This window comes from Bufo gargarizans, chromosome 6 (assembly GCF_014858855.1).
Source record: "Bufo gargarizans isolate SCDJY-AF-19 chromosome 6, ASM1485885v1, whole genome shotgun sequence".
In the NCBI taxonomy this organism is placed as follows: Eukaryota; Metazoa; Chordata; class Amphibia; order Anura; family Bufonidae; genus Bufo; species Bufo gargarizans.
In genome coordinates, this window is record NC_058085.1 from 245593078 (window position 1) to 245665166 (window position 72089).

At 42.0% G+C, this 72089-nt stretch overlaps 1 protein-coding gene across 3 annotated transcripts; it reads left to right on the plus strand.

The window, feature by feature from the left end:
• The first annotated feature begins 15454 nt into the window (after nt 1-15454).
• LOC122940574 (gastrula zinc finger protein XlCGF26.1-like) lies at nt 15455-27471 on the plus strand. 3 transcript variants are annotated; one of them, XM_044297191.1, is made up of 9 exons: nt 15481-15516; nt 19817-19951; nt 20180-20358; nt 20442-20557; nt 20681-20778; nt 20880-20973; nt 21902-21999; nt 22205-22328; nt 24652-27471. In XM_044297191.1, exons 4-9 carry the CDS (start codon nt 20524-20526, stop codon nt 26205-26207), a joined length of 2004 nt encoding a protein of 667 aa, XP_044153126.1. In that variant the 5' UTR covers nt 15481-15516; nt 19817-19951; nt 20180-20358; nt 20442-20523; the 3' UTR covers nt 26208-27471. The 3 variants fall into 3 exon arrangements, with proteins under 3 accessions (XP_044153127.1, XP_044153126.1, XP_044153128.1); XM_044297193.1 differs by having other exon boundaries at nt 20445-20557; XM_044297192.1 differs by lacking the exon at nt 19817-19951 and having other exon boundaries at nt 15455-15516.
• Nucleotides 27472-72089: the final 44618 nt, after the last annotated feature.

Consider the following 72089-nt stretch of genomic DNA (forward strand, 5'->3'; position numbering starts at 1 on the left):
GTGACACCAAGTCCCAGACTATCTTCCCACTGCTCCCCAGGTAGTCAGGGCAACCGACCGGCTCCAGGGTCTGATCTTTTCCCTCATAGACACAAAATTTGTGGGTATAGCCTGTGGCCCTTTCACAGAGCTTATACAATTTGCCCCCATACCGGGCGCGCTTGCTTGGGATGTATTGTTTGAAGCCAAGGCGCCCGGTAAAATGTATCAGGGACTCGTCTGCGCAGATGTTTTGCTCTGGGGTATACAAATCTGCAAATTTCAGGTTGAAATGGTCTATGAGGGGCCGAATTTTGTGGAGCCGGTAAAAAGCAGGGTGGCCTCTGGGACGGGAGGTGCTGTTATCACTAAAGTGCAGGAAACGCAGGATGGTCTCAAATCGTGTCCTGGACATAGCAGCAGAGAACATGGGCATGTGATGAATTGGGTTCGTGGACCAATATGACCTCAATTCATGCTTTTTAGTTAGACCCATGTTGAGGAGAAGGCCCCAAAAAAATTTAATTTCGGAAACTTGGACTGGTTTCCACCGGAAAGGCTGGGCATAAAAGCTTCCCGGGTTAGCGGTTATAAATGGTGTGGCATACCGGTTTGTCTCTGCCACAACTAAGTCTAAGAGCTCCGCAGTCAAGAACAGCTCAAAAAATCCCAGGGCCAAATCGATCTGAGCTGTCTCAACCCGAACTCCAGACTGGGCGGTGAAAGGGGGAACTACAGGTGCGGCTGAAGTTGGGGACTGCCAATCAGGGTTTGCCAGCACCTCAGGGATTCTAGGGGCTCTACAGGCACGTCTTTGCGGTGGCTGCGACGGGGTCACTACTGCACGTGCCACCGTACCAGCTTCAACTGCCCTTCTGGTGCTCGCTACTTCACCATGTTCTACGGCAGTGCTGGTACTAGGTCCAGGAAGGGCTGCGCTGCTGGTGTATGCCTCACCACGTAATCCGACAGCACCAGCCCCACTCTGCTGCTCTTGAAGCTCTTGCGGTCTAGCGACACGGGGCCGGGTACGCCTGGTGCTATCAGGGACCTCAGCCTCCTCGTCCGAACTTTGGGTCAGAGAGCCACTGCTTTCTACAGGTTTGTATTCTGACCCGCTAGATTCATCAGATGAGGGTTCCCATTCCTCATCCGACTGGGTCAGAAGCCTGTAGGCCTCTTCAGAAGAATACCCCCTGTTTGACATGTGGGCAACTAAATTTAGGGGTATTCCCTGAGACTACCCAAGAAAAAAAAGCAAGCCTGTCTTACAAATGGGAGGCTAGCGAAGTACCGGAGGCCGCTGCGGTTGATAAAAAATATCAAAACTGATTTTTTTTATCGCTGCAGCGCATGTAAAGTGAATGTGCAGTGATCAAAAAAATATATTTTTTGTCACTGCGGTGGGGCGGGCGTGGGTGAACGCACATGTGGGCGACCGATCAGGCCTGTTCGGGCAAACACTGCGTTTTGGGTGGAGGGCGAACCTAAAGTGACACTAATACAATTATAGATCTGACCGTGATCAGTTTTGATCACTTCCAGATACTATAAAAGTACAAATGCTGATTAGCGATACGCTAATCAGCGAATCAGTGACTGCGGTGCGGTGCGGTGGGCTGGGCGCTAACTGATCCCTAAACTACCTAACCAAGGGGCCTAAACTATACCTAAAACCTAACGGTCAATACCAGTGAAAAAAAAAAGTGACAGTTTGCACTTTTTTCCTTTCACTAGTGATTGACAGGGGCGATCAAAGGGGTGATCAAAGGGTTAATTGTGGTTCAGGGGGGTGATCTGGGGCTAGTATGAGGTGTTTGGTGTACTCACTGTGTAGCCTGCTCCTCTGCTGGATCCAACCGACGAAAAGAACCAGCAGAGGAGCAGGCCAGCCATATAATAGATCATATTTACTAATATGATCTGTTATCTGGCACTCTGATTGTTTTTTTTTTAAAATCAGCAACCTGCCAGTCATTGGCTGGCAGGTTGCTGGCGAAATACTCCTTGACGAAATGCCGGCCCGCGATGCGCATGCGCGGGCCGGCTGTGACAAAATCTCGCGTCTCGCGAGATGACGCGCCGATGCGTCCAGGAGGAGTAAATCAACCACCTCCCGGATGCATCGGTGCGTACAGCGGTCGGGAGGTGGTTAAAGACAGGAATGTTCCGTACTTAACAGATTCCTGATACTCTATTCCGGACAGAGCCCCCAGCTGAAAGTATCCTTTCCTTCTCAATGCACCTTGATTTCTTTCTTTGTCCCCGAAGACAGGCCTGGAGAACTATCAATGACACACAAAGTATGATGTCAAAAACAGCTCTGTTTTAATCTTGACCATACGGGCCTTTTATACATCCATACATACAAGAAACAGCTGCGGCTCACATTTCAATAGTGCTGACTAGAAACAGTTCCTTATACAGACAGAAGGTCAATGTAAATATATTCACCCTCTAGTATGATGCCAGCCAACCTCCTGTCCTTCATACAGATCATATAGCTTATTATATTTAACCCTCCACTTTCTTCATTTAAACAGGCTTCACCAACAAAAGCATGAATACAGTCCTCTTCCAGAAACAGGAAAACCTAAATAAGATCATCACCTATGCCAGCAAGTCCTTATCACCGGTTGAGGTAAAATTCAATGACTGTGAAAAAGCATTACTGTCAACGGTGTGGGTTTTGCAATATTTCAGGAGTTTTATCCAAGGCGAAAAGATCATTGTGGAAACTGCACACCAACCGCTGCAATTTTTGCAAAGAATCAAGGATGGAAATCTGTCAAACAGCAGGATAACCGTCTGGACGATGTCCTTAATGGGATGGCCATTGGAAGTCAGATACAAACAAAATAATAAGAACCCAATTGCTCAAAGAATTAGCTGAACTTCACGATTGTACCAATGCAGGACATAAAGATGAATCATCAGGAAATGATTTCCTGGAAGAACAATCTTAATCTCCATACAAGTCTTATGAAGAAGAGTATTGCAATCCTTACCATGTGTATATGTAGACGGCTGTTCTTTCCATACCGATATAGGAGCTGAACGTACACTGGTTGCACGTATCAGAGTTGTGTGGAATAATATATTCCCAAATATGTCGGTGGGGTACAAAATTAGCAAGGTCACAGAGCTTACCGCTGTGTATAAACCCGTACAAATGGCTATCAAATAGATAGATTAAAAAGGCATACAACATATACATGTTTACAGCACTTATAGGGAATCCTATTTTACATACACCATGCATGAATATTAATGCTTTGTATCCTGTGATTTAATTTCCAGGCTCTAAGTTTATTAATAAAGACTACGGTCCTTTCTTGATTGGAAACGAAACGAATCCTGAGGTTACATAATTATCACTGTTAGGATTATCCAATTTTGAATCTCGTGACTATCAATAAAGACTTCGGTCCTTAATGATCCAAGAATAAAGAGTCTCTCAAGACAAAATATTCTTGTACACAATAGCAGGCAAATTTGTATACATTATCTTGTGCATGATTATGAATAATGTGTACTCAATATTATGTTGATCATTGTATGTATACTTTGGAAATGAAGGATATATTGACATAAGCAATTATTATGCCTGATATCTGAAAATTTTTGAATAAAAACAAAATGTTACACAAATGGCAAAATATGGTAAAAACAAAAAATAAATAAAAAATATGGTATTAAAGAGTTTGTTATAATCACAGATTCTAATTATGTTCCAAACAGCTTTGTGGAGTACTTACCTCGATGGAAAAGGTCTAATATGGTAAGAAACAGAAACAAGCCTGTCAAGCATGGTAAAATGTTTTGTAGGATCGACGAGATGGTTATTGCCCACGATATCACCATTTACTGGAAAAAGGTAAAATATCTAGGTTGTGAATAAGGAAGGGAATGATTTGGCAGATTCCCTTGCAAAACAAGGAGCCATTAATGGAGAAGTCCTGAACGTCGATGACCTTATGGGAACTGTTCAAGTGGATGCAACAAGAAGACAGGCCAAAATGGAGGCCGAAGCCAATGTGGTGCAATGGAGCCAAGATTCCCCTAGTGAGGATCTCATCGTGAGTCAAAAGGAGGATCCAGTCATTGGTATATTTTACAAACACATTGAAGATCCACAGAATTGTCCCATAACTGTGAAAGATTGTGTAGGCAAAAAAGAGTTACGGATTTTGATGATGGGTAAGTCCCGATTCTCGTTACAGGATGAATTGTTGGTAAGGACCTGGAAGAATGGTATCTCACAATGGGTGGTACCTGCGGCATTCCAAGGTTTGATGTTACATCACGCCCATGACGCCCCAACAGCTGGTCATCGAGGTGAGAAGATAATGTATGAATTATTACGGGATTAGGCTTATTGGCCTCATATGTTGCAAGATGTTCGCACATATTGTCAAGGATGTTTAATCTGTCCTCAATTCCAGCCACAAGCACCCACTCATCGGGCACCGCTGATGAAAAGGGGGATGTCCATGCCATGGTCAGACATCCAGATTGACTTCATCAAAAGGCAACAGATATATGTTAACTGTGACTTGTTTGTTCACAAAATGGGTGGAATGTTTGCCTTGCAGAACATGCAGTTCAAGTGTGTGCGCATCTCTACTCATTAACCATGTATTTTTCAGGTTTGGTCTTCCCCAACGCATCGAATCTGATCGCGGACGTCATTTCACTAGTGAGGTGATGACAAAAATGTGGGAGATACTGGGGGTAAAAATAAAGCTACAAATAGCTTATCGGCCAGCCTCTAGTGGCGGAGTAGAACGCTACAACCAAACCATCGTCAACATTCTAAAGAAAAGTGTCAATAAATCCGGGATGGGATGTGAAGTTGCCTTTGGTTCTCATGGCCATCAGAGCCACCCCAAGCGCGGCAACCAAACTTTCTCCCTTCGAAATAATCACAGGAAGGAAGATGGTGTTACCCCAGCATTTACTCTACCGGACAAAAGACCACAATTTGATAAATGCTTCAACAGCTCATCAATATATGAAGAATCTACGCAAACACCTTCAGCACGCTTTTGCGTTTGCCCAGAAAAATATAGAGAAAGCAGCAGTAAGTGCCAAGACCTACTATGACCTGAAGACTACTCAAAAGGAGTACTAGATTTCCGATCAGGTTTATCTTTATAACTTTGCCTGGGATCAGGTAAAAGAAAGGAAGTTCATGCCTTCCTGGAAGGGACCCTATGTCGTCATTGACCAATTGTCACCTGGGGTCTACAAGATGAAAAGGAGGATGGATTTATAGAGAAATGGGTACATATTAATCAATTACATGTTTGTCATCCTAGGTCACAACTTCGCAAAATAGAAGGATTACCGGATGATGAGGAGTGAAGAGATATACAGACGGAAACCCAGGATCGGTATTATGTAAACAAAAGAGTGTACTAACTGCAAGTTTTCAGAAAGACTTTAGCAAAGCTCTGATTGGAACATTACAAACCAAGTCCAAATACCCCAGTTCTTGATGAACCCGTATGAAAAGCCCTTTTTGACATTCCAACATAATCCAATTTTATTTCAATGGATTAGATTGTAATGAAGGGGGATTTGTTGTGCTTTTTCATAGGTATATAACATTTATATCTAAATATCCTAATTATAGTGGATTTGATTAGACCTATAAGAGGCCATATTGTTATATGTTAAGTATTTTAAAGTAGGACAAAAGAGGTTAATGGAAAGGACACAGTTCATGTACCAGTCTGAGAAGAGTCATTCTGGTCTCCTTTTGGATTTATGACTGAGTAAAGGATATTCCCTGGACGCAGCTGATGCTAATTACCTCTACAGTATGATATCTATTAATGAAGCAAAAAATCTGTAATATCTATATACACATACAAACCGGATTCCCAAAAAGTTGGGACACTATACAAATCGTGAATAAAAACTGAATGCAATGATGTAGAGGTGCCAACTTCTAATATTTTATTCAGAATAGAACATAAATCACGGAACAAAAGTTTAAACTAAGAAAATGTACCATTTTAAGGGAAAAATATGTTGAATCAGAATTTCATGGTGTCAACAAATCCCCAAAAAGTTGGGACAAGGCCATTTTCACCACTGTGTGGCATCTCCCCTTCTTCTTACAACACTCAACAGACGTCTGGGGACCGAGGAGACCAGTTTCTCAAGTTTAGAAATAGGAATGCTCTCCCATTCTTGTCTAATACAGGCCTCTAACTGTTCAATCGTCTTGGGCCTTCTTTGTTGCACCTTCCTCTTTATGATGCGCCAAATGTTCTCTATAAGTGAAAGATCTGGACTGCAGACTGGCCATTTCAGTACCCGGATCCTTCTCCTACGCAGCCATGATGTTGTGATTGATGCAGAATGTGGTCTGGCATTATCTTGTTGAAAAATGCAGGGTCTTCTCTGAAAGAGATGACGTCTGGATGGGAGCATATGTTGTTCTAGAACCTGAATATATTTTTCTGCATTGATGGTGCCTTTCCAGACATGCAAGCTGCCCATGCCACACGCACTCATGCAACCCCATACCATCAGAGATGCAGGCTTCTGAACTGAGCGTTGATAACTTGGGTTGTCCTTGTCCTCTTTGGTCCGGATGACATGGCGTCCCAGATTTCCAAAAAGAACTTTGAATCGTGACTCGTCTGACCACAGAACAGTCTTCCATTTTGCCACACTCCATTTTAAATGATCCCTGGCCAAGTGAAAACGCCTGAGCTTGTGGATCTTGCTTAGAAATGGATTCTTCTTTGCACTGTAGAGTTTCAGCTGGCAACGGCGGATGGCACGGTGAATTGTGTTCACTGACAATGGTTTCTGGAAGTATTCCTGAGCCCATTCTGTGATTTCCTTTATAGTAGCATTCCTGTTTGTGGTGCAGTGTCGTTTAAGGGCCCGGAGATCACGGGCATCCAGTATGGTTTTACGGCCTTGACCCTTACGCACAGAGATTGTTCCAGATTCTCTGAATCTTCGGATGATGTTATGCACAGTTGATGATGATAGATGCAAAGTCTTTGCAATTTTTCACTGGGTAACACCTTTCTGATATTGCTCCACTATCTTTCTGCGCAACATTGTGGGAATTGGTGATCCTCTACCCATCTTGGCTTCTGAGAGACACTGCCACTCTGAGAAGCTCTTTTTATACCCAATCATGTTGCCAATTGACCTACTTAGTGTTAATTGGTCTTCCAGCTCTTCGTTATGCTCAAATTTACTTTTTCCAGCCTCTTATTGCTACTTGTCCCAACTTTTTGGGGATTTGTTGACACCGTGAAAATTTGAATCAACGTATTTTTCCTTTAAAATGATACATTTACTCGGATTAAACGTTTGATCTGTCATCTACGTTCTATTACAAATAAAATATTGACATTTGCCATCTCCACATCATTGCATTCAGTTTTTATTCACAATTTGTTTAGTGTACCAACTTTTTTGGAATCCGGTTTGTATAATCAACCTTAGGTTTGTTTGTATAAGAAAATCAATAAGACCTATGTATTGTTTTATATTGAATATTATGAACAACGTTTATGTATCTGTTATCATATATATATATTTCTCAATTGGAACGCATGCATTCCTAAAGTATGATGAAAACAGTTTAACCACCTTCCGTCCGCCCATAGACTACAAACGCCCTGGAGGTGGTTCTCTATTTCTGAATGGACGTTCCTGAACGTCCATTCAGAAATTGCAGCTGAACGCTAATCGTGCAGCTGCAGATTGGGTTGCCCACTGTCAGTGACAGCAGGGCAACTCTTAGAGAAGGCAGGGACAGTTCCCAGTTGTCCCTGCCTTCTAGATCGCTGTATACACAGTGCTTACCAAGTGCTGTGTATACAGTGCAGGAAGCGCTGTACCAATAAAACCGTCACCTCCTCCCGCAAAAAATGAGCCCCTACATAAGAAAATCGCTCAAAAAATAAAAAAAACTATTGCTCTCAGAACATGGAGACACTAAAACATCATTTTTTTTGTTTCAAAAATGCTATTATTGTGTTAAAGTGAAAGCTCTTTTTCTTCTGCACCCTGCCATGTGCCCATACAGCAGTTTATGACCACATGTGGGGTGTTTCTGTAAACTGCAGAATCTGGGTAATAAATATTGAGTTTTGTTTGGCTGTTAAGCATCAATGTGTTAAAGAAAAAATTGGATTAAAATGGAAAATCTGCTAAAATAGTGAAATTTCAAAATATGATCTCTATTTTCCTTTAATTCTTGTGGAATGCCTAAAGGGTTAACAAAGTTTGTAAAATCGGTTTTAAGTAACTTGAGGGGTTTAGTTTCTACAATGGGGTCATTTATGGGGGTATCCACTATGTAGGCCCCACAAAGTGACTTCAGATCTGAACCGTCCAGTGCACATCTTGCATGATGTATGCAGTCCTGGAACAGGAGTTCAAGGGTGCATATCTTTGTTCAAGATGTGAGCAAATTACCCGTTTGGAATCGCAAATCGAGTCTCTAAATGGGCAAGTTGCAACACTGAGAGGCATTGACAATTTGCAAAAGAGTTTGCTTCTCACCGAGCAAGCACTCTTTGGGGTAGATGAGGGGGAGGGTGACAGAGAGGAGGCTGAGGAAAGTGAGGTAGCTAGCTGGGTAACAGTTAGAAAGCGGGGTAGAGGGAAGAGTGCCAAGGAGGCTAGCCCTGATCTGACACACCCCAACAAGTTTTCACGTTTGGCAGATGAGGGGGATGTCAGTCCAGGGATGGCAGTGCCGCAGCCGGACACTTCCTCTGCCAGTCAGGGGAATGTCTGCTCCGGTAAGCAGAGGACCAGGAGAGCAGGGCAGGCCAGACAGGTGTTGGTAGTGGGAGACTCAATTATTAGGGGAACAGATAGGGAAATCTGTCACAAAGACCGTGATCGCCGAACAGTGTGCTGTCTTCCTGGCGCCAGAGTTCAACACATCGCGGATCGGGTTGACAGATTACTGGGAGGGGCTGGAGAAGATCTAGCAGTCATGGTCCATATCGGAACCAATGACAAAGTTAGGGGTAGGTGGAGAGTCCTTAAAAATGATTTCAGGGATTTAGGTCAAAAGCTTAGGGAAAGGACCTCAAAGGTAGTATTTTCCGAAATACTACCTGTACCACGGGCCACACAAAAAAGGCAGCGGGAGATTAACAAGTGGCTCAAAAACTGGTGTAGGAAGGAGGGGTTTGGGTTCCTGGAGAACTGGGCCGACTTCTCTATCGGCTACAGGCTCTATCGTAGGGACGGGCTGCACCTCAATGGGGAAGGGGCAGCTGTGTCGGGGAGGAAGATGGCTAGAAGGTTGGAGGAGTGTTTAAACTAGGGACTGGGGGGGAGGGTAATTATGTTATAGGATCGGAAGATAGTGCAGATAGAGACCGGGGACAAACACTGACAAATGTAAAGTTATGCACATGGGCAGGAATAATGCAAGTCACCCGTACTTATTAAATGGTAAAACACTCGGTAACACTGACATGGAAAATGATCTAGGAATTTTAATAAACAGCAAACTAAGCTGCAAAAACCAGTGTCAGGCAGCTGCTGTCAAGGCCAATAAGATAATGGGTTGCATCAAAAGGGGCATAGATGCCCGTGATGAGAACATAGTCCTACCACTTTACAAATCATTAGTCAGACCACACAGACCACACATGGAGTACTGTGTACAGTTCTGGGCTCCAGTGAACAAAGCAGACATAGCAGAGCTGGAGAAGGTCCAGAGGAGGGCAACTAAAGTAATAACTGGAATGGGGCAACTACAGTACCCTGAAAGATTATCAAAATTAGGGTTATTCACTTTAGAAAAAAGACGACTGAGAGGAGATCTAATTAATATGTATAAATATATCAGGGGTCAGTACAGAGATCTATCCCATCATCTATTTATCCCCAGGACTGTGACTGTGACGAGGGGACATCCTCTGCGTCTGGAGGAAAGAAGGTTTGTACACAAACATAGAAGAGGATTCTTTACGGTAAGAGCATTGAGACTATGGAACTCTCTGCCTGAAGAGGTGGTGATGGTGAGTACAATAAAGGAATTCAAGAGGGGCCTGGATGTATTTCTGGCGCGTAATAATATTACAGAATATAGCTACTAGAGAGAGATCGTTGATCCAGGGAATTATTCTGATTGCCTGATTGGAGTCGGGAAGGAATTTTTATTCCCCTAAAGTGAGGAAAATTGGCTTCTACCTCACAGGTTTTTTTTTGCCTTCCTCTGGATCAACTTGCAGGATGACAGGCCGAACTGGATGGACAAATGTCTTTTTTTCTGCCTTATGTACTATGTTATGTATTATGTTAACTGGTCCTTAAAAAGTGGGTTTTGGCAATTTTCTTAAAAATTTTAAGAATTGCTTCTAGACTTCTAAGCCTTCTAACGTCCTAAAAAAAATTAATGATATTTACAAATTGATGCCAACATAAAGTAGACATATGGGGAATGTTAAGTAATAAATATTTTATGAGGTATAACTTTTTGTTTTAAAAGAAGAGAAATAGAAATTTAGAAAATTGAGAATTTTTGTAAATTTTGGGTAAATTTGGGATTTTTTCATAAATAAAAGTGAAATATATTGACTCAAATTTATGACTAGCATGAAGTACAATGTGTCACGAGAAAACAATCTCTGAATGGCTTGGATAAGCGTTCCAAAGTTATTACCACATGAGATATGTCTGATTTGCAAAATTAGGCCTGGTCAGTAAGGGGGCAAAAGGCCCAGATGTGAAGTGGTTAAGTTCCCTGTCTAGGGAAAAATGTGTTATTTTACCTAACCATCAATCAACCAACCTTTGGTGTAACAGAGGAGACACATATATCTGTGAGAGAACAAGGATCATTATATTATTATCGGTACATAAATCTGAGAGTATGGGAAAAGTCTAATTGTTACCACAAAGTCTGTGTTTTAGTTGGTTTATGTGTCAATAATAATCTCTTAACTCTGATTTAGGATTCCATATAATGTAAAATAAATCAGACCTGGACAGTTAATAGTGGTCTTAATAGTGATGATGCTAATAGCTTAGGTAATAGTGGCACCCAGGGGTAAATGAGTAACATTACAGCAGAAATGCATTTTGGGTAATACAATGACATCACTGTCATTATCATATGTACACGCCTAACCGACAATGAGAAAACTCCAAGCTAGGAAGGTGTGTCTAACTGATAAGTTTGTGATCATAAACCACACACATATGAGGGAAGAAAAGCAACAGAAAACAACAACAGCAACAGGAGAAAAGACAGAGGGAACAAGGAAAACACAGAGAAACAAAGAAAGCCCAGGAGAAAAAGCCTGATATTTAGAAAACTCCCCGTTGTTTGGCCGTTATATAGTGTTAAAAGTGCTACATCAATATTGTCAGCATATTACTGAATAAAAGATTTAATATTGAGTTCAGAGGAAACTCTCTGATTGGAATAATTTAATTCCATAGTCAATACCAGGCTTGATAATTTATAAGTTGTGTCGCAATGCTACCTGATTAACCCGAGACTTGTCATAGTTTGTGCAGAGCAAGGGTTCATATCTATCATTAACATTTTTGAGTTTTATATCTCATAATTGTGATCGAGACGGATCGTATTACATTTTATGTTTGAGAGGTATTGTGTATACGTTGGTCTTGGTTTAAAGGGATTCTGTCACCTCTCATAACACAAATTCAGATTTTAAACCAGTCATGCTCCACAGATTACCTTGAATCGGCTTTGCTGTTCTATACTTTAATCCGTCCAGTAGTTTTGCTGAAAAACAACTTTTATAATTATGCTAATTAATCCTGAAGGTGCCCAGAGGGGCGTTATGTTCCACTTTGTGTGCACAGTAACGCCCCCCCCCCCCTCAAGTGCCCAAAACGCCTTCCTCCTGAATCCCTAACCGCCCACAGCGTCTCATACCTCTCCTCCCCCTCCCTGACGGCCGAGCGAAGTCTCGCGCAGACGCAGTACCCACTGAGGGCTGCGCCAGTGCGATTTGCTGGAGACTGAGGGCAGGAGCTTCATCGTCGTCACTGGGCATGCGCCGAGCCCAGGGACCCCATTCACCTTCATTAGCTGCAGTGCAGGCAGGACTACACTGTGATCTTTGGCCATGCAACATGTGCATTTGCTAATGCCACTCTGAAGCCTTAAGGACTCACGCACTTTTTGCTACCTGTATGCAGAACCATTTAATTCAATGGGGCCGCAAAAACAAAGGAAATTACTTAATGTGCAGTCCATGTCCGCATGGCCGTGCCTCAAAAAAATAGAACATATCCTATTATTGTCCGCATTAAGGACAAGAATAGGACTGTTTTATCCTTTCTGCAAAATGCGGAACGCACACAGCCGGTATCCGTGTTTTGCGATTCGCAATTTGCAGACCGCAAAATAGGCAATGGTCGTGTGCATGAGCCCTAAAGGGAACCTATTATCAACTTTAAGTTGTTACAGACACGTGGATCTGCTAATGGTTGATGGGTGTGGAACACATATTGTATCATGCAAGCAGCTCTTGCCAGGGACGTGCTGCCACAGAAGAGTTCTGCTTGTTCAGAGCTGCCAGGGTAAGGTAGGAGTCTGTGTTGCAAGGACTCTACGTCCTTCTTGGGATTTTGTAGTACTGGGGTCCTAGGTGTGAACCTGGCCAGAGGCAAAGCTACATGGATTTTGGATGTTCATCTTGTGTTTGCTTGGGTTTCCTCCTGAAACTTCAGTTTTCTCCCACATTTAGACTGTGAACCCCAATAGGGACAGTGAATGATGACAATCTGCAGAATATGTTGGTGCCATCTAAATTAGCAAAATAACCTGGACCTGAGATTGAACCCCCTTTCCCAGGAGTAAGACCTCATGCACACAACCATATGTATTTTGCAATCCACAATCCGTAAAAGACAGATGACGTCTGTGTTGGACCTGCTTTTTTTGTGGACCCATTGACTTCTGTGGGTTCGTGATCTACATTTTGAGGACAATTAAAGGACATGTTCCATCTGTTTGCAGAATGGACACATGGATGTGGAAACCACGTGGCTCATCTGTGTGCTAGAATATGATGAATATGTCTGCAAAATGCAGACCACAGATCCATTGAGGCCAATGGGTCCGCTATCCTCAGGACCGGTCATCAATATCAGATCAGCAGAGGTCCGACTCTGTCAGCTGTATGAAAAGAATGCAGAAAAAGAAAAAGCATGGGAATATGTACAGGAGGCAAGCAACGGCATGACCATACCTGTTAAAAACCATAGTAAGGGTAGGTTCACATATGCGTTCCGAGATCCAGTAGCCTAGCTGGATACTGCCATTCACCGCTAGACCCCTTTGACTGTAATGTGATCTGGCTTTCCATTCACATAGCCATATGAGGGCATGTTTTTTTTTTTGGTGGGAAAAGTTGTACTTTCTAATGCCACCATTTAATATTGCAGATGGTGTAGTGGGAAGCTGGAAAACAATTCCAAATGTGTAAAAAATGCAATTCTGCATCTTTTTTGTTTTTACAGCATTCACTATGCTATAAAACTGACCTGTTCCCTTTATTCTCTCGGGTCAGTATGATTACAGTGATACCATATTTATATATTTGGGGGCTACTATTTCTCCTTGGAGAGAGCGCCTTAGGCCCCTTTCACACTGGCAAGTTTTTCGCGCAGGTGCAATGCGTGAGGTGAACGCATTGCACCCGCACTGAATCCGGACCAATTCATTTCTATGGGGCTGTTCACATGAGTAGTGATTTTCACGCATCACTTGTGCACTGCGTGAAAATCGCAGAATGCTCTATATTGTGCGTTTTTCACGCAACGCAGGCCCCATAGAAGTGAATGGGGCTTCGTGAAAATCATAGCATTCTTAATACAGAATGCGTAGTAAAATAGTGATGGAGGGGGTTAAAAATAAATATAAATAAACTCACCTCATCCACTTGTTCGCGCAGCCCGGCTTCTCTTCTTTCTTCTTCTTTGATGACCTGGGAGAAAAGGACCTGTGGTGACATCACTGCGCTCATCACATGATCCATCACGCACCGCAGCTCCCGATTGTGGACCCGTTCAAGTGAATGGGTCCGCATCCATGATGCTGGGAGCACACGGCCTGTGCCCGCATATTGCGGACCCGCTGTTTGCAGGCAGCAATAAGGCCACAGCCGGCCAACGGCCATGTGCATGAGGCCTAAATCAGAACTCAGATCAGACAAAAAGCATCAACTCACCTCTCCTATTCTGGCAGCCGCCCGAGATCTGGTGCTCTTCCTGCCGCGTTGTGCTGACCTGACAACGCACAACGAGAGGTCACAGAACGCTCCTACTTCATCACCGTGTGGGCATGTTTTTATTTGCAGGACGATCTGTAGTTTTTATTGATACCATTTTCAGATCTGTATGACTTTTTGATCACTTTTTATTCAATTTTTTGGGGTAGGTGAAGTGATGAAAAAACGGGAATCAGCCATATAGATTTTTTTTCCCGTTATACCATATGGGATAAATGTTTCTATATTTTAATAGCGTGGGCATTCTCAGACAAGGCGATGCCTATGATGTTTATTTTTTTGAATATTTTTATTTTGTGCACCTAAACTCTAAATGTGGAGCAATTTACCACCTCTAAATTTAGAGAAATTAACTGTACTTAGCCCAATAAAGAGGCGTGGATTATCAAGCAAGGGTTGTTTAATATGTTACATTTTGCATCATAATTCGGAAATAAAAAAAAAATCTGTCTCACAATACAGCTGGTGTTGAGTCAAAAGGGGACATTTATGAAAACTGGTGTGAAGGAAAACTGGTTTAGTTTCTCATAGCAACCAATCAGCTAACACCTTTCATTTTCCAAAACAGCTCTGAAAAATGAAAGGGGGAATCTGATTGGTTGCTCTGGGCAACTAAGCCAGTTTTGATAAGTCTATCCCTGCACCAGATTCATCATCCAGCCTGAGCCCTGTGATAAATCAGCTGCAGGTCTAGACAGCTTGTGTAAGCTTAATCATCTATGGTAGGGTTCGGCACTTCAGCTGCTGTGAAACTACAACTCCCAGCCTGCACATTTGCTCAGCTGTTCTTGTAACTCCCCAAAAATGTAAAGGAGGATTCTGGGACTTGTAGTTTCAGAACTGCTGCATTGCGGGAGGTTGCTGATCCCTGGTCTACAGGATTCTGCCTTACTGTGCAGACAAGAAGGATGCACCCTAGCCGACCCCCTCCTCCTACACTGGCTGGCTGCCACGTTCTAGCATTACACAGGGAGGAAACATTCACATTTGGGAATAGTGCCATAGGACCTAGCAGCTAGTAGCAGGAGCGGATACATTTAGTGTTCTACATAAAGCGCAGCTCCTCACATGGAGCCACTGAGCCCCGCCCCTGCCATGTGACTGATTACATCACAGTGACATCATCACAGGTCCTTCACTCCCTACTTATACCCGCCACTGCTAAGTTCCACCCCATCATGTGACCGATCACATGACGATGACATCATCACAGGTCCTTCAGCCAGTCTGAACAGATAAAGATAAGCTTGTGAGCTGGGTATGTATGAGTGTAGTCACTGATATATGCTATAGGTGTGAAATGTGTGTATTATACATGTAATAACATATATGGGCTTATTATATGTAATACATCTGTGAATACTCCATCTCCTGGTATGTATATATATATATACATCCCAACAGAGAGCACAGAGCACCTTGTAATCTGCTTTATAGAGATCTTCTCTAGTGCTGCTCACTGTTAGTGGCAGCCTCACCATGGAGGCAGACCATGCCACAGCTGTGGGACCCATGAACAAAGGGGGCCCCCTTCTGTTTCTGACACATAGACCTAGCAATCTCTAGTGCATACAGATTTTTTACTTCTTCCATTGAATTCAATGGGAGCTGTATAAATTCACATGCACTGAGCTCCCCCTAGTGGTGGCAGCAAACAGAGGAAGCAGGAGATTGAGGCTGGGTTTCTACATTCAGATTTCCTGATGTAGTTTTAAAGCAAACTAGGAGTAGATTAAAAAATGACAGATGACATGGTCTCTGCCCATTATACTTAGGGTTCATTTACACGGCCTTATGCTTTTTGCAGTCCACAAAAATGCAGATACATTTTTTGCGGTCAGTTCAGTATGTCCGTAAAATAAAAACAGATTACATTTTTGCGGACCCATAGACTTCAGTGGGTCCACGTCCCGAATTTCACTGACAAGTATAGGACATTTTGTTTTTTTTCTGGGGCCTTGGAACGGAAGAAAAGATGCAGACAGACATGGAAGTGAATGGGTCTGCATCTAATCCGCAAAATTGCGTATCAGATGTGGAAAGCAATATACGGCTGTCTAAATGAGCCCTTACTCTCATTTTCTGGGTGCGGCCACACTGTCCGGTATTCTGATGCAATTTTGGATGCCAAAATCGGGAGTGAATTTTAAAAAAAGAAGGTTGTATCTGTCCTGTATACTTGCTCTCCTGTTATGATCCACTTCAGATTTTTGCTTCCAAAGCGGCATCAGGTAACTTGACCATTTGGCCATACCCTTACCTCATCCACACCTGGTTTTGGCTTAAAAACTACAAGCGAAAACCTGTATGTGGAAAGCCTTAAATGGATTGTGTCACTTCAGCAGCTAATTGCATTTATTATATCGATTATTAATCACAGCTAAGACAATAACCTGTCAGAGGGTGAATATGCCAAGGTAGTATAAATCAAATGTAGAGTATTCACAGAGTACCACCCTAATGAAAACGTAGCCTTTATTCATAAACACAAAAATTACCCAAAAACAAAGTATGCAAATAAAATTTTATATATATATATATATATATATATATATATATATATATATATATAATATTTATTATTATTATTATATCAAAAATAGTGTAGCCAGAACGGTCATAACTATTCCACAATACGAGATAGGGCAATATTATATGTAGGGTGGTGATGGTCTGATACCGGGTCTTTCCCTAATCCTCACCCTATACTATAAAACGGAATAGCCGCCCCGATAAGGGGAGATCCCGTGTTCAGGAACCTCCTAAAAGCCCTTGGATGGCCCTGAAGACAGATGTTAACAGCTGTTAAATTCTGAAGTGCCTGGTGCTGATCTTCCGTGGCTTGTCACAGTCTGTGGCAGGAAGACTCCAAGACTCCCTCAGTATACAGTCTGACAATGATTTCTTGTCGGGAGCGTGCACGTACAGAGGAAGGGGGGTTAGAGGGCCGGCTCCCCATTGGGTAAAATACACTATGATGAGAACGCCCGCATCAAGGCTGAAAATGCATACTATACTGACTGAGAACGACTGCAAATGGCTTGGTAAGACAGCCCCTTTAACTTTCTCTACATGATGAATGCCCCTTGCTGAAGTGAGACAACCCCTTTAATTTACATAGAGTCTTTTACAGGCAGAATTTTATACAGATTACATGTCAAAAAGCCATGGTTGTTTTCCAATAGGAGACTGCAGTTTATGTCTGCGACTGAGCCAATGAAGAACATGTCATGAAAGTGGTGGCAGTTAATGGCTGTGCCAAATCCTGTCTGAAAAAAGACGCCTTTGGCGGTGGAAGGAGAAGATTTATCAGTGATTTATTTTTTTGTTAGGTGTAAATACATTGAGAAATATGATGTTACTACTGATTGCTATATTTATAAAGTTGTAGCAAGCGGGACTGGTATTTAAAAGAAAAATCCTTTCCCCTGTTGCTATGGGGCCCTATGATTTTCTGCATGCCCCTGGTTATTATATGTATTATAGTAGAGATGGACTAGTTTCTAGAGTCCGTTCTGCCTGACAACCAGCCCGTACCAGTCTCTGCTGTGCTCAGTCCTGGACACCTTTACCTCAGGATTACTGTGGTTCATCTTATCAGCTGCACTGTGTAACATTCATGGCTGTGAACTACGTTTGCATCAGTTCCCACTAGATATCCACTTATAAATCCAGAATGTCTCTCACAGTAGTAACGTGTTGGCCCCTGTGGTTGGCATGAAGACTTTTCTAAAGTGTCATTGTGACTTTGTGTTTGGTAGCTGTTCATAAGGATTATAAATACGTAGCCCAGAGATATATCGGTGCAAGTGAAGGATGCCACAATTAGGCTGAAAAAAAGCCTATTAGGGTAATAAAAAATTAGTACAATCTTACGCAAAGGGAAGCACTGCCAAGCTCAGCAAGACCAAAAGGCCTGGAACACCATGGAGGACAGTGGATGGTCAGACAATTCCTTCCTTGGTAAAGAAGACCTTCACAACATCCAGTTAAGTCAAGGTCGCTCTCAATGAAGGGAGTGTATAATTCTCAAGTCTACATTTGAGAGACACCTTCATGAATGTAAATCCATAGGGTTTGTATCAAGACGAGAACTACTGGTATTACTCAAGAACAGATTACATGTTGCTAGAAAAGCCACCCAGTTCTGGAACCAGATTCTATAGATAGTGGAGAACAAGATTATGGAAACTTGTACAAGAATGATGGGAAAAGAAGAGTATAGAGAAAGAAAGGAAGGTTTCATGATCCAAAGTATACCACATAGTTTATCAAATGTTCGTGCTATGGCATGGACATGCATGGCTTCCAAAGCCACTGCCTGACTGATGTTCACTAATAGAGTGATAGAAACAACAGGATACATTCTGAAGTGCATGGAGATATACTTTATACTCAGGTTCAAATGCTGCAAAATCAGTATGACGGCACAGTACAGATGGAACATGACCCAAAACAGACCACAAATGGAAAACGAGAGCTTCTTAAGGCAACAAATTGGAACATTCTTCAATGGCCAAGTCAATAACCTGAACTCCACCTGACTGAGCATGCATTTCACTTACTTAAGACAAGATGGTTGCCATAAAAAGGCCTGGCAAAGGCTCTTAAGGGCGTAAACTTGGCATTTTGATGACATAATGCATTCCATACTTCAGGCAGTCATTGACTGTAATTTGTGAATCCAAGTATTAAAAAATATACTTATGTTTGTACAATTTGCTTTGAGGCTGTAAAAATGGAGGGATTATGTAAACAGTGGCTGTAATTTCTAATAGTTATTGCTACATTTTCTTTTAAACCCCTTGAATTATAGCTGAAAGTCTACATTTTAAACCTATCTCAATGGCATTGTTTCCATCTCCAGAGTATATAATAGAGAGCTACTAATATACAGTTACTTAAAGGGAACCTGTCACCCTTTAATGCTGGGTCACTTTCTTTAATTGACCCAGTCAACCTGCCAACATCTTGTATTTAAAAGCTCCAGCTGATAATGATGAGTCATGAATATTCATGAGCTCCTGACTCCCCCCGCCCACCTGCTGCTGAATGACAGTTTTTTTTCCATATGAATCAGCAGCAGGTGGGCAGGGGAGTGGCTATAGCGCTGAATTAAATATACGCTGGACTCAATGACATCACGCTGGACTCAAATCAGCTCATTAGCATGCGGCATGTGGCATCTTTGTGTGTATATTATGAGGTAACCATCTGTCACACCAGTAAGCGAATACATCTAAGGCACTTTTTAGTAGTTAATGATTGTATATAATTAGTTAGATTATAATCAAATATCCACATGACAGGTTCCCTTTAAGTATTTCCTTAAATAATTTCTGTTAGAATTTTCAGTTAGTGACATTATGTATGTCACACAGGACAATAGTTGCCCACAGGAACCGGATCCAACCTCTTATTTTTCAGAGATCCTTTAGAAAATGAAAGCAATGGCCTGGTTGATGTGGGGAACTGTTTCACTCTTTGCACAAGTTGTAAGACATACCCCCAATTGTCTATGATGTGGTGTTAGAATCGGTCCTCTTTTTCCCAATCAGGTTCCTACAGTGTAGGATCCTCTACACATCGTAATTTTCCTGCCTGACCCACCAAGGATGCACCAGAACAGGAGCAAGATACCTGAGAAGATATTAAACCTCACCCTGGAGATTATCTTTCAGCTTACTGGAGATGTAAGGGATTCTAGGAATTATGTCTCAGAGCATCAATCCTAGCTGTATTAAAGGGGTTTCCCAGTGATATATTTTTTAAAAAGGCCAGAAAATTTTATTTTTAACATCTTGTGTCCCTTAAAAAATTCCCTCTAACACCCCTTTAATATCATAGTGATCTTACCAGAGAGGTTAGCGATACTTAGGCTGTATATAGTGATATTTATCAGAGTCTCTCTCCACATACAGGATTACACAGTAGTGAAAAAACATCTGATGAGTGTTTGACCCCCAGAGGCTGTCATTGTATGTTAAGAGAATGGAGAAGGACCAAGAGCCATGTTAAGAAAGCCCTGATATGTAAGAGAAATAATGATGAGAAGATCCTAACACTCGCCAAACAGATCATTTAGCTGCTGACTGGAGAGGTGAGCGCTGCTGGGAATGCTGGGAGATATCACAAGAAATAATGTATCTGGCTAATGACTATCATTGTTTGTCCGGTTCCTAGAAGGTGTGAAGATATAACCATCTATTTCTCCATTGAGGAGTGGGAGTGCTTAAAACAACACAAAGATATATACAAGAAGGTCATGATGGATAATCACCAGCTCTTCACAACACAGGGTAAGAGAATTTCATTAATGGTAAAGGGGAGAGAAGTTTTGGGGAGTTACTTGAATGCATCCATCGCGACATATAAGACATGTGCAAGGTAATTCAGCCACTGTGTGGGTGCGTTTCTTACAGATAAATCCAATAAGAAAAATTCACTATTGAAATGTTCTAGTCCTCGCTATTCGCAGGATTGTACATCAGAAGACCTCAGTGACCCTCAAAATCATCAGGTACATGGAGCGGAAGTGTCACCATATACTTGTATACTTATTCTGTAGAGATGCTATGTGATTCTTAACCTCCGTTTTCCTGTTGAATATACACTATTTAGGATGAAGTTTTCCTCAATATTAAAGTTGAAGATTTTGATGATGAAAACGACTCATATGATATAGAGATGGAACATCCTACAGATAATATAACGTGTGAGTAATAATCACTATATAGAGAATATTATCTTATTTCCTGTAATTCATTGTTTAGGAACCATAATTTATAGCTGTTGTTCTGTTCTGTTTAAATCGTTTTAAGAAGTATGGTCTGTAAATTGGAAATCAAATTGTTCCTTCAAATTCTAAATACATCCTGAATGAAGTGGTAAATACATAAAGAATGGGAAGCCTAAGAGACCATGGTATAGAGAATGTGGTAGGAGAGGGTACTGGGACAAAGGAAGTGTTGAAATAGTCTTCTGTTTGTATCTCCCTCTCTCACACATCCATGCACACATAGAGCTGATATCTTGTGCATCCCTGGAGCACCACCAGAATACCGTCTTAGCCAGACATCATAATCCCTTTACAATTTACAATATTGCAGAACATGACCTCTTTCTGTAGGTGGCATTCTTGAGTCCATAGCTGTCCTCTCTCTAAAGGTCAAACAGACTTGCAAGGTGGGTTGCAGAAGTCCTTGGTTCCTCAAGGTCTAGGACAGTGTTTCCCAACCAGTGTGCCACCAGCTGTTGCAAAACTACAACTCCCAGCATGCCTGGACAGCCTTTGGCTGGAGGCACACTGGTTGGGAAACACTGGTCTAGGAGAACCATCAGTCAAATATCCATAGGTGTGCCCCTCAGGGCCATGCAACTCTCCCAGTTTCATTCCATCTACTTTAGATGATTAGGATATTGTATCCCATGAACCCTTGATTTCCCAGATAGAACAGCAGTAACCATTGTGTAAAGGCTGTCTATACAAAAGATACTTATTAGAAGACTTGCATATATGGACCAAATTCTCCTGTTACTGTTGAGGACATTACCCTATATTATGAATTGTAAAATGCTGAGCTTCAAACACTGGCTACAAATAATTTAGGCACCTCATTATGTGGTGTTTTTGCTTGTTACAGATGGATCCAGTAAGATTAATCCGCCAGAGACATGTTCCAGTCCTCTGTGTTCCCCGGAAGGTCTAGATGAAGATGCCAGTGTTTCAGAGGATCAACAGGTACATGTTGCTGTTGCCTACCATAAATGCTGTGTGTCTATAGCGGAGATGTGTAGTCCACTTGATGTGAAAAATCTCTTAAATGAGAGGGAAGAAGACGCGCAGCATTTAGAAGGACTGGTGCAAATTAACTTAATTATTGCCTGTATCTAGTCATTGTTGCTGTTGTGTACTAGACCTTTATTTCTTTTATTTGTTGAATCAGGATGAAGATCTCCTTGATATTAAAGTTGAAGTAGTCAATGAGGAAGAAGAGGAGGAGATGTATTTAATGGGTGAACGGCAATGTAAAGAGGAGGAGGAGGAGATTCCTGTATTTATTGGTGTAGGTTGGTATCAAGTTGAAAAAGAAGGGCTGAAACATGTGAGGCTGAAGATGTAGTGAATTGTAATACCAGACAGACCTACTACTAAAATTATGGAGCTGTGTCTGATAAACAGTAAGTGGTACACAGTCATCCAGGTGGAGGACCCTCACTTATCTAATATTGATGGTCAATCCCATAAGGATTCTTTGTGTGCCCTTAAAGGGCATCTGTCAGCAAATTTGTATCTATGAAATTAGCTGACCTGTTGCATTTGCTTTTAGCAGCTGAAGGCATCTGTGTTGCATGTGCTCTTGGCAGCTGATGGCAGATGTGCCTGCATTGCTGAGAAAAATTAAGTTTTAATATATGCAAATGAGTCTGTAGGAGCAATGGGGGCATTGCCATTGCAGAGAGAGCTGAGCCCATTGCTCCTAGAGGCTCATTTGCATATATTAAAACATCATTTTTTTTCTTCTCTGCAATGCAGGCACATATGAACATGGAACCAACTCGGATGCCTTCAGCTGCCAAGAGCACATGCAACGCGTTAGCCATTCATAGGTACAGATCTTCTGACAGAAGCCTTTTAAGGTGTTGTCAGTGATATAAAGCAAATTAGGAGAAAACAGAGTCCTTCAAGCCAAATGATAAGAGTGTGTTAAAGGGGTTGTCTCACCTCAGACATTGGTGACATATTGTTAGGATATGCCACCCATGTCAGATAGGTGCAGGTCCCACCGTTGTAGAGATGAGGTGAGACAGCCCCACTAAATCAGGGCCATAGTCAATGGAGATTGGATCAAGAGTGGGTTTACTGAAGATGAGTTTCTTAAAAGAAAACAAAATTCCAGATAAGTTAAGAAGTAAAAATTATTATTCAAACAGGGAGTAACAACTGGTGACCGATCACAAACAAGGAGAGAAAAAATGGACTGAAGTGAGCATCTGTTTAAATGGGCTGGGGAGAGAAGTGCAAAGGCTTCGTCTTCTGTTACAGGGTCAGGCATGTAGAAATTACAACTTATCAGTACAGACATGTACTTGGGGATATCTCTTTACATGGGTTGGTGAAAAGGCTGTATAAACAAGTCATATTGTTGATTGGTGCTTGTCATGGCAGCACAGAACCCATTCTAAAAAGACCCTTAGCAATGCTGTTGTCTACAGTGTCTGGAGGTACTGAGAGCAAAGGGTGCAATGTAGTCCAAACAACATTTTTAGAATATGGGAAGATAGGTGACAAAGCAGATGTAATGTTGTTTTTACTTGTTCCTTGTCAGTAGAATGTAGATTTCAGTACATGTTGGGGTAGGTTTCCACAAGTAAAAAGTGTAGTAATATATGATATACTGCAAAAAGGGGTGCAACTCTAGGCCAACCCTTACTACGTTCTTACTAGGGTACATTCACATCTGTGGTAGCAGATCCGGCAGGCTGTTCCAGCTTAGAGCAGCCTTCTGGATTTCGCAGGATCCTACAATTCACTGCCAGATCCTCATTGTCTATAATGGGGTCCGGAAGTTATTGGCCGCTTTCCGGCATAAATGCTGGGTTTCAGTTGGACAAAAACTGCTGCGTGCAATGTTTTTGTCCAGCCGGCATCTGTGCTGGATTAGGCTGCCAGATTAAGCATGCTGCAGATGCATAGGTACACTTAGCTCTTTTTGTCACATATTTAAAAAAAATATATACAATCGTTCTGAATAACTTTTTTTTTCCCTTATGAGGGAGGCAATTGTATGCGAACATGACTTTATTTGTATTCTAATAAAGATGCGTAATATTAGTGTAAATTTAAGAAGAAACCTATACCTAAATAACACACTTTGGTGTATATTGCACTCATAGTAAACAATAGGATAGTTTATGCATATGTTGTATAACATTGTGTAGGAATCAAATAAAAAGAGTCTAACAGGTAGGTTTTGGGCAGGTAGGTAACAGCATGGTAAAGGAAAAAAATAATAATTTCAGAGTGGCAAAGAAGAGTTGATATAATTAGAGAGTAGTGAAGATCAGATTACTTGAAGGACTGGAACTTACATAAAAACTGGGTAACAGAGCCCCCTCACTGCCTTATACCAGTGTCAGAGTCTGTGAATCACTATTGCACTATATCAAAATATGTCACTGGTGGCAGTGTGTGTTCTTTAAGTACTGTAGCCCTTTGTTTTTTGACCTAGAAAACTTTGTATCTCCTAGTCTGTAGTCAGAAATTCCTCTTTCCTTCTCTAGACTATAGGCACATTACATACTCATTGAGGGTGTTGGTGTGGATGAGCTTAGAATTACTTTTTACTACATTAAGTTTTACTAAAGCGGAAAATAATATTTTGTTCCACAGATGGTCACAGCAAGAATCTGTTCTTATCACCTGATTCTGAAGGAGAAGGTAATGATATTACACCAAATTCTACAGGAGGAAATACATTTTCATGCTTGGAATGTGGGAAATGTTTCAATCAAAAATTAGATCTTGCAAAACATCAAGAAATTCATGCAGGAGAGAAACCATTTTCATGTCTTGACTGTGGAAAAAGCTTTGCCAGAAAATCAAATCTAGTTCAGCACCAGAGAACACACACTGGGGAGAAGCCATTTTCATGTTCACTTTGTGGGAAATGTTTTAGCCAGAAGTCAGGACTTCTTGGGCATCAAAAAACTCACACAGGAGAAAAACCATTTACATGTTCGAAATGTAGCAAAAGTTTTACCCAGAAGTCATGTCTCATTGAACATCAAAAAATTCACTCAGGAGAGAGGCCATTTTCATGTTTAAAATGCGGAAAATGTTTTATCCATAAATCAGATCTTGTAAGACATCACAGAATTCACACAGGGGAGAAACCGTTTTCATGCACTGAATGTGGGAAGAGTTTTACCCAGAAACAAGACCTTGCTAAACATGAAAAAATTCACACAGGGGAGAAGCCATTTTCATGTTCAGAGTGTGGGAGATGTTTTACTCTGAAATCTGATCTTGTTAAGCATCAAAGAATACACACGGGCGAGAAGCTGTTTTCATGTGCAGAGTGTGGAAAATGTTACACCCAGAAATCAGGTCTTGTTGACCATCAGAAAATGCACACAGGGGAGAAGCCATTTTTGTGTTTGGATTGTGGGAAACGATTTACGAAGAAATCAAGTCTTGTTGATCACCAGAGAACTCATACAGGAAAGCCATTTTCATGTTTGGAATGTGGAAAAAGTTTCAACAGGAAATCATCGCTTGTTGAACATCAGGTGCTTCACACAGGGGAAAAGCCGTATAACTGTCTGGAATGTGGAAAAGGTTTTAACCAGAAGTGGGGTCTTGTTGAACATCAGAAAATTCACAGAGGAGAGAAGCCGTTTTCATGTTCAGAATGTGGTAAATGTTTTACCCAAAAGTCTGGTCTTGTTGACCATCAGAAAACTCACACGGGAGAGAAACCATTTTCATGTTTGGATTGCGGTAAATGTTTTACCCGGAAGTCAGTTCTTGCTGAACATCAGAGGATTCATACTGGGGAGAGGCCATTTTCATGTTTGGAATGTGGAAAATCTTTTTCCAAGAAATCTGTTTTTGTTGACCATCAAAAAATTCATACAGCAACAAAGCGCTTTTCATGTGTGGATTGTGGGAGAGGTTTTAACAGGAAATTAGATCTTGTTGAACACCAGAGAAGTCACACTGGGGAGAAGCCATTTTCATGTTCGGAATGTGGCAAATGTTTTTCTAAGAAATCAGTCCTTGTTGATCATAAAAAAAATCACACAAAAAAGAAGCAGTTTTCTTGTTTGGAATGTGGGAAATGTTTTTCAAAGAAGTCAATTTTTGCTGACCATCAGAAAACTCACACAGAGGAGACACCGTTGCATCAAAGTCCGGAAAATGATTTAAGCATAAATCAGATTTAGGACATCATATTCTTCATACTTAATGAAGTCTCGCCAATTTCTGAATTTTAGTTTGTCGTTTCATTTTCTTTGACCTTTTACATCTAAACTGAACTTTATCTAGATCTATGATAGACTCTAAAAAGGGATAAAGAATTGCAGAAAGCCCTACTGTATACTGAAGTGGCGAAACCATGACTTCTGCTTAAGGGACCAGGAGATTTCCCTCAATCTGCGGTGTCTCCTGGAGCTTTTTTCTTTTATATAGAAACATAGAATGTGTCGGCAGATAAGAACCATTTGGCCCATCTAGTCTGCCCAATATATCTGAATCCTATATAGTTTCAGATATTTCCACCGTGACTTACTGTAGGTAAAAGCTGTGGTTCTCTGTGCACTCCATCCATACAGCAGCACATAATTAAACAGAAATGAATGTGGCACTCCTGAATTATTTCAAGACTAAAGATACCGCTGCTATACAATAATAGTTGTATTCTGCTACACTTTTTTTTTTTTTCCCTTTTGCTCCAGTTTAAATCTTTTTTTTTTTTTCCCTGTAGTGTTTGTCACAAAAATAATGAAATATAGCTGAGGAGCAATGCAAGGGTAGGCACTGCCCCCCATATGGATGTATTTCCATGGGGAAAAAAATGTTAATTTTGTGAAATATTACCATTTGTATATGCCACTTTATTGATTACTCCCTAGTGGATGGGGGGGATATATATTGTTATGCTTGTTGGATTAGGTTTATAGCATTTATAAAGTACGGCAAGATTAAAATGGTTTAAAAATACAGATTTTAGTAATCAAGCAAAATATCTGGATGGTTGTCAGCCATGGCCACTTACACATACAGATATTTTAACGCTCTACACAAAAGTAGTTATGAAGAAGTTTTCACTTTGTTCATATACAAACCTGTTGTTACAAATCAAAGTCATAATAATGATTTTCAGACAGATTTTAAGACTAAATAGACTTTTTGCCAGGTCATACGGCTTGTCGCTCAGATTTACTGACTGGTTAGGCACAAAATCTGTGTTTGTAAACTACCCTAAGCAGGGAAACTTGGACTGCTTTTGCATTAAGTTCATTACTATAATTTGGTCTGATGGAGCAAAATAGATCTAACGTTCAAAATTCATTAACTGGACATTTTTCTACTGTTGCAAGTGAAAGTTGAACATTTGATAAAATTAACTCTATCAATATGTGTAACATCATTTTGACAGATATCTTAGAAGTTGATTTTTAAATGCTTGTTTGTACCATTTCAGGTATATTATAGAATAAAGTAGAAAAAAATGTAGTTTTTTTTCCTCAATACAATTAAATGCTTGGTCAGTTTCTTTCTGGTGCTTGACTGGAGTCTTACTAGAAATCCAAGAACACATACCTTTCCTTCTGTCCCTGCATCCTGTCAGTATTTGCCCCACTGCACCCGCTGTCCTCCAGGCTGGCTGTGGGGGCTGCATCAACCTGGAATATCTCAGGTTGTATAGAACCTATACATATGAGCCAGGTCTAATATTTAAAACAAGACCAGGATCGCAGTGTTAGCTGCAATACAGCCCGAGATATAATGCTGCAGCACCTGCATAACTAGGTGCTATATGGACTAAGATACAGTCATTTGTAGCAAAGAGGTATTTTTTTAGAAGTGCCAGTTAAAATTAAATATGGGCACAAGCCTCCTGCTAGGAATACTGGTTAGGATGGTGGGTTACCAGCCAGGTGGCAACCCTACTACTAACCACTGAATGACTTGTAATGTGTTACAAATGCTTCATAGGCTTGGGGAAGCTGTGTTACATCTGATCTGAAAGACTCAGCTCTGCTGGATCCCAGCTTTCCAACTGATTATCATTATCTTTGTAATCTTACCAACTGATGACTTCCCATAGTCTAAGATTACCAACATATCAATAATGAGATGGATAGCTGGGTTCCAGGAATGCTGAGTCTTTGAGAACCATTGTAACACAGCTTTTCTATCAGTCAGTAGGAACTCAACATTTTCTGATACAGAGTTGAGAGAAAGCTGGGTTACAACTGATGTGACATATGCACAGGTATCGTATAACATGGTCAATATTATAACTTGGATGGGTCGTCTTTTTGGAATCAAAACCAGAGGATGTGTCATTGACAATTACTGAGGTTAGTTTCTTAGTGCAGGGGTTTTCTTATTTTTCTGTAAGTTAAAATAACAGAGCAAAAACCCTTCCAATAAATGCATTCTTGTAACATACTTAAAGATGACCTTTCATTTTTTTTTTTATTAATTGAGATAAATACCTTTACTTGGGGGAACCCCCCGCTGATGCTGCCACCCTGCCTGATTTTTTTTAAAATATCGCTCCTACGCCCCGCTGTGCCCCCCTGCAGTTTTCGCGCTCAGTATGCTAATACTGAGCATCGGTACAGGGAGGAGGAGACACCAGGGTTTCTCAATGGGCTCCTTCTTCCTTGCTGTGCCGCGATCAGGTAGAAAAAAAAGCTCTCCTTTTCCCTGGCTATGACGCTCTCCGCTGTGATTGGATCGCGGCACAGCCAGGGAGAAGGAGACGCCCATTGAGAAACCCTGGTGGCTCCTCCTCCCTGTACCGATGCTCCAGTATTAGCATACTGAGCGTGAAAACTGCAGAGGGGCACCGCGGGGCGTAGGAGCAATATTTAAAAAAATCAGGCAGGGTGGCAGCATCAGCCGGGGGTTCCCACGAGTAAAGGTATTTATCTCAATTAATAAAAAACCATGAAAGGTCCTCTTTAAATATCACAAAACAGTATTTTGTATCCCTGTAACCATCATAACCCATACAATATAGTAAACATTATGGTGATGAGTGAACAGTGTAAGTAAAAATGACACATTTTTTTTTTCTTCATTTAACCCATAATATATGTATGGCAAAATGGCTTGACACACAAAATGTATGGATATGAATGTCAGGAGGAGGTGCCCACATGGCTTTCCTGATGACAGCCCTGTTGGGAGGAGAAAAAGGTAGCTTGAAACATAAGAAGCGAGTATAAAGCAATATAATCCACAGAACAAACTGGTTATAAACCAAACACCTGGCTATGCTGAAACGGGCAGATTCTTTGGACTAAAGGCTTTAAAAAGGGACCTGTCACCTCATGTGACATGTCCTGATATCGTAACAAATCTGCAGTATCTATTCTTATGACTCCATGTTGTACCATTTCTCTATTCTTGACGTAGGAAAAGCTGTAATAAAACACTTAATTTTATTGATGTAAGTTACAAAGACTCATATCAGAGCTGTAACCTAGTATGTATAGCCTAGGCTGCAACATTCAAGAATACACTAAAAATATTCCATTAGCTGTATGGGGGTAATCCCTATTCAGCACTTTCATGCAGGGGATATCAGATTATTAAAGTAGCTATCTTGGCTCTCAACACTGTGATCAATCTATTTAGGGTAAGTATAGCATACACTGGGGCCCTAGACAGCCCTCACTCCAGCCCTGGTGGATGATTGGGAACATATATTAGTAAGGATAATATTCCTTGATAACTCGGCCCCTAATCTGCCGACTATTCAAGAAAATTACTGATTTAAAGAGGTTTAACAAGATATTTTTACTGATCTATCCTCTGAATAGGTCGTTAGCATCTGATAAGTGTGGGTCCGACACCAGAGACCCCCGCCGATCAGCTGTTTGAGAAGGCATCGGTGCCCACTGAAGCACTGCGGCCTTCTCTGAGCTTTCCCCTGGCCGATTGACCACTCGTTCATTGTCTACATGACCTAGGTGCAGCTCAGCCCCATTAAAGTGAATAGGGCTGAGCTGCGATACTAAGCATAGCTTGTATACAATGTATGGCGTTGTACTTGGAGAGCAGGGAGAAGGCCACAGCACTACACAGGAAGATAGGTCATCAGTAAAAGTATCTCGGACTGAAAAATGTAGTTTAACAAAATGTTAACAGATGTAGAAAAATGGGGAAAAAACACTGGAGATGAACTGAAGGCCAGAGCCTGCTTGTCTATCAGGGAAGGATCAATAGGCTATGAGGCTAGGGCATTGTCCATTGCAATAGAGGAGGTGTACCGAAGTCTGGAGTGTGGGACATTGAACCTGTGGAAATGCTTCACAGTGTGTCACCTGAGGTTCTCTTGGGTGATCCACTCTCCTAAAGATTTTAACTGGATACTATGCCACATAAAAGGTTGGTACATAAAATGAAAATGCTCAGACTGGGAGAAAATGTCTGTATGTGGGTAAGTAACTGGCTCAATGATAGAAAACAGAGGGTGGTTATTAGTGGTACACACTCAGATTGGGCCACTGTCACTAGCGGAGTACCTCAGGGGTCCGTATTGGGCCCTATTCTCTTCAATATATTTATTAATGATCTTGGAGAAGGCTTGTGCAGTAAAATATCAATTTTTGCAGATGACATTAAACGGTGTAAAATAATTTACACTGATGAGGAGAGTATACTACTACAGAGGGATCTGGATAGATTGGAGGCTTGGTCAGAGAAGTAATAGATGAGGTTTAACACTGACAAATGTAAAGTTATGCACATGGGAAGGAATAATGCAAGTCACTAGTACATACTAAATGGTAAAACACTGGGTAAGGGTACTTTCACACTAGCGTTATTCTTTTCAGGTATTGAAATCCGATAAAGGGTCTCAATACCGGGCCGTCTCTTGTACGGTATTTGACCGAACAAAATACTGCAGCATGCTGCAGTATTTTTTCCGGGCAAAATTCCAGAACACTACCGCACTTGCCGGATCAGGCATTAATTTCCATTGAAATGTATTAATCAGGTCTGCGCATGCTCAGTTTTTTCTAGCTTTGAAAAAATTAATTACCGGATCCGTTATTCCGGATGATACCGGAAAGACGGATCCGTCATTTCAATGCATAAGTCTAACGGATCTGGAAAAAAGAGCCATTTGCATATGGATTTCCGGATCTTGCAGGCAGTTCCGGCAACGGAACTGCCTGCTGGATTCTAACTACGCTTGTGTGAAAGTACTCTTACACTGACATGGAAAAGGACCTAGAAATTTTAGTGAACAGCAAACTAAGCTGTAGAAACCAGTGTCGGGCAACTGCTGCCAAGGCCAATAAGATAATGGGTTGCATCAGAAGGGGCATAGATGCCCGTGATGAGAACATAGTCCTGCCACCTTACAAATCACTAGTCAGACCACACATGGAGTACTGTGTACAGTTCTGGATCCTGTGAACAAGACAGACATAGCAGAGCTGGAGAGGGTCCAGATGAGGGCAACTAAAGTAATAACCGGAATGGGTGGACTACAATACCCTGAAAGATTATCAAAATTCGGGATATTCAGTTTAGAAAAAAGAAGACTGAGGGGAGATCTAATAACTATGTATAAACTCGAAAAAGTACCCTGCACTGCCCGAATATGAACTGTTAGTTTGTTTGTGTGTTTATTGGATTTGTTCCAAAGGGTGCCCAGGAGTACAACCCATGCCCTCTTGCTAGGGAAATTGCAGTTGCATAATGTTGATTTTATTTTTAACTGTCCCCCTATCAGAAATTCCCAGAGGGCCGACTGCCTTTCACATGCAGTGGGCTGATGTTCTCTTTTGCTTAGGAATTGCCTCCCTGACTCCATATATGGTTATTTCCATATATGTATCCCCGAACACTTAGCATCCTGACAATGTATACCCCTGTATATTTAACCCCTTCAGTACGGAGCCACTTTTCACCTTAAATCCCAGTCTGATTTTTGCAAATCTGACATGTCACTTTTTGTCGTAAAAACTTTGGAAAACTTTTTCTTATCCAAGCCATTCTGAGATTTTCTTGTGACATTGTAATTCATGTTGGTGATACATTTGAGTCAATATGTTTTACCTTTTATTTATTTTTTTTAAATCCAAAAATTTGAGAAAACTTGGAAAAATTCACTATTTTCTAAATATGAATTTCTCTGCTTTTATGGCATATAGTCAAACCTCACAAAATAGTTATTACTTTACATTTTCCATATGTCTACTTTATGTTGGCCTCATTTTGTAAATGTCATTAAAAAAATTTAGGACGTGAGAAGCTTTAGAATTTTAGAAGTAATTTTTTTAATTTTCAACAACATTTCCAAAACAATTTTTTTAAGTACCAATTCAGTTATAAAGTGATTTTGAGGGGCTTACGTGATGGAAACCACCCATAAATGACCCCATTTTAGAAACTAAACCCCTCAAATTATTCAAGACTGATGTTAAAAACTTTGTGAGGTGTTCCACAAGAAGAAAGGAAAATGGAGGTGAAATTTAAACATTTCATTTCTTTTGTAGATTTTATTTTATTTTATGTTAATCAATGTTTTCTTGCAACACAGCAAGGGTTAACAGCCAAATAAACCTCAATATCCATTACTCTGATTCTGCAATCTACAGAAATACCCCATATGTGGTGGTAAACTGCTTTAGGGGCACATGGCAGTGGTCAGAAGGAAATATGATATATGTTTTTTGGAGGCAGATTTAGCTAAAATGGTTTATAGGCACCATTTTGTATTTGAAGAGACCCTGACGTACCCCTACAGTCGCAACCCTCAAAAAGTGACCCCATTTTGGAAACTACATCCCTAAAAGAATATATTAAGGGGTGTACTGAGCACTTTGACTCCATAAGCATTTATGGAATTTGGAAACACTTGGCTGTGAAAAAAAAAACTAAGTTTAATTTCTTCCAATAAAATGTTGCTTTAGCCCCAAATTTTTCACTTTCACAAGGGCTAATAGGAGAAAAAGCACCCCATAATTTGTTACCCATTTTCTTCTGAATACGGCAACACCCCATATGTAGTGTGGTAAACTGCTCTGGGGGCACATGGCAGTACTCAGAGAGGAAGCATTGCATATGGCTTTTGCACTGCAGATTTTGTTGGATTGGTTTACCGGTGCCATTGGTTTTTATTTTTTGAGTGATTGAGTCTTATGTGGGCATTTTTTGGGGGATGAGGTGACGTTTTTATTGGTACCATTTTGAGGTACATATGACTTTTTGATCACTTTATTATGCATTTTGTAAGGCGAGGTGACAAATGACTGTTCTGGCATAGTTTTTATTTATTTAATTTTTATAATGTTCACCTGACAGGGCATATCATGTGATATTTTTATAAAATAGGTTGTTATGGATACGTCGATTTTGTCGTTTTACACAGTGAAAGCATTTTTGAATAGCATAAAATCTTATTTTTGTGTTGCTATGTTCTGAGAGCCATATTTTTTTTATTTTTCTTGCGATTATCTTAGGTATGGTCTCATTTTTTGCAGGATGAGATGACTGTTTAAATGGTACCATTTTGGGGTACATACAACTTTTTGATCACTTGGTATTACACTTTTTGTGAAGCAAGGTGATAAAAAATGGCGGTTTTGGCACAGTTTTTCTTTTTCTTTTTTTTACCGCATTCACCTGACAGGATATATCATGTGATATTTTTATAGAGCAGGTTGTTACGGACACAGCATTACCTAAGGGTACTTTCACATTAGCTGCAGGGGACTCCGGCAGGTGAACAGCCTGTTTGATCCGTCCGACCGCTAGTTCACGTGTGCCCCCAGACTGCCGCTTCGTCCCCATTGATTATAATGGGGGCGGAGTTACAGCAGCGCACAGCGAGAGGCAGCCGGACTAGTGTGAAACTAGACTAATATGTATATTATTTTTATTAAGTTTTACACAGTAAAAGCATTTTTGACAAGAAAAATATCTTGAGGAAATGTCTTAGCTAGGGTCTCATTTTTTGCAGGATGATTGGTGCCATTTGGGGGTACATACCTAATGTGTCTACTTTTTTCTTTTCCTATTTTTAAAAACATTTTTTTTATAACTTATCATATTTTCCTCTTTTTAAGACACACTTTTTTCCCCGAAAAGTGTGGGGGGGGATGGTCATGCATCTTATAAAGCGAATAGAGCAGTATTATATGGCCGACACATGGCAGGCCGTGCTGTGCTGCATAGGCATAGCAGCCTGCGATGTACCAGTGACATGTAAACAGGGGTGCTATTAGGGTAGTAGCTGCTACACTGGAGATGGGGGCCCGGCGCAGTCACTGAACTTTATTAAGAGCAGTCATCACATGTAAACTGTATGGAGCAGCCCCTAGCAATGCTGCTTTGCTAAACTAGCAGTAATCACTTATCCGTAAGCAGTACCCACTATGCACACAGCGGGCAGGCCGGCAGAGCACGTCACTCGGCTCACGCTTCGGCCCTGCCCACTTAATTAAGCAGAGCGTGACTGAGTGACGTGCGCTGCCGGCCTGCCCGCTGTGTGATTAGTGGGTACTGCTTACAGATAAGTCATTACTGCTAGTTTAGCAAAGCAGCATTGCTAGGGGCTGCTGCATACACTTTACATGTGATGACTGCTATGACTGGGACCCAGTGTAATGGGGACAGATCCCCCCATAACAGAGTCATACACAGATCCCCAATAAGTGTCCTCCACAGATACCTATAACAGTGTAATCTACAGATCCCCCATAACAATGTGCCATCCACAGACCCCCCCCCCCCCCCATTACTTCAAAACCCACCAAAAGCACACCGTTTGGTTCAAAATATTTTCTTTTCTTAATTTTCTTAAAAACCTAGGTGCATCTTATCCTCAGTTGCATCTTATAAAGCGAAAAATACAGTAATTCGGTGAAAAGGATGCTTTTTTTTTTTTTTTTTTTTTTTTTTCATATATATATTACTTGAGGCTTCTTTCACATCAGCGTTTTCCTTTCTGCTATTGAGATCCATCATAGGATCTCAATACCGGGGAAAACGCTTCAGTTTTGTCCCCATTCATTGTCAAGGGAACGGAGTGCGCCAGAATGCATTCTGTTCCGTTTTATTGCGTTCCCATGACGCACACAAAAGCACTGAAAGTAGCATTTCTAGGTCTGACACAAAAGAAAACTGATCCGTTTTGGCCATTTTAGAGATAATACAACAACATCCGTTCATAACGGATGCAGACAGTTGCATTATGACGGAAGTGTTTTTGCTGATCCATGACAGATCCAGCAAAAACTCGGATGTGAAAGTAGCCTCAAACTTAAAATTTTTGGTTATGTAACACAATTTTTGTTTGTTGTTTACTTTATTTTTTGTCCCACTATGGGACTTTTGGGGGTCTGATCCAATGCATTACAATACATCTGTATTGTAATGCATTGGCTGTAAGTTTAATACACAATGTAATTGTCACGGACGTACCGAGACATATAGACATTCCCGCGACAGGTGGCAGGAGATCTGTGAGACTGGCAACACGTGGTTTGATCTGAAATATTTTCCTTTTGGATCAAATGACGTCTGTGTTTCTGGTGATTGCCACACCTTCTTTCCCTAGGTGTGGCTATGGTGGTCATTTAACGTTCTCCATTGTTATTTCTACCACTATGCTATGCGGTTTATAGCTTTTGTTTGGTTCTCGGCTGAGTTCCTGGTGCTACCAAAGCTTCATTGAAGATAGGTGTTTCCTTTCCCTTTTGTATTTTGTTTATATATTTGTGTTGCCGTTCCCTGTTTGTCATTAGGCCTGAGGGAGACTACTGTTCGTCCTTCCCTTTGAAGGAACCGGTAGACTCAGTCCTGACATTAGTTCCAGGTTCCTATAGGGTAAAAAGGATTCTAGGTATCCGGTGTATGAACTTGCCTACCTTTGGGGCCTGTTCATACTGGTAGTCTGTCAGGACTGGAGTTAGGGTTTTCTCCAGGAGATATCCATCTTCCTTTCCTAGTTTCCAGGCCTTATTCCGGTATCCCCTTTCCCTCCTATGCTCTGTGTGGTGTTTTCCTCCCACACACGAGCATGACAGTAATACACTTACAGCTTGCTTTCTGTAAGACCCAGGGGGCTGGGTCTCACAGGCTTCCGTGGAAGGCTGCCTTCCCAACCATCAGGTCCACCTCTTCGCAGGGTGGGGACCTGATGGGGACCCTCTAAAGACATTGCACGTGCCACAGTCCGCTCTGATCGCGGCACAGCTAGGGTTAATGCTCCTGCATTGGTGTTTTCATATTAATGTGACCGTCTCTAAACTTTTCAATGCACATGTCCAACTGTTTAGTGTTTCAGTACTTTTTGCACAACTTGCTGTTCTCTAACAAGGAGCTTAATGGCAAAATTCACAACAAGTGTTTGATCCATGAATCGACCAATAAATGTCCTGGTTCAATTAGAATTGGTATTTAAACAGTCCTCCTCATCATGCTGTTCATATTTTGACATCATGACCAAGACGACACCTAACAATTGATCAACAGTACCTCGCTTCAAGCAGGATGTTCTGATGACCGCTTCATTGTAATCGATGCCCTGTTGAACCGGATGATGAATGCCACACAACAGTCCTCCTCATTATGCTGTTCACATTTTACCATCATGAGACCAAGACGACACCTAACAATTGATCAACAGTACCTCACTATTGCGAGGCTTCAAGCAGAATGTTCTCAGATGGAAGTGGCCACTGATCAACAGTATCTTGCCATTGCGAGGCTTGAAGCATGATGTTCTTAAGCAGAAGTGGCCAATAAGCTTAGAATGTCATCAGCAGGTTCCCACAGAGAGACTGGAAGATTCACAGAAAGGCATAGAAGCGGACGTCCCTTGGCCGCATCCCACATTGATGACCGCTTCATTGTGAACAATGCCCTGCGGAACTGGATGATGAATGCCACACAAATGCAGGCACATTTAAGGAAGGTGAGAGACACCCAAGTTCTAAACCATTTACATTAGCGTTGCTGCATGCTAGACAACCTGCAAGAGTACCTGACCACACCACAGGCGTCATCGTCTTGCATGGGCCAGGGAGCATTTATGCTGGACAAGGGATCAGTGGGTCTCAGTGCTTTTCACTGATGAAATTCGATTCATGCTGAGCAGAAATTATGGCCACCCACGATGTTGGAGACGTCAAGGAGAGCGCTATGCACCAGCCACTGTTGTCCCCAGATGAGCTTTTGGTGGTGGTGGTGTTACAGTGTGGGCAGGTGTGTCTACTCAATACAGAACTGCCCTACACTTTGTGAATGGTACAGTGACAAGCTCATACTACTTGAATAACATCATTAATCCAGTCATTGTGCCTCTGCATGAACAACACTGGCCTAATTTCATCTTCATGGATGAAAATGCACCAGCTTGAGGTCACATCATTAGGGAACGACTGCTGATGAATGGGGTTCTTGAAATGGAGTGGCCTGCTTATTCTCCAGACCTGAATCCCATTGAAAACCTATGGGATCAGCTAAGTCGCCGTGTAGAGGCTCGTAACTCTGTACCCCAGAACCTCAATGACCTGAGGGCCGCCCTTCAAGAAGAGTGGGATGCCATTTCTCAGCAGACAATAAATCGACTTATGAACAGCATGAGACGCCGTTGTCAATCTGTAATTGATGCTCTAGACCACATGACAAGTTATTGAGACATTGACATTTTGTTGGCTTTTGTTTCAATAAATTGTTTGAGATGAGGAAATCGCCATTGCATGCTTTTACTTAAATGCCCTACTTTCATGATATACAAACCGGATTCCCAAAAAGTTGGGACACTATATAAATTGTGAATAAAAACTGAATGCAATGATGTGGAGGTGCCAACTTCTAATATTTTATTCAGAATAGAACATAAATCACGGAACAAAAGTTTAAACTGAGAAAATGTACCATTTTAAGGGAAAAATATGTTGAATCAGAATTTCATGGTGTCAACAAATCCCCCAAAAGTTGGGACAAGTCAATCGTCTTGGGCCTTCTTTGTTGCACCTTCCTCTTTATGATGCGCCAAATGTTCTCTATAGGTGAAACATCTGGACTGGAGACTGGCCATTTCAGTACCCGGATCCTTCTCCTACGCAGCCATGATGTTGTGATTGATGCAGAATGTGGTCTGGCATTATCTTGTTGAAAAATGCAGGGTCTTCCCTGAAAGAGATGACGTCTGGATGGTAGCATATGTTGTTCTAGAACCTGAATATACAGGGAGTGCAGAATTATTAGGCAAATTGTATTTTTGAGGATTCATTTTATTATTGAACAACAACCATGTTCTCAATGAACCCCAAAAACTCATTAATATCAAAGCTGAATATTTTTGGAAGTAGTTTTTAGTTTGTTTTTAGTTTTAGCTATTTTAGGGGGATATCTGTGTGTGCAGGTGACTATTACTGTGCATAATTATTACTTAACAAAAAACAAATATATACCCATTTCAATTATTTATTTTTACCAGTGAAACCAATATAACATCTCAACATTCACAAATATACATTTCTGACATTCAAAAACAAAACAAAAACAAATCAGTGACCAATATAGCCACCTTTCTTTGCAAGGACACTCAAAAGCCTGCCATCCATGGATTGTGTCAGTGTTTTGATCTGTTCACCATCAACATTGCGTGCAGCAGCAACCACAGCCTCCCAGACACTGTTCAGAGAGGTGTACTGTTTTCCCTCCTTGTAAATCTCACATTTGATGATGGACCACAGGTTCTCAATGGGGTTCAGATCAGGTGAACAAGGAGGCCATGTCATTAGATTTTCTTCTTTTATACCCTTTCTTGCCAGCCACGCTGTGGAGTACTTGGACGCGTGTGATGGAGCATTGTCCTGCATGAAAATCATGTTTTTCTTGAAGGATGCAGACTTCTTCCTGTACCACTGCTTGAAGAAGGTGTCTTCCAGAAACTGGCAGTAGGACTGGGAGTTGAGCTTGACTCCATCCTCAACCCGAAAAGGCCCCACAAGCTCATCTTTGATGATACCAGCCCAAACCAGTACTCCACCTCCACTTTGCTGGCGTCTGAGTCGGACTGGAGCTCTCTGCCCTTTACCAATCCAGCCACGGGCCCATCTATCTGGCCCATCAAGACTCACTCTCATTTCATCAGTCCATAAAACCTTAGAAAAATCAGTCTTGAGATATTTCTTGGCCCAGTCTTGACGTTTCAGCTTGTGTGTCTTGTTCAGTGGTGGTCGTCTTTCAGCCTTTCTTACCTTGGCCATGTCTCTTAGTATTGCACACCTTGTGCTTTTGGGCACTCCAGTGATGTTGCAGCTCTGAAATATGGCCAAACTGGTGGCAAGTGGCATCTTGGCAGCTGCACGCTTGACTTTTCTCAGTTCATGGGCAGTTATTTTGCGCCTTGGTTTTTCCACACGCTTCTTGCGACCCTGTTGACTATTTTGAATGAAACGCTTGATTGTTCGATGATCACGCTTCAGAAGCTTTGCAATTTTAAGAGTGCTGCATCCCTCTGCAAGATATCTCACTATTTTTGACTTTTCTGAGCCTGTCAAGTCCTTCTTATGACCCATTTTGCCAAAGGAAAGGAAGTTGCCTAATAATTATGCACACCTGATATAGGGTGTTGATGTCATTAGACCACACCCCTTCTCATTACAGAGATGCACATCACCTAATATGCTTAATTGGTAGTAGGCTTTCGAGCCTATACAGCTTGGAGTAAGACAACATGCATAAAGAGGATGATGTGGTCAAAATACTCATTTGCCTAATAATTCTGCACTCCCTGTATTTTTCTGCATTGATGGTGCCTTTCCAGACATGCAAGCTGCCCATGCCACACGCATTCATGCAACCCCATACCATCAGAGATGCAGGCTTCTGAACTGAGCGTTGATAACAACTTGGGTTGTCCTTATCCTCTTTGGTCCGGATGACATGGCGTCCCAGATTTCCAAAAAGAACTTTGAATCGTGACTCGTCTGACCACAGAACAGTGTTCCATTTTGCCACACTCCATTTTAAATGATCCCTGGCCCAGTGAAAACGCCTGAGCTTGTGGATCTTGCTTAGAAATGGCTTCTTCTTTGCACTGTAGAGTTTCAGCTGGCAATGGCGGATGGCACGCTGGATTGTGTTCACTGACAATGGTTTCTGGAAGTATTCCTGAGCCCATTCTGTGATTTTTTCCTTTACAGTAGCATTCCTGTCTGTGGTGCAGTGTCGTTTAAGGGCCCGGAGATCACGGGCATCCAGTATGGTTTTACGGCCTTGACCCTTACGCACAGAGATTGTTCCAGATTCTCTGAATCTTCAGATGATGTTATGCACAGTTGATGATGATACATCTATCATCATCAACTGTGCATAACATCATCCGAAGATTGAGTCTTTGCAATTTTTCACTGGGTAACACCTTTCTGATATTGCTCCACTATCTTTCTGCGCAACATTGTGGGAATTGGTGATCCTCTACCCATCTTGGCTTCTAAGAGACACTGCCACTCTGAGAAGCTCTTTTTATACCCAATCATGTTGCCAATTGACCTACTTAGTGTTAATTGGTCTTCCAGCTCTTCGTTATGCTCAAATTTACTTTTTCCAGCCTCTTATTGCTACTTGTCCCAACTTTTTGGGGATTTGTTGACACCGTGAAAATTTGAATCAACGTATTTTTCCTTTAAAATGATACATTTACTCGGATTAAACGTTTGATCTGTCATCTACATTCTATTACAAATAAAATATTGACATTTGCCATCTCCACATCATTGCATTCAGTTTTTATTCACAATTTGTTTAGTGTCCCAACTTTTTTGGAATCCGGTTTCTAATATCACTGTGGCATGAACTTAGTTTTTCCATAAATTTCAGCAGGCAACCAGCATTACGGAGTGCCTCCGTGGTGTTTCTGTCCGTGCCTCTGATAGAACATGTTCTATTTTTTTTTTTTTTTTTTTTTTTTTTTTTTGCGGTGCGGACAGATCACGAACCCATTGCATGAGGCCTAATGGAGAGGATTTGGGATTTGTCTTCTCCACAGTGCACCAGAGAGAGAGAGGAGACCCTGCACAAGGTGACTCTGTATTCTGCCTTTTTGCAAACTGACTGTGACAAGCTACATAGTGGTATGAGAACTTAAGATTGTTTTGGTTGAAGATAAGCGCTTTATGTGGTTGAACTTTAAATGGCTGATGTTAAGCCATCCTGTTGGGGTAATTTTGTTAAGGTTTCTTTTTTTTTTTTTTTTAACCCTGCATCCAGTCCTGCTTGATGCCTACCATTTGTAAAGCTAACTCCCAAAATATATACAGTACAGGCCAAAAGTTTGGACACACCTTCTCATTCAGAGAATTTTCTTTATTTTCATGACTATGAAAATTGTAGATTCACACTGAAGGCATCAAAACTATGAATTAACACATGTGGAATTATATACATAACAAAAAAGTGTGAAACAACTGAAAATATGTCATATTCTAGGTTCTTCAAAGTAGCCACCTTTGCGGCTTTGATTACTGCTTTGCACACTCTTGGCATTCTCTTGATGAACTTCAAGAGGTAGTCACCTGAAATGGTCTTCCAACAGTCTTGAAGGAGTTCCCAGAGATGCTTAGCACTTGTTGGCCCTTTTGCCTTCACTCTGCGGTCCAGCTCACCCCAACCAATCTCATTGGGTTCAGGTCCAGTGACTGTGGAGGCCAGGTCATCTGGTGCAGCACCCCATCAATCTCCTTCATGGTCAAATAGCCCTTACACAGCCTGGAGGTGTGTTTGGGGTCATTGTCCTGTTGAAAAATAAATGATGGTCCAACTAAACGCAAACCGGATGGAATAGCATGCCGCTGTAAGATGCTGTGGTAGCCATGCTGGTTCAGTATGCTTTCAATTTTGAATAAATCACCAACAGTGTCACCAACAAAGCACCCCCACACCATCACACCTCCTTCTCCATGCTTCACGGTGGTTGGAACCAAAGATCTCAAATTTGGACTCATCAGACCAAAGCACAGATTTCCACTGGTCTAATGTCCATTCCTTGTGTTCTTTAGCCCAAACAAGTCTCTTCTGCTTGTTGCCTGTCCTTAGCAGTGGTTTCCTAGCAAATATTCTACCATGAAGGCCTGATTCACACAGTCTCCTCTTAACAGTTGTTCTAGAGATGTGTCTGCTGCTAGAACTCTGTGTGGCATTGACCTGGTCTCTAATCTGAGCTGCTGTTAACCTACGATTTCTGAGGCTGGTGACTCGGATGAACTTATCCTCCGCAGCAGAGGTGACTCTTGGTCTTCCTTTCTTGGGGCGGTCCGCATGTGAGACTGAGAGTTTTTTTTGTAGCGCTTGATGGTTTTTGTGACTGCACTTGGGGACACTTTCAAAGTTTTCCCAATTTTTTGGGACTTACTGTAACGCACCTAGTTGATCAGTTAGGATCTCAACTGCGGAAGCAATGGACATCCACTATTATCCCACCACCCTTGTGTTTGGCTGTGGGATTCGCGGTTACTCAGTATGTACCCCAGGCGTCACTCTCAGTCTTAGGCGGAGAGTTTGGGGTAACAAAATCATTTACCGCTATCCATCTAATTAGTTTTACTGATGGTAATGAGGGACTCTCAGAATTACAGGAGTCACGAGTTAGTATAAGCTTGTGCAACGCTTAGAGTTAGCATCTAGTATGCAATAGCTTCAGAGTTAGTATATAGAATGTCCTCAGTTTAGTATATAGTATGCCATAGATTTAAGGTTAGTATATAGCATGTCCTCAGTTTAGTATATAGTATGCCATAGGTTCAGAGTTAGTATAGCATGTCCATAGTTTAGTATACACTATGCAGTAGGTTCAGAGTTAGTATAGCATGTCCACAGTTTGATATATACTATGCAGTAGATTCAGAGTTTGTATAGCATGTCCACAGTTTGATATATACTATGCAGTAGGTTCAGAGTTAGTATAGCTTGTCCACAGTTTGATATATACTATGCAGTAGGTTCAGAGTTTGTATAGCATGTCCACAGTTTGGTATATACTATGCAGTAGGTTCAGAGTTAGTATAGCATGTCCACAGTTTGGTATACACTATGCAGTAGGTTCACTCTGAGTTCCAGGACATTAATCAGAGCAGGTAACAGGCATATACTTGCGGTTAGTTGGTCCTGGCTAGAAAGCCAGTGGCAAGAAGGTAGACAGTCATTCACGATGTAGTTAGGCATCCAGGTTTGGATATGTGGACAGAGTCTTCAGATACCATGGAGCTAGCAGGGTGCGCACTCCATTAGTGGAACACCCTGCTTAGCACCTGTCTTCAATTTAAGGGCTGAATGGTAAGTGGGCGGAGGCACAGAAGGCCCGTCGGCCACTGCTTTCCACACTGGAGCGCAAGCCAGCATAACAACACATGCGGTCGCTGCGTTCCACGCTGGAACGCAAGCCAGCGTATCATCGCAGACGGCCGGTGTGTTCCACGCTGGAGCGCAAGCCAGCGTATCGTCACAGGGAGCCGCTGCGGTCCAAGCTGTATTTTTACAGTACCCCCCCTTTAAGGGACCCCTCCGGGGTACCCCGCTAGGAGAGGGTCGGTTGGGAAATCTTCTATGGAACAATCTTTGGAGTCTGGGAGCATGAACGTTTTGCATATCTTCCCAAGAGTCATCCTGGGGACCATACCCCTTCCATCTAACGAGATACTGGATCTTCCCCCATCTTCTTCTGGAATCAATGAGCTGCTCAACTTCAAACTCTTCTTCTCCTTGGACCTCTATCGGAGGCAAGGGTCGAGGGTCATTTGATGGAAACGGTCTAGGTCTAAACGGCTTCAGTAGTGACACGTGAAATGTGGGATGTACCTGTAATCGAGGAGGAAGGGTGAGTCTCACCGTGTTGGGGTTAATAATCCTTTCTATCGGAAAAGGACCCAGGAATTATCTTCCCAATTTCTTGGAAGGTACCCCCAACCGAAGGTTTTTTGTTGATAACCAAACCGAGTCCCCGACCTGGTAGGGAGGACTTTCTCTCCTATGACGGTCGTAGTAACGCTTCTGTCTTTCTTTTGCCCGTTGAAGGTTGTCTTTTAGCGTCTTAAGGGTAGTTTGCAAAGTGGTCAGATAATCGTCTGTGGCTGGAACGTTTGTGGGAAGGCTGGTTTGAGGAAGAGACCTAGGGTGAAATCCGTAATTAGCAAAGAATGGAGTATGTAATGTGGAGGAATTCGTAGAATTATTATAGGCGAATTCAGCGAGAGGAAGTAGGCCCTCCCAGTCATCCTGGAGAAATGAGCAGTGACATCTGAGAAACTGTTCCAGACACTGATTCACCCTTTCAGTCTGCCCATTAGTTTGGGGGTGATAGGCGGTAGACATTCTGTGGTCGATTTGAAGTCTGGAACAAAGTGCTCTCCAGAATTTGGATACGAATTGCAAACCCCTGTCTGATATGACCTGGCTAGGAATTCCATGTAACTTAATAATATTAGACAGGAATACCACGGCCGTGTCCTTGGAGGAGGGTAACTTCTTGAGGGGCACGAAGTGTGCCATTTTAGTCAGCAAATCCACTACCACCATGATGGTGTTGTTTCCTCTGGAAAGGGGAAGTTCAACTATGAAATCCATCGAGACCCATTCCCAGGGTCTGTTGGCGATGGGAAGACTCATTAGGAGACCATAAGGCCGGTTCCTGTCAGTTTTACATGAGGCACAGGTCTCGCACGTGGAAACGTATTCCTCAATTTGTTTGGTCATCTTTGGCCACCAGAAGTTCCTGCGTATCAGGGTTGTGGTTTTAGCAATGCCGGGATGTCCCGTGAGGGGTAAATCATGGCAAAGTTTGATCACCTGATTGGTGAGGGAGGGTGGTATATACAGTTGGCTGTCCTTGTAAAGGAGACCCTGTTGATTCTGCGAAAGACCAGGGGGGGTATTAGCATGGTCTTTAATTAGAGCATCCTTGAGCTGGGTTTCCAACGTTATGGTGGCAAGGACGAGTTTCTTCGGTGGAATGATCCATGTGGGGGCCGTGTCTGAGGTGCGAATTTCAGCCAGTCGTAACAAGGCGTCGGCCTTCCCATTTTTTGAGCCTGGTCGGTATGTAATTTGGAAGTTAAACCTGTCAAAAAAAAAACTCCACCGTACTTGACGGCCTGATAATGTTTTATTGGTTTTCAGGTATTGTAGATTACGGTGATCCGTATAAATTGTGATGGGGTGTATTGATCCTTCTAGTAAAAGCCTCCAATTTTCCAGGGAGCATTTTATGGCGAGGAGTTCCTTTTCGCCTATGGGGTAATTGAATTCGGCGGTATTTAGCGTCCGGGAGTAGAAGCCGATAGGATGTAACTGAGTTGAAAAAGAGCTTTGCTGGGACAGAACAGCTCCTATGGCTGCCTGGGATGCGTCTACTTCCAGCACGTAGTGATGGTTCGGATTTGGGAGAGTCAGTATCGGTGCCGTAGTGAACCTGTTCTTTAATAACTCAAACGCTGATTGGGCGTCCTTGGACCAAACGAACTTCGTGTTGACACTAGTTAAACGGGTTAGTGGCTTAGTGGTAGCGGAGAAATCCTTAATAAATTTCCTATAGAAGTTTGAAAACCCCAGGAACCGTTGAAGAGCTTTCCTGGAATCCGGAATCGGCCAATTTTGGATGCAAGTGATTTTTGAGGGATCCATCTGGATACCTTTGGGTGAAATTATGTATCCGAGAAAGGGAAGAGAGGTAGTCTCGAATACACATTTTTCCTGTTTGATGTATAAATGATGAACACTTAACCGTGCGAGAACCCAACGGACATGTTTCCTGTGATCGTGTAAGTTATCAGAATACACTAGTATATCATCAAGATAGATGATTACACATACGTCCAGTAGATCCCTAAAGATGTCGTTAATAAAGTTTTGGAATGTGGCAGGGGCATTGCACAACCCGAAGGGCATCACTGTATGCTCGAAGAGTCCATACCGAGTGCGGAAAGCTGTCTTCCATTCATCCCCTTTTCTGATCCTAATTAAGTTGTATGCGCCTCTCAAATCCAGCTTGGTGTAGATTGTTGCTGTTTGTAATCTTTCTATGAGTTCGGATATTAGCGGCAAGGGGTAGCGATTTTTGATTGTTACTTTGTTCAAGGCTCTGTAATCTATAATGGGCCTTAAACTTGAATCTTTGTTTCTCACGAAGAACATCCCTGCTGCTGCCGGGGAGGTTGAAGGCTGAATAAAACCTTTTCGTAAGTTCTCTTCTAGGTACTGTTTGAGGTGAACAAGTTCTGGTTGTGCCAATGGATAACTTCTACCCGTGGGTATCTCACTACCCGGCAGCAAGTCTATGGGGCAATCGTAAGGTCTATGGGGCGGAAGAGATTCCGCCTTCTTTGCGCTGAACACCTCAGCGAACTCTGCGTATTGGCTGGGGACCTGGTTCACTCCCACGTGCATGAGAGATTTAAGGGGAAAACAGGTCTCCATACAATAAGGTGACGTGAACTGAACTCTCCCCTGTTTCCATAGGAGGGTTGGCTGGTGTATTTGTAACCATGGCAACCCAAGAATCACGGGAAACAATGGAGAGTGTATGATATCAAGGGATAAGAATTCTGTGTGGTTATTTTCACATGTCACCATGAGGGGTTGAGTCTGACTATGGATAGAACTAGAAGTGGTACCGTCAATGAAACTCACGGATATCGGAACGTTTTTTCTCATGTGGGGAATTTTATTTCGCTCGACCAGATGCGTGTCGATAAAATTCCCCGAAGCTCCCGTGTCTACCATGGCTTCAACTGTAATCTGGTTTTGGTCCCACTGTAAGGTGAGAGACGTGTAAATGTAACCACCAGTACTATTTTTTGTACTGCCTATGGTACAAGACGTGCTGCTCTTACCTTCGCACTTCTTACGTATCGCGGGACATCAGTCAACGGTATGGTCAGCAGACGCACAGTATAGACAGAGCTTGAGGTTACGTCTCCGGGCTTTCTCTCTCTCGGTCAGAGGTCCTCGGATCGCCCCAATCTCCAGCATCTCTACAGCAGGACCCTGGCAGAACGGTCTTGGGTTGGGTGTGAAGCCTGAGACTCTCTCGGCTCTGCGTTCCCTCAGCCGTCTGTCAATGGTGGTGGCCTTCTGCATCAAGGCATTAAGTGTAAGTGGTAATTCTCCTCGGGCTAATTCGTCCTTCAGGGCCTCAGAAAGACCTAGGCGGAACTGATTCCTGAGAGTGATATCATTCCATTCAGTCTCCCAGGCCCAGCGAGTGTATTCCGCAATAAAGTCCTCTACAGGTCGTTTCCCTTGTTTAACCGCCTCCGGACCGCCTAACGCAGATGTGCGGTTCGGAGGCAGCAGCCCTGCGCACAGTCACGCATATATGCGTCATCTCGCGAGACGCGAGATTTCCTGTGAACGCGCGCACACAGGCGCGCGCGCTCACAGGAACGGAAGGTAAGCGAGTGGATCTCCAGCCTGCCAGCAGCGATCGCAGGAGATCTGATTTTTTTAACCCCTAACAGGTATATTAGACGCTGTTTTGATAACAGCGTCTGATATACCTGCTACCTGGTCCTCTGGTGGTCCCTTTTGTTAGGATCGACCACCAGAGGACACAGGTAGCTGTGTAAAGTAGCACCAAACACCACACTACACTACACCCCCCCCCTGTCATATATTAACCCTTTATGAACCACTGATCACCCCATATAGACTCCCTAATCACCCCCCTGTCATTGATCACCCCCCTGTCAGGATCCATTCAGACGTCTGTATGATTTTTACGGATCCACGGATACATGGATCGGATCCGCAAAACGCATACGGACGTCTGAATGGAGCCTTACAGGGGGGTGATCAATGACAAGTGGGTGATCACGCATATAGACTTCCTGATCACTTCCCTGTCATTGATCACCCCTCTGTCATTGATCACCCCCCTGTAAGGCTCCATTCAGACGTCAGTATGATTTTTCGGATCCACTGATACATGGATCGGATCCGCAAAACACATGCAGACGTCTGAATGAAGCCTTACAGGGGGGTGATCAATGACAGGGGGTTGATCACCCCATATAGACTCCCTGATCACCCCCCTGTCATTGATCACCCCCCTGTAAGGCTCCATTCAGACGTCCGCATGTGTTTTGCGGATCCGATCCATGTATCCGTGGATCCGTAAAAAATCATACGGACGTCTGAATGGAGCCTTACAGGGGGGTGATCAGGGAGTCTATATGGGTGATCACCCCTCTGTCATTGATCACCCCCCTGTAAGGCTCCATTCAGACGTCCGCATGTGTTTTGCGGATCCGATCCATGTATCCGTGGATCCGTAAAAAATCATACTGACGTCTGAATGGAGCCTTACAGGGGGGTGATCAGGGAGTCTATATGGGTGATCACCCCTCTGTCATTGATCACCCCCCCTGTAAGGCTCCATTCAGACATCCGCATGTGTTTTGCGGATCCGATCCATGTATACGTGGATCCGTAAAAAATCATACGGACGTCTGAATGGAGCCTTACAGGGGGGTGATCAGGGAGTCTATATGGGTGATCACCCCTCTGTCATTGATCACCCCCCCTGTAAGGCTCCATTCAGACGTCCGCATGTGTTTTGCGGATCCGATCCATGTATCCGTGGATCCGTAAAAAATCAGACGTCCGCATGTGTTTTGCGGATCCGATCCATGTATCCGTAAAAAATCATATGGACGTCTGAATGGAGCCATAGAGGGGTGATCAATGACAGGGGGGTGATCAATGACAGGGGGGTGATCACCCCATATAGACTCCCTGATCACCCCCCTGTCATTGATCACCCCCTGTAAGGCTCCATTCAGACATTTTTTTGGGCACAAGTTAGCGGAAATTTTTTGTTTGTTTTTGTTTTTTCTTACTAAGTCTCATATTCCACTAACTTGTGTCAAAAAATAAAATCTCACATGAACTCACCATACCCCTCACGGAATCCAAATGCGTAAACATTTTTAGACATTTATATTCCAGACTTGTTCTCACGCTTTAGGGCCCCTAAAAAGCCAGGGCAGTAAAAATACCCCACATGTGACCCCATTTCGGAAAGAAGACACCCCAAGGTATTCCGTGAGGGGCATATTGAGTCCATGAAAGATTGAAATTTTTGTCCCAAGTTAGCGGAAAGGGAGACTTTGTGAGAAAATACAAAAACAAAAAAAATTCCGCTAACTTGTGCCCAAAAAAAAAAAATTCTAGGAACTCGCCATGCCCCTCACGGAATACCTTGGGGTGTCTCCTTTCCAAAATGGGGTCACATGTGGGGTATTTATACTGCCCTGGCATGTTAGGGGCCCTAAAGCGTGAGAAGAAGTCTGGGATCCAAATGTCTAAAAATGCCCTCCTAAAAGGAATTTGGGCACCTTTGCGCATCTAGGCTGCAAAAAAGTGTCACACATGTGGTATCGCCGTACTCAGGAGAAGTTGGGGAATGTGTTTTGGGGTGTCATTTTACATATACCCATGCTGGGTGAGATAAATATCTTGGTCAAATGCCAACTTTGTATAAAAAAATTGGAAAAGTTGTCTTTTGCCAAGATATTTCTCTCACCCAGCATGGTTATATGTGACACTTTTTTGCAACCAACGTGGGCAAAGGGGCACACATTCCAAAGTGCACCTTTCGGATTTCGCAGGCCATTTTTTACACATTTTGATTGCAAAGTACTTCTCACACATTTGGGCCCCTAAATTGCCAGGGCAGTATAACTACCCCACAATTGACCCCATTTTGGAAAGAAGACACCCCAAGGTATTCCGTGAGGGGCACGGCGAGTTCCTAGAATTTTTTATTTTTTGTCACAAGTTAGCGGAAAATGATGATTTTTCTTTTTTTTTTCTTTTTTCCTTACAAAGTCTCATATTCCACTAACTTGCGACAAAAAATAAAAAATTCTAGGAACTCGCCATGCCCCTCACGGAATACCTTGGGGTGTCTTCTTTCCAAAATGGGGTCACTTGTGGCGTAGTTATACTGCCCTGGCAATTTAGGGGCCCAAATGTGTGAGAAGAACTTTGCAATCAAAATGTGTAAAAAATGGCCTGCGAAATCCGAAAGGTGCACTTTGGAATATGTGCCTCTTTGCCCACCTTGGCTGCAAAAAAGTGTGACACATCTGGTATCGCCGTACTCAGGAGAAGTTGGGGAATGTGTTTTGAGGTGTCATTTTACATATACCCATGCTGGGTGAGAGAAATATCTTGGTCAAATGCCAACTTTGCATTAAAAAAAATGGAAAAGTTGTCTTTTGCCAAGATATTTCTCTCACCCAGCATGGGTATATGTAAAATGACACCCCAAAACACATTCCCCAACTTCTCCTGAGTACGGCGATACCAGATGTGTGACACTTTATTGCAGCCTAGGTGGGCAAAGGGGCACATATTCCAAAGAGCACCTTTCGGATTTCGCTGGTCATTTTTTACACATTTTGATTGCAAAGTTCTTCTCACACATTTGGGCCCCTAAATTGCCAGGGCAGTATAACTACGCCACAAGTGACCCCATTTTGGAAAGAGGACACCCCAAGGTATTCCGTGAGGGGCATGGCGAGTTCCTAGAATTTTTATTTTTTGTCGCAAGTTATTGGAATATGAGACTTTGTAAGAAAAAAAATAAAAAAAAATAAAAATCATCATTTTCCGCTAACTTGTGACAAAAAATAAAAAGTTCTATGAACTCACTATGCCCATCAGCGAATACCTTAGGGTGTCTACTTTCCGAAATGGGGTCATTTGTGGGGTGTTTGTACTGTTTGGGCATTGTAGAACCTCAGGAAACATGACAAGTGCTCAGAAAGTCAGAGCTGCTTCAAAAAGCGGAAATTCACATTTTTGTACCATAGTTTGTAAACGCTATAACTTTTACCCAAACCATTTTTTTTTGCCCAAACATTTTTTTTTATCAAAGACATGTAGAACAATAAATTTAGCGAAAAATTTATATATGGATGTTGTTTTTTTTGCAAAATTTTACAGCTGAAAGTGAAAAAAGTCATTTTTTTGCAAAAAAAATGTTAAATTTCGATTAATAACAAAAAATGTAAAAATGTCAGCAGCAATGAAATACCACCAAATGAAAGCTCTATTAGTGAGAAGAAAGGGAGGTAAAATTTATTTGGGTGGTAAGTTGCATGACCGAGCAATAAACGGTGAAAGTAGTGTAGTGCAGTAGTGTAAAAAGTGCTCTGGTCATGAAGGGGGTTTCAGCTAGCGGGGTTGAAGTGGTTAAGGCTGCGTATAGCGGTCTCAGCGGTCAGCTGTTTACTATGGTCCTCGTAGAGAAGGGCCATTTTTTCAAGGAACAGAGGAAAGGATTCCAGGACTGGGTCTTCTTTTTCTAAATAAGTATTGGCCCATGCTCTGGGCTCCCCCTTGAGGTATGAGATCATGGTAAGTACTTTTGATCTGTCAGTTGGGTATGTCCGGGGCTGCATCTCAAACATTAATTTGCATGCGTTCAGGAAATCCCTGAACTGTCTTCGGTCACCCGAGAATAACTCAGGTGGGCTTACATTGGGTTCAGGTCCATCACGGTGGTGTCCTGGCCCCTGAGTGACAAGTTGCCGTAGTGCCTGGTTTTCTAGCTGGAGATGTTGTACAGTCACATTGAGGGTCTCCACCCTCTTAGTGAGGGTGACGAGGTGACCTGCAACCTCCGCTGGATCCATCTGGGTTCCACTAATATGTAACGCAACCTAGTTGATCAGTTAGGATCTCAACTGCGGAAGCAATGGACATCCACTATTATCCCACCACCCTTGTGTTTGGCTGTGGGATTCGCGGTTACTCAGTATGTACCCCAGGCGTCACTCTCAGTCTTAGGCGGAGAGTTTGGGGTAACAAAATCATTTACCGCTATCCATCTAATTAGTTTTACTGATGGTAATGAGGGACTCTCAGAATTACAGGAGTCACGAGTTAGTATAAGCTTGTGCAACGCTTAGAGTTAGCATCTAGTATGCAATAGCTTCAGAGTTAGTATATAGCATGTCCTCAGTTTAGTATATAGTATGCCATAGATTTAAGGTTAGTATATAGCATGTCCTCAGTTTAGTATATAGTATGCCATAGGTTCAGAGTTAGTATAGCATGTCCATAGTTTAGTATACACTATGCAGTAGGTTCAGAGTTAGTATAGCATGTCCACAGTTTGATATATACTATGCAGTAGGTTCAGAGTTAGTATAGCATGTCCACAGTTTGATATATACTATGCAGTAGGTTCAGAGTTAGTATAGCATGTCCACAGTTTGATATATACTATGCAGTAGGTTCAGAGTTAGTATAGCATGTCCACAGTTTGATATATACTATGCAGTAGGTTCAGAGTTAGTATAGCATGTCCACAGTTTGATATATACTATGCAGTAGGTTCAGAGTTAGTATAGCATGTCCACAGTTTGATATATACTATGCAGTAGGTTCAGAGTTTGTATAGCATGTCCACAGTTTGGTATATACTATGCAGTAGGTTCAGAGTTAGTATAGCATGTCCACAGTTTGGTATACACTATGCAGTAGGTTCACTCTGAGTTCCAGGACATTAATCAGAGCAGGTAGCAGGCATATACTTGCGGTTAGTTGGTCCTGGCTAGAAATCCAGTGGCAAGAAGGTAGACAGTCCTTCACGATGTAGTTAGGCATCCAGGTTTGGATATGTGGACAGAGTCTTCAGATACCATGGAGCTAGCAGGGTGCGCACTCCATTAGTGGAACACCCTGCTTAGCACCTGTCTTCAATTTAAGGGCTGAATGGTAAGTGGGCGGAGTCACAGAAGGCCCGGCGGCCACTGCGTTCCACGCTGGAGCGCAAGCCAGCGTAACAACACAGGCGGTCGCTGCGTTCCACGCTGGAACACAAGCCAGCGTATCATCACAGACGGCCGGTGCGTTCCACGCTGGAACGCAAGCCAGCGTATCATCGCAGACGGCCGGTGCGTTCCACGCTGGAGCGCAAGCCAGCGTATCGTCACAGGGAGCCGCTGCGGTCCAAGCTGTATTGTTACACTTACTGACCTTCATTTCTTAAAGTAATGATGGCCACTCGTTTTTCTTTACTTAGCTGCTTTTTTCTTGCCATAATACAAATTCTAACAGTCTATTCAGTAGGACTATCAGCTGTGTATCCACCTGACTTCTCCACAACGCAACTGATGGTCCCAACGCCATTTATAAGGCAAGAAATCCCACTTATTAAACCTGACAGGGCACACCTGTGAAGTGAAAACCATTTCAGGTGACTACCTGTTATGTATATAATTCCATATGTGTTAATTCATAGTTTTGATGCCTTCAGTGTGAATCTACAATTTTTATAGTCATGAAAATAAAGAAAACTCTTTGAATGAGAAGGTGTGTCCAAACTTTTGGTCTGTACTGTGTATATATATATATATATATATGTGTGTGTGTGTGTGTGTGTATATATATATATATATATATATATATATATACCACTCGAAAAATTTTAATATCATGCAAAGTTCATTTATTTCAGTAATGCTACTTAAAAGGTGAAACTAACATATGAGATAGACTTATTACATGCAAAGCGAGATATTTCAAGCCTTTGTTATAATTTGGATGATTATGGCTTACAGCCTATGAAAACACCAAAGTCACAATCTCAGGTACCCTTTGCTCAGGGGGTATGGATTAATTAGCTAACTAGAGTGTGACACTTTGAGCCTAGAATATTGAACCTTTTCACAAAATTTAAATTTTAAGCTGCATTAATGCAATTCCTTTTAATTTGCATTACTGAAATAAATGGGCTTTTGCAAGATATTCTAATTTTTCGAGTCTCACCTGTGTATATATACCTCTAACTGCAATTTCTTCTTTTTGAAAAAAAAAAGAAAAGAAAAATGCTAAACAATTAGAAAAGATGTTAAAAAAAAGAAAACCTGTGCAAAACCTTATCCCCCGGTGCTGATCTGGGATTCTTCAATTTCCCTCTGCAGCTATAGCGCTGCCATTGGCTGGAGCGTTGTTCCACTGGCAGGGGACCCATTTAGTACCAGTCACCTCTGTAAGATCCCAGAGACCCTTAGTAAAGATGGCTGCCATGCAGAGCAGCCATCTAACCCCAGTTACTGTGCGATTGGGCACGGAGAATCATTGTGCCATACACGTAGAGCACTGGGACTCAAGTTATGTCCCGAGTTAAGGGGGTAAAGCTATCTGCAGATGAGGTGCTGGCTTGTTTATTCTGGCATTAGAAGCAGAGCTTGCTAAGAACTCATTTGCATACCTTCTTCCATGAAGTCTGGATGAGCATGTATGGCCTATAAAACTCCTCCATAAGGAGAGATGGTAGCCCCCAAAAAGTGAGCAGAGAAAGCCTGCAGAGTTCTTGCTCCTGTTTTTCCAGACTTAAACTTCATCGTGCCTCAAGCAGAAGACTGCACAAACACTATGGAACTCTCTGCCTGAGGAGGTGGTGATGGTGAGTATAATAAAGGAATTCAAGAGGGGCCTGGACGTATTTCTGGAGCTTAATAATATTACAGGCTATAGCTACTAGAGAGGGGTCTTCCTCTGGATCAACTTGCGGGATAACAGGCCGAACTGGATGGACAAATGTCTTTTTTCGGCCTTATGTACTATGTTACTATGTTACTATGTTACTATGTAACACTGTTATAAGGTGAGGGACTACAACTAAGACATCCATCACCCACAATACTACTAGGCCAGTACTACACTTGTGCTAAATTGTGGGCATCCAACCTGCTTCCATAATGCTTACTGCCAGAGAATTGCACTTGATGTATTGCTACTAATAAATGTACCTGAGGTTATATTTTGCACTTAGTAAAAAGACTGTAATAAGTTTTTTTTTTTTTTTTAAAACAAGACATAGATAGGGAATAGCCATTACAAAAAATACAAATATACACCGTCATACATTACAAAAGTGTGCCATAACAATTTTTCCCCATCCTTATTACTTTTACAAAGACCCAGAAAGAGAAAGAGCTTTCCCCCCCCCTCCCATCTCCACCCCCACCCTCACCTCCTCCCTCCCCTCCACCCTCTTGGTTGTCTTGGGAGTGTCCTCAAGGTATTTCCTTTCCATAACCTCTTTTCCGAGACCTATATTTCCCCCTTTTTACTCCTTATTTGCCCACCAGTTTCACCTGCCTAGCTTTCTCATAGCTTAACACCCTTTCACATAGGTTTTTCCATTCTACCACACTTGGCGGACTGTCCGCTCCCCATCCTCTGGCCAACACAACACGTGCCAGCATCAACCCTTTTTCCCATTTCCTTTCACTTTCTCTATCTACCCCAATTCTTCTGGTGTCTCCCAGGACTGCTATACTGATCTCCAGAGGTGCAGATTTCCTTGTCTCTCTCCCGAGGTCCTGGAAAACTTGAATCCAGTACCCCTGTACAATCGGACAGAACCAGATCAAATGCACAAAATCAGCCCTCTCCTCTCCACACTTCCAGCATTTTGCCTCCCCTGTTTTGTACATCTTGCTCAACGCCCTGGGGGTAATATAGGTCCGGTGGAGGATAAAAAACTGCGTCAATCGGAAGCCACTGGAGATTGTACTCCTTTTAACATTTTTATATATACTTCTCCAGTCCAAAGTTGAGGGTTCCACCTCTTGTGCCCATTTCTTTTCACTATTAAATCTAATCACCCCTCCCAGCCCCTTCTTTATTTTTTTTTATAAATCTGTGAGATTGAAACTTTACTCCCTATTCCCTGATAACAAAATTCAACAAAATCTGAGTGCTTCGTAATAAAGTATTCTCTATTCTCCGTTTTATCAAAAGCATGTTTTAATCTAACATATCTAAACCATGTGAGGCAATCTTTATCTATACTTAGACCCATTTCCTCTGGTGTCTTCAACTTTCCTTCCACCACCATCTGGGGCAAAAACCTAATACCCTTTTTATCCCAAAATACAAAATCTTCAAACTTCCAAAATTCTTTTAAGTTTATATTTCCCCAGATGGGGGAAAACTTTAGTGAGTGATTTATTCCTAGTAATTTTTTAACATTAACCCAGACTAAGTGTATCATGTTACTAATTGGGCACTGCCTACCCTTTATTTTTATCATTCCTGTTTCTAGAGTGCTGATAATATTATATTGGAGACCTCCCAGTTCCCCTTCCAAAAAACGACGCAGTCTGTCATCCTCCATCATTAACCACTGAAGCTGGGATGCAAAGTAATAACCCCTGAAACATGGGACGGACAGACCGCCATCTTCCTCATCTAGCCATAGGTATTTTTGTTTCAGCCTGACCCTTTTTCTCCCCCAGATAAGATCATTTATCACTCCTTCTAGTGCATTGAAAAAATGGTCCCCTATCCAGACTGGGCAGGAGGAAATAACATACAAAATCTGTGGTAGCAAAACCATCTTTATTATCGCTATTCGGTCCACTTGGCAGATCAGCAATTTTTGCCAAGTACTTGTTTTTTCCCTGACCCTTTTTAAAAGAGGCTCAATATTGAGTTCTAGATACTCCTGTATCCTCGAGCTAACTTTAATACCCAGGTATTCAAACGACTCCGTGGGTTTCAAAATTTTAACATTAATTTCCTCCGGCCCAATTTCCTGGCCAATTGGGAGCAGTACCGACTTTGTCCAGTTCACCCTAAAGCCGGAGATAAGGCCAAACTGATTTACTATTTCCATCAGGTGCTGTACCATTGGTACCCCTCCGTCCACAAAAAACAAAATATCATCAGCGTAAAGGCATATCTTATCCAGTGCACCATTTCCCCCAAACCCCCTTATTTTTTTATCTGCCCGGACCTTACAAGCCAATGGCTCAGCAAATAAGGCGAACAATAATGGGGAGAGTGGGCACCCCTGACAAGTTCCCCTCTGCAAAGGTATTGGCTCTGATATTACTCCATTGATTTTTACCCTAACTTTCGAGTTCTTATATAAAAGCTGTACCCATCTAATAAATTTTCCTCCCAAATTAAACTCATACATAACCTTCCAGAGGTATGCCCATTCCACCCTGTCAAATGCTTTCTCAGCATCCAGAGACAGGATGGAATGGGCACCCTCCCCACCCATCTGCATGTTCAATAATGTCCGTCGAATATTCGTCTGAGCCTGGCGTTTGGGTACAAACCCTGATTGATCCGGGTGTATTAACTTCTCAATAACTTTTCTTAGGCGGTTTGCAAGTAATTTAGCACATATTTTAAAATCAGTGTTGAGAAGAGAGATGGGGCGATACGAATCCACCTTTTTCTCGTCCTTACCCTTTTTGCCTATTAGACTTATTACAGCTTCCGAGAGGGAGGACGGGAGTTCGCCTCTGTCCGTTGACAGATCGGTACTCCCTCCAGGAAGATTCTGAATTCTTCAGGCCCCCCCCCCCTCCCTCCGAGGAGTAGAGGCCCCCATAATATTCGATAAATTCAAGCTCTATCTCTCCCTGGCTGGATGCCATCCCCCCAGCTCTCCTCTCAACACTATCTATCCTATTACCCCCCCTTTGATTCTGTATAAGTGTGGACAGCAATCTTCCCGACTTCCCAGATTCCCTGAAATATCGTTCCCCCTCAAAAAACACTTTTTGTTGTGCCTTGTCCATCAGATAGTTCCTCAATGCACTTTTAGCCTGATCCAATTGGCCTATCAGTTCAGGGATTTTCTAAGTCATGAGTTCTAATTCTATTTCTTTTATCCTATCTGTTAGCTCTCTCTCCTGTTCTGCAAATCCCCTCTTCAGGCCCTTAATTTTGCTTACCAAAATACCACGTAGAAATGCTTTTAAAGCATCCCAAACATACCCTAAACCTGCTGACCCCAGATTATATTTCCAGAACTCCTCTATATCCACCCTAATATCATCTTCCTCCTTAATTAAATTCAACCAGTGTGGATTTAGGCGAAACTCACGGCTTATTCGTCTTAGGTTTGTTTTAAACCGCAGGCAGACAGCGGAGTGATCTGAAATACTATTTGCTTCATACCTCACGCTGGAGATCTTATTTACTAATTCTGAGCTAACCAATGCCAGATCTATTCTGGACATTATTTTATTTCCCCGACTAAAACAGGAAAACCCTGGCTTATCATAAAGGTATCTCCATACATCTATTAGTGATAGTTCCTGCGATATTTTCCCCAGCACTGATTGTTGCCCAGTCACCTGTTTATCCTTTGGAATCACAGAGTATCTATCTAACTCGTCATTCATAACATTATTAAGATCCCCCATTATTACTATGGGGCACTTGCCCCTTGAATCTGCATACTCCACCAGTCTATGAATAACCGTTAAGGAGAAAGGGGGGGGTATATACACAAAAGCCAAAATACATACAATACCATTCCACTGGCAATGAAGGAATACCTATCTACCCCTCTCATCTATTTTCTCGTCAAATGGAAGGTAGTTTACTTTGTGATGAATGTATACACTGACTCCGGATGAGTATGTAGAAAAACATGAGTGATATTGATACCGGGCCCATTTCTTTTTTAAAAGATTTATCTTATCTTTTGTACTATGTGTCTCCATTAGTCCTACTATAGCCGGGAGATGTCTGGTAACATTATCAAAAACCATTACCCTTTTGACCCTATCTCCGAGGCCCCGTACATTCCATGTCATAATACTACTCATTCAGATCTGTCGCTTGCTTTTCCTTCACCTTAGACCCTGCTAGACCTCCCAAGACAACCATTCCCACCCTAATCCCTCCCCTTCCCCTTTTTCTATCCCCCCCCCCCTATCTGGTCGGTAGAAATCAAACATTTCCCCCACCTCTTACACTCAGCCTCTTCCCACCCCTGCCCCATACCCCCCCGAACCAATCTGGTGCCTTCATGTTCCTATTCCTTTAGCGTCCAGCCACTCCACTACCTCCTCTGGAGAGCCGAAAAACCTGGCCTGGTCGCAGTATATTATGCGAATCTTAGTAGGATACAGCAGGGAATATTGTATCTGAGCATCTGCTAGTCTCTTCTTCACTTCTTTAAATTCACGCCTTTTTGTCTGAGTGGCTCTAGAGAAATCTGGATATATCGCTATGTTATTTCCATTAAACTCAATTGTCCGCATCTTTCTTTTGGTTCTCATTATTACATCTCTATCCTTAGCACTTTGTATTTTAGCTAAGATTGCCCTCGGGGGGCCCCCTTTTACTGGGGGTCTCCCTGGTATTCTATGGGCTCTTTCCACTGAGAACCATTGAGATAGGACATTCTCTTTAAAACTATCCTGCAGCCACTGTTGGATGAAACCCGTTGTGTCCTCTCCTTCCACTCCCTCTGGAAATCCCACTATTCTAATATTTGATCTCCTGGACCTATCTTCCATTATAGTAATTCTCTCTAGAAGGTTTTTTTTCTCACCGTCTATCCCTTCAACTCTTTTTTTTACTCCTTCTAGCTCCTTTTTCATCATTCCAGAGGATATCTGCAGCTCTTTCACTTTTTCCCTGACTTTATTCATATCCTCCTTTATAAAGGAGAGGTCCACCTGTACTGAGGCGATCTTAAGGGTCAGCTCTTCCAGACTATGGTTAGTTTTTTGTACTGCACCCAGGATTTCCTCAAGCTTGTTATCTACCAGATTAATTCTTTCCACCATCCTGTAATACTGTAATGACTGTAGTAATACTGTAATAAGACTGTAATAAGTTTACTTCTCATTTTTCAATATATTTCCACTGCACCGGCCTGAGGGAGTACACTGTGACAACACTTTATCAGGGCCACTACCACTCCCATCCTCTGCACCAGCTCCTCAGGTTTTGCTTAGGGGGTGGGCGGGGCTTATGGTTTTAAATTTTTTTTTCTGTTATGGCGCTCACCACATAGGATTTTTTTTTAAATAGTTTGGACTTTTCAGACATAGTGATATGTAATATGTTTATTTATTGTTTATATATTTTATATGTAAAATTGGGAAAGGGGGTGATTTATACTTAATATTTTTTTTATTTTTTTGTACTTTTTATTTAATAACTATTTCCCCCTTAGGGGCTGGAACCTCGGATCTTTTCATCCCTTGTCCTATTCACCCTGATAGAGCTCTATTAGGGTGAATAGGATCTCACACTCTCCCTGCTGCCCTGTGCATAGTACACACAGCAGCAGGGAGATTACCATGGCAGCCAGGGCTTCAGTAGCATCCTGGCTGCCATGGCAACCGATCGGACCCCCATGATTACACTGCTGGGGCTCCAATCAGAAGCTGCCACTGCCACCAATGAAGAGGAGGGGAGAGGGGACCCTGTGGCCACTGCCACTAATAATTTTAATATTGGGGGGGTGCACTGCGCCACCAATTTTTTTTTTTAATGGGGGGGGGGCGGCACTGTGCCACTAATGATAATTAACCCTTAAAATTTGCTTCTAAACTTCTAAGCCTTCTAACGTCCCCAAAAAATAAAATGGCATTCACAAAATGATCCAAACATGAAGTAGACATATGGGGAATGTAAAGTAATAACTATTTTTGGAGGTATTACTATCTATTATAAGAGTAGAGAAATGGAAAGTTGGAAATTAGCAAATTTTTCAAAATTTTGGGTAAATTTGGAATAATAATAATAATAATATTTTTTTTTACTTCATTTTACCACTGTCATGAAGTACAATACGTGACGCAAAAACAATCTCAGAATTGCTTGGATAAGTAAAAGCGTTTTCAAGTTATTCACAAATAAAGTAACACTGGTCAGATTTGCAAAAAAATGGCCTGGTCCTTAACCACCCCAGCTCCCCTAGCTTAAAGGGCTTCTGTCACCCCACTAAACAGTTTTTTTTTTGTTTGTTTTTTGTGTACTTATAATCCCTATCCTGCGATATTGCCATACCTTATGTTATTAATAATTTTCGTTCAGTAGATTTAGCAAAAAACATACTTATATGATATGCTAATTACCTTTCTACCAGCAAGTAGGGCGTCTACTTGCTGGTAGCAGCCGCAGAAAACCGTCCCCTCCTCTTGTTGAGTGACAGGTCCAGCCGCAATCTCCTCCTCCGGCCGGCCCTGTCAGCATTTCTACAATCGCTCGCCTGTGTTGATTTGGCGCAGGCGCACTGAGATAAGGAGGCTCGCCTCCTCAGCACTCCCTCAGTGCACCTGCGCCGATGACGTCTTCTCTTTCGGTGGCATCATCGGCGCAGGCGCACTGAGGAAGTGCTGAGGTGGCGAGCCTCCTTATCTCAGAGCGCCTCCACCGAATCAACACAGGCGCGCGATTTTTGAAATGCTGACAGGGCCGGCCGGAGGAGGAGATCGCGGCTGGCCCTGTCAGGCCCTGTCAATCAACAGGAGGAGGGGGCAATTTTCTGTGGCTGCTACCAGCAAGTAGACGCCCTACTTGCTGGTAGAAAGGTTATATAGCATATCAAAAAAGTAAGTTTTTTGCAAAATCTACTGAACGAAAATTATTAATAACATAAGGTATAGCAATATCGCAGGATAGGGATTAGAAGTACACAAGAAAAAAAAAAAAAAATGAGTTTAGTGGGGTGACAGAAGCCCTTTAAACACCCTTAATGACCAGACCACTTTTTACAATTCTGCACTACACTACTTTCACTGTTTATTGCTCGGTCATGCAACTTGCCACCCAAATGAATTTTACCTCCTTTTCTTATCACTAATAGAGCTTTCATTTGGTGGTATTTCATTGCTGCTGCCATTTTAACTTTTTTTGTTATTAATCGAAATTTACAGAAATTTTTGCCAAAAAATGAAATTTTTCACTTTCAGTTGTAATTTTTTTTTTAAAGCGACATCTATATATAAATTTTTCTTTACATTTATTGTTCTACATGTCTTTAATAAATAAAAATGTTTGGGTAAAAAAAAAAATGGTTTGGGTAAAAGTTATAGCGTTTACAAACTATGGTACTATGGTGGCTTTTTGAAGCAGCTCTGACTTTCTGAGCACCTGTCATGTTTCCTGAGGTTCTACAATACCCAGACAGTAGAAAACCCCCACAAATGACCCCATTTCGGAAAGTAGACACCCTAAGGTATTCGCTGATGGGCATAGTGAGTTCATAGAACTTTTTATTTTTTGTCACAAGTTAGCGGAAAATATATATTTTTTCTTTACAAAGTCTCATATTTCACTAACTTGTGACAAAAAATAAAAACTTCCATGAACTCACTATGCCCATCACGAAATACCTTGGTGTGTCTTCTTTCCAAAATGGGGTCACTTGTGGGGTAGTTATACTGCCCTGGCATTTTAGAAGTAGTTTGAAATCAAAATGTGTACAAAATGCCCTGTGAAATCCTAAAGGTGCTCTTTGGAATTTGGGCCCCTTTGCGCATCTAGGCTGCCAAAAAGTGTCACACATGTGGTATCGCCGTACTCAGAAGAAGTAGGGCAATGTGTTTTGGGGTGTCTTTTTACATATACCCATGCTGGGTGAGAGAAATATCTCTCTAAAAGTCAACTTTTCCCATTTTATTTATCCAAAGTTGTCATTATAGAGAGATATTTCTCTCACCCAGCATGGGTATATGTAAAAAGACACCCCAAAACACATTGCCCAACTTCTCCTGAGTACGGGAAACCACATGTGTGACACTTTTTTGCAGCCTAGATGTGCAAAGGAGCCCAAATTCCTTTTTGGAGGGCATTTTTAGACATTTGGATCCCAGACTTCTTCTCACTCTTTAGGGCCCCTTTAAATACCCCATATGTGACCCCATTTTGGAAAGAAGACACTCCAAGGTATTCAATGAGGGGCATGGCGAGTTCATGGAAGATTATTAATTTTTTTTGGCACAAGTTAGTGGAAATTTTATTTTATTTTTTTATTTTATTTTTCTCCCTTTCCGCTAACTTGGGACAAAAAGTTCAAAAAATAAAAATAAAATTGCCCATTTACTATTTTTTGTCACATCAACTTCCTAATTTCTTTATATTTTTTAAGTGATCAAAAAGTCACAAACACTTCAAAATGGTGTCACTGAAAATTACTGATCGCCCTGCAAAAAATGAGCCCTTACACAACTCCGTACGCATAACTACAAAAAAAAAAGTTATAGGGTCAGAATATGGTGATGAAAAACCAAAAATTGTTTCAAGGATTTTTTATATATTTTTTTTCACTACTAGAATGCAAGAAAAACTATACAAGTGCGGTATTGTAATTGCACTGACCTGGAAAATGAAGTTAACTGGTCACTTTTACTGCATAGTGCATGCTATAAAAAAAAAAATATAATAATAATAATAAAAAAAACTGTGGCAGAATTGCATTTTTTTTCCACTTCCACCCCATTAGGATTTTTTTCCCCACTTCCCACTACATTGTATACGGCTGTAAATGGCGACATTAGAAAATACAACGTGTCCTGCAAAAAATAAGACTCTGGGAAGACAGGGAGTGAAAAACGAAAATAGAAAATTGCCCGATCCTCTGGCCTTCAAAAAACTCCAGCAGCCCAATGTGCCTTATGAGCAGAAGGAAGTTTAATTTGTTATTTCTGCTGTTATTTTGCAGGGAGCGTTACTGCACTCAGGGTTAGGCCTCATTCACACAGTCAGTGATTGTGAGCCAAAGCCCGGAGCGGCTCTAAACACAGAACAGGAGTAGATCTGTCCGTTATGTCGGTGGAGGCTCCAATCCTGGTTTTGGCTCACAGTCACTGACGTGTGAATGAGGCTTTAATGTGCTGTATTAACCCTCAAAGCAACAGCGCCCCCTGCAAAATAACAGCTGAAGTGGCTCCATACAGAGGACCGCTCATACGACACATGACAACCAGCGGCCTGCAGTACTTCCCCCGAGTACAACTCACACCGCGACTTCCCGCAGGCCGCGCACCAAGGAAGATCACATGACCGCTCAAGACCACGTGACGCGCAGGTCACCTGAACTGCCGGGAGCTCCTGCGTCCTAGTTAACCGCGCGGCTAAGTGAGTTCTCAGTGTGTGTGTCACCGTGTGAGTGCTCGGAGGCACCTGAGGAGAGGCGTTCTCCTTGTAATCCCACCATAACCTCCCGACTGTTCCTGCGCAGCAACTGGGGGAGCAGAGTGCGGCTTGTGCGGAACGTCACTGCTGCTGTCCTTATCTGTAGCTGCTGCCCCTGTATAGAGGCCCAGCAGACCCCATTATCATACGGTGTGTACCAGATGTCCCACCGTCTATACAGTATGCCTCAATGGTCCCGTATACAGAGGATGCCTCCACTGTCCCCTACATACAGGTCACACCAGCTGTCCTTTATACAGAGGATGCCTCCACTGTCCCCTACATACAGGGCACCTCAGCTGTCCCATATATAGAGGATGCCTCCACTGTCCCCCTACATAGAGGTCACCACAGCTGTCCCTTATATAGAGGATGCCTCCACTGTCCCCCTACATAGAGGTCACCACAGCTGTCCCTTATATAGAGGATGCCTCCACTGTCCCCCTACATACAGGTCACCACAGCTGTCCTATATACAGAGGATGCCTCCACTGTCCCCTACATACAGGTCACCCCAGCTGCCCCATATATAGAGGATGCCTCCACTGTCCCCTACATACAGGTAACCCCAGCTGTCTCTTATATAGAGGATGTCTCCACTGTCCCCTACATACAGGTCACACCAGCTGTCCCTTATATAGAGGATACATCCACTGCCCCCTACATACAGGTAACCCCAGCTGTCTCTTATATAGAGGATGTCTCCACTGTCCCCTACATACAGGTCACCCCAGCTGTCCCTTATACAGAGGATGCCTCCACTGTCCCCTGCATACAGGTTACCCCAGCTGTCCCATATACAGAGGATGCCTCCACTGTCCCCTACATACAGGTCACCCCAGCTGTCCCATATACAGAGGATGCCTCCACTGCACCCTACATACAGGTCACCCCAGCTGTCCCTTATACAGAGGATGCCTTCACTGTCCCCTACATACAGGTCACACCAGCTGTCCCTTATATAGAGGATACCTCCACTGTCCCCTCCATACAGGTCACCCCAGCTGTCCCTTATATAGAGGATGCCTCCTCTGTCCCCTACATACAGGTCCCCCAAGCTGTCTCATATATAGAGGATTCTGCTATATTCCGGATATACTGTTTCCCCTTATATACGAGATGCCTACACTGTGTGTCCCCGATATATAGGATGCCCATACTGTGCCCTGTGTATTTGGTGGAAATATTATATGTGTGTATAAGTTCATGCAATGTTTATTTGACTGACAGTGCCTTGTGGTGGTTTTCTTCTGAGGTAGGAGATTTATCCGGGTAATTGTTAAAGCGAACCTTTCACCTGCATTTCACTTAATAAACTATCAAAAGTACCTTATAGATCATCCTCATTGTGTTATCATACAGTCTTGTCCCGCTTTTCTGCCATGTATACGCATGAAAAAAATCACTTTATAAAGTACTCTTCTCCAGCTCCACAAGTCACGCTAGAAGTCAAGGGGGTAGCCCTTCCCTCACTCCAGGCTGTATCTCCCCTGCCCTGACCCCGCCTCTATGCAGTCTGGCATGAGCCGGGTGTCAATTAGACTGCATAGAGGCGGGGTCAGGGCAGGGGAGATACAGCCTGGAGTGAGGGAAGGGCTACCCCCTTGACTTCTAGCGTGACTTGTGGAGCTGGAGAAGAGTACTTTATAAAGTGATTTTTTTCATGCGTATACATGGCAGAAAAGCGGGACAAGACTGTATGATAACACAATGAGGATGATCTATAAGGTACTTTTGATAGTTTATTAAGTGAAATGCAGGTGAAAGGTTCGCTTTAAGCCTCACGTACACTTCACTTTTACAATATTTTTTAAAATAAAAAATAAAGATGAAAGAAAAGCACCAGTTTTGCTAGTATTCTGTTCTGCTGTGGTATGCTTGCAGCTTCCATGAAGACCTAAGTGTCTTGAGGTTTACAGGCTACTAACAAACCTTGTGTAGTGTGCTTCTTGAGCCATCTGCCGTCTGTACGTTATCAAGAAGAAGGGAAATGACTTCCTGGAGGAGGTTTACACCACATTCAGGCATTACCTTAGGTCAGTGGCGTACATAGAGAAGTAAGGTCCCCATAGCAAGGACCAAACGAGCCCCCAGAAGGGGTTTGAATAAACTTTGAGCCATTTTTTTCCACTGCCTCATTTGCTAAAAGTAGATCCTTTAGAGGGTAGAGTCCTGACCAAGTTTTCACCCCCAGTAGAAGAGGTGATAAGGCCAACTGGGCCCCCTCTTGCCCTGGGCCCCATAGCAGTCGCATGCTCTGCCGCTCTGGTAGTTACGCCCCCTGCCTTAGGTGTGCATTTCTGAAAGTTCCCCAATAGTGTGTAACTGTATGCCTGTATAGTTGGATATGTCAAGCTCTATAAGGGGACTTTTTTTGTGAGACAAAGTGTACTTTTCATTGGTTCCATTTTAGCGTAAATACAACATATTGCTTAAAGGGGTATTCCAATGTCACAATATTAATGTCATTACCCTGCACCACCATTACTGTGTAGAAGGTGTCCAAGTAATCATTGAGGAGGCTACAACACGAGTGTCTTGGCCCCTTGAAACAGCTGATTGGCGGGGTGCTGAAAGTCAGTCTCCGACCCATCTGTTATGTATGACCTAGATATATTAGCAGAATCACCCCGCTTCACACTGGTTTATTTTGGCTATTTCATTTGTTGTTTGTTGTTAAAAGATATCCACAGTGCCTCCATAACAGTGACATCCACAATGCCCCCATAACAGTGGTATCCACAGAGCTCCCCACAACAGTCCAATGAATGAAGATGGAGGCAGCATGTCCGGTACAAAAAATTCCTTTATTGGGAGCCGCTTAGGTGAACAAACATGCAAAGGTAGTTACGTTTCGGCTAACACATAGCCTTTATCAAACACCTGTTTGATAAAGGCTATGTGTTAGCCGAAACGTAACTACCTTTGCACGTTTGTTCACCTAAGCCAGTGTTTCCCAACCAGTGTGCCTCCAGCTGTTGCAAAACTACAACTCCCAGCATGCCCGCACAGCCAAAGGCTGTCCAGGCATGCTGGGAGTTGTAGTTTTGCAACAGCTGGAGGCACACTGGTTGGGAAACACTGACCTAAGCAGCTCCCAATAAAGGGATTTTTTGTACCGGACATGCTGCCTCCATCTTCATTCATTGGACTGTACATTCAGGAGCCCTGATGGATCTAGAACTCCAGGCAGGCTGCTGCATTCCGGATGACCACAAGTTCTGGTGAGTGCGACTCCACAATACTTTCTTTGCTCCCCACAACAGTGACATCCACAGAGCTGCCCGTAACAGTGACATCCACAGAGCTTCCCGTAACAGTGACATCCACAGAGCTGCCCGTAACAGTGACATCCACAGAGCTTCCCGTAACAGTGACATCCACAGAGCTGCCCACAACAGTGACATCCACCGAGCTGCCCGTAACAGTGACATCCACGGCGCCCCTATAACAATAAAGAAAACTAACTGAGTTGTTATGGAAACCTGGTATAAAACTGCCTTTATTTCAGTGAGGCAAAGACTGAAGGACCTGTGAGCCTCTTTTGGCTGTGTATGTCAGAATATGAGTGAAGGACCTGCCAGCTTATATTGCCTAATAGGGGCCATGTGCACATGAACTGTACGTCCTAGAGAGCAGGGACTGTATCTGTACTTACAGTCGTGTGAATACCGCCTAACTTGTATTTTCCCCTGCAGATGAATGCACCAAGGACTCAGAGAGATATTTCCTTTTATCTCCACACTATGAAACAGAAGAAAACTGTACCTCACAAGATATATCTGAAGAACATCACAATAGCCATCAAATAACCCCAGTCAGTCACAGCAAAGTGCCATCAATCGATCCTGGTAATCACAAGGAAGCTTTTCTTAATATGTCAAAGTTTGTTAATGAAAGCACAGGTCATGGCAAAAGGGGCATTCTTCCTAATTCAGAATCTGGAAAACCTTTTAAAAAGAACCTATCCAAGCACAAGAAAATTTACAATGATGAGTGGTCATATTCATGCTCATATTGTGGGAAATGTTTTACTAGAAAATCAGATCTTGTGAAACATCACAAAGGTGGTAAACCCAATTTATGTTCAAAAAGTGAGAGAAATGTTACCCTGAAATCATCTCCTTTTGACCCTCAAAGAACTCACCTAGGGGAGAAGACATTTTCATGTGTCGCATGTGGGAAATGTTTTACCCGGAAATCGGCTCTTATTGAACACAAGAAAATTCACTTAGGAAATAAGCTATTTTCATGTCTAGAATGTTTCAAAACTTTTATCCAGAAAGCATCTCTGGTAGAACATCAGATAATTCACACAGGGGAGAAGCCATTTCACTGTCCAGAATGTGGCAAATGTTTTACCCCAAAACCTGGTCTTATTAACCATCAGAAAATTCACACAATGGAGAAGCCATTTTCATGTTTGGAATGTGGGAAAAACTTTAAGCGAAAAGATAACCTTGAAAGACACCAAAGAATTCACAGAGGAGAGAAACCTTTCTGCTGTTCAGAATGTGGGAGATGTTTTATTCAGAGATCAGATCTTTTCAAACATCAGAGAATTCATACAAGGGAGAGGCCATCTTTACATCTGACATAAGGCAAAATATGTTACCAAAAATTGCGATAAAAGTCAGTGATATAAAACTGAAAAGTTTATTTCTGTGTTTCTTGAAAGCGATTCTCATGAATACCTATTAGGAGCTTCTCTACTATCCAGACCACATATGCATATATTAACAGCTTTTTCATCCATGGTAACCAAGCACAATGCACTAGGCTACAGCAGGTACAAGATATGGTCCACACCATCATAAGAAAAGTTACTCATACCGCTTTACAGTCCTGAGTATGTCAGACCAAATGGTTTCCAGAAGTAAACTCCTTCCCACAACTTGAGGATAGGTGAAATGGATGCAGATCTTGTGCCAAATGACCCCAGAGAGTTTTTTTTATTTTACATATACAGTGATCCCTCAAGATACAATGGCCTCAGGATACAATATTTTCAACATACAATGGTCTTTTCTGACACATTGTAAGTTGAAACTAGACTCAACATCCAATGTCTCAGACTCAGATCCAACCAATCAAGGCCACTTCTCTGGTAAACTAGCTGTATTAGTTACTAGTTAGCAGCTATTCCTGACTGTTATATGTAAGGACTTGTTTTATCTGTCTTATCTTATCTGCTTATTTTTTCTAAAATCTTCATCATCCCTTATCTTGGATGACATTTTGGGGTTTTGGAACCGATTACTCAACTTACAATGGTTTCAACATACAATGGTCGTCCTGGAACCAATTAATATTGTAACTTGAGAGACCACTGTATATCTTGTAAATTCTTTTATTTTCGAAAAAGTTTAAGATTACAAACATGAAAGTAACGTCACTCTCAGTAAATATAAGGAAGCATATATATAAATAATACAAATCACATAATAATGAAAAAGGGGGAATAAGAGAAAAAGTCAATGTATAAACATCAATTAGCATTACATAAAATACCAATTTAACTATTAAGTGTAACTTTATTTTGTAGAACTAGGGTGAGTGATGGGACAGTGGAGGGTTAGGGAAGAGGGAGGGGAGGGAAAGTAGAAAAAAGGGGGAAGAAGGGAAGAGCAAGTGAGGAGTAAGTACCAGTCAGGAACCCAGTGATTATTTCTCATGTTTCAGAGAAAAAAAAAAGATATTGAAGCTGTTGAAAACGTACGACTTACAATCATAGAATAAAGAAAAAAAAAGAAAAAACAACTAAAGTGGTGAAGTTTCATGGCAAACCTCAATACATTGTATCAATAAACTAGCCAAATGTGACTAAAGTTCAAACAGTTGGAGTGCTTTAGTGGGAGTTAGAAAGTCAGTCCATTTGCTCCAAATACTCTCAAATTTCGAAGGTTTGAGTAGGACTCGCCATCTTCTCCTTTCAAATCCTTGTACTTTCTGTAACTCTGTGAGCCATTCCCGTATCATGGGTGGATCAGTTTGTAACCATTTCCTTGGAATTAATATCTTAGCAACGCTAAGGAAGTATGTGCATAGCTCTGATCTCACAGTTGATTGGTATACATCATATAAGTTAAATAACACCAGATTAATAGAGAGCTTAATTTTCAACCCGAATACCTCATTGATGATGTTATTGAGCTCTTTCCAGAAGGATGAGATTCGGGGGCAGTTAAACCATATGTGTGCATAATCCCCAACCCCATCTCCACAGCGCCAACAAAGATTAGGAATATTCTGATCTATTCTATTCAATAGGACTGGAGTCTTATACCATCTAGAAGATAGTTTAAACTGCATCTCCTGATATGCATAGGACTTCAGGTTTGAAAAGGCATTATTAATCAATCCTTAAGTTTGTGATTCATTCATGGGTGATTTTAATTCTGTAGACTATTTTTTCACATAGATTGGTTTGTCTACTGGATTATTTATAAGTTTGTACCACTTAGATAGATAATAAGTGGGCTATTGGGGTTCTGCTGTGGAGGTGGTGAGTTACCCAATTACTCTCTACAAGCAAACTGTCATCAAGATTGTAACTTATCAGTATCTTATTCAATATCTAGTATTGTTTTTCTGGAATGAAAGTATTGTCAATGAGGTTTCCAAGGTCTATGCGAGAGATGATCTTATCTCCTTTACAAATGGAACTTATCGGGGCTTCTGATAATGTCTTGTTTCGTTTTAATATATTGTGCCAAAAAAGCCATTTGTTGGGTATGAAACCTATGAGAGGGATATCTGAGCTAATGGTTGGCATGAATTTCAGTGATTTATTAATGGAGTGCCATTTTTTTATTGAGAATTTGGTGAGGGAATTTTTTATTGTTCTGAGATTATGATGATATATAGGGGATTTCCATAGCATTGAATAAAGAGTGGTTTCAGAGGACTCATTTTCCAACTCGACCCAGGGTTTCTGTGGAGGATTGACTGCCCATTCCATTATCCTTGATAAGATTCAGGCCTTATAATAACCTTCAAGGTCTGGAAGGCCTGTGCCTCCTTTATTTTTGCTCCTTATCATAGTTTTATATGCTAGTCTATTATATTTGTTATGCCAAACAAATTTTGTCAGCTCTTTTTTTACCGTGGAAAATAACTTTCTTGGAAGCTCAATTGGAAGGCAAGAGAACATGTATAGGAATGTAGGGAGAATACTCGTTGTAAGGTTTATTTTCCCAAACCAGGAAAGGAGTAATGGCTCCCAGTCTTTTAATTGATTTTTAACATATTTTAGGAGTGGGGCATAATTGAGATTATATCAATCTGATGAGTGTAGGCATATATTGATACCCAAATATTTAAAATAATTATTAGCTGGTTTGAGCTCACTAATTGACTTGGCTTTTTCCCATATTTCTTTGTTGAGTGATACATTGAACATTTCAGATTTTATTAAGGTTGATTTTAAAACCGGATACTATGTTAAAGGCGTAAAATTCTGTTATCAAATTTGGAAGTGAATTAAGAGGGTCGGTGAGAGCAAATAACGTATCATCTGCATATGCAGCAATTTTATATTCTTTGTCTGGTGCGTAAACCACAAATTTGGGGATTTTCCCTAATTTTAACCAAAAAGGGCTCCAAAGATAAAACAAAAAGAAGGGGTGAGAGTGGACATCCCTGTCTCGTACCATTTCGAATATCGAATGACTCCGAAAGTTCGCCATTGATTTTAACTTTAGCTGTCGGTGTAGTATATAGGGCCACAATCTTGTTTATAAATGGCTTGGGAAAATTAAATTTCTCAAGGAATGCTTTGAGGTATGGCCAGCTTAATCTATCGAAAGCTTTCTCTGCGTCGGAGGCAACCAGTAAGAGTGGGGTCTTCTTGATGTGTGCATATTGAATCATTTGTAGCACTTTAATTGTGTTATCTTTTGCCTCTCTTTTGGGTATGAAACCCGCCTGGTCGTCTCCGATCAGAGAGCCCATAAGATCTCGAAGTCTCATCGAAAGAAGTTTTGCGAAGAGTTTCAGATCGTTATTTAATAGAGAAATCTGTCTATAGTTTATGCATTGAAAGTTGTCCTTACCCTCTTTAGGGATTACTGTAATATGTGCCGATAATGATTCAGTCCTAAAAGGGACTTCTGATGATATATTATTGA

What these genes read in the sequence shown, in the direction of transcription:
- LOC122940574 (XM_044297192.1), top strand. Translation starts at nt 20,524, where the DNA reads ATGATGGATAATCACCAGCTCTTCACAACACAGG. An exon ending in GTGACCCTCAAAATCATCAG is followed by an intron (nt 20,779 to 20,879) that starts GTACATGGAGCG and finishes TACACTATTTAG; the next exon opens with GATGAAGTTTTCCTCAATAT. An exon ending in TCCTGTATTTATTGGTGTAG is followed by an intron (nt 22,329 to 24,651) that starts GTTGGTATCAAG and finishes TTTGTTCCACAG; the next exon opens with ATGGTCACAGCAAGAATCTG.